The sequence below is a fragment of the Abramis brama genome (genome assembly GCF_963993115.1).
Source record: "Abramis brama genome assembly, chromosome: 9".
NCBI lineage: Eukaryota > Metazoa > Chordata > Actinopteri > Cypriniformes > Leuciscidae > Abramis > Abramis brama.
In genome coordinates this window covers 43470260-43542348 of record NC_139971.1, presented here as the reverse complement: position 1 = coordinate 43542348, position 72089 = coordinate 43470260, and the positions used below count along the sequence as shown (strand labels likewise).

The window sequence follows — 72089 nt, the reverse complement described above, 5'->3', positions numbered from 1 at the left end:
TGAATAAACTCGTGAAACAGAGAAGTATCGTCATGTAATCCATTGATTTCAACAATGTAACTGTATTCTAAATACCAACTATTTAAATTGTAACTGTAACGGAATACAGTTACTCATAATTTGTATTCTGAATACGTAACGCCAGTACATGTATTCCGTTACTGTCACATGCTTGTCCTGTCTTGTGCTGCACATGGGTGTTTTTGTTATTTTGGGCCATGTGCTCATGTCATTGTCTGGTCCCTCCCCCTTGTTATCTGATTATTGTTTGAGTTCTTCCACCTGTTCCCCCTTGATTAGTTTCCCTTTATTAGTTCCCTCTTGTTTGCAGTCTGTGTCGATCGTTGTCTATGTTTCCCCCCTGTGTTATGTTCCTGATCTATGCCTGCCTTGTTTTCCCCCACGGGGAGTTTTTGTTTGTAGTTTGATTTTGTTTATATTTAATAAATTCCTCACCTGCACTTGAATCCTCGCTTCACTTTTGACTTTCCGTGACAGTTACTCCCCAACACTGAGGATAGGATAGGCTTTTTACACACGTTAACCCGAGACGTTAACAGAATCTTAGCTTAACTTTTTCATGTTTCACACTGTTCAGTCTTTATCCTGCATGGGTTTTAAATGGGTTAATGAATCCTGGATTTGTAGATTTGAGTTTGTCTGAAAGTCCCAGATATTGATTGATTGAGCTTTATTATCAACCAAAGCTGAAACTGTCCTCTGACTTCTCATGAAAACACAGAAGTTCTCCACATATACAATGAAGATGTGAACAATAATTATAATCAACAATTTTTAAAAAAGGTTCTTATTCTCACATTCAATATTCGGTAACACTTTATTTTGATGGTCCCTTTTGAATCTGTTGACTATGTAACATTGTACACTAACTCTCATAAGAGTATTAATGTACTGTCTGCTTAATATCTGCTAACTCTTTATTTTTATGGTCCTCCAACAGACATTCTACTGACTAAATAACTTTACAAAGTAGCCATGTCAACTTATTATAACCCTAACCTACCAGTCTACTAATAATCCTTTTGCTGAGGATTAGAATATCACAACCCATAAACCCCTTTAAACTCACAAGTGGGAATATGGCTTTACTCTGGACTGGACAGACAGATAAGCAAAGGTATATAGTTAAAAAATGAAGAAAATGATAAAATATCCTGACCATGCACAATACTCATCCTGTTCCCATGTGATATTTGTAAGAATGCTAGACTTGTGAGTTTCAGGAACTCATGTCACTTTCATTGTAATAATTTTCAAGTTAGAAGAGATAAAAAAATCAAAAAGCTTTCTACATTTTCAACTCATTTCTCTGGATGCAGGTAAATAAATAAAGATGATATGAACACAATTAATGATAGAAACCGGCACAACAACATTCAGATGAGTTTCATACCCTCATGAAGACTGAGTAACTCCCTTTATTCTGCTGATTTACTGTAAAGTTATTAAAGAGAAGTCAGGAGACTCAACAGCAATCAAACAATGATGCTAGAAAAATCAGATGTTTATTAAACATAAGTATTGCATTTCCTTACAAACTTGCAAAAAGTGTAGAGGATAAAATGCAAATTAATTGAGTAAAGTTTAAGTCAGGAATGTTCAGAACTGTTTTTATTAAGAATCAAACTCTGAAAATGTTAAATGGCTGAAATGAAAACACACATTTAACATCTGACACAACCAGATCTACAACATTACTGTATCTAGGAGTGTCTGTTATCATTCCAATAAACATATTTTTCTATACTTCAGAGAAGAGTTGAAGGTTTATGAGAGGAGCAGAATCACAACTGAACTGCTGGAAACAAACTAAAGAAACAACATACTTATAACATACTTCAGCACTTATCCTGTTTAATAACAAACAGAAAAATCTGTAACAATTATGAACCCTTTGACCATCTTCTGAATTCAGCAGCCAATCCGACTTCAACAGGAGCTCAATGATATAACAGCTCAACCTTGAAAATGACGAGCATTGTTCGAATGCAAAATATGTTTATTGGAATGATAACAGACGCTCCTAGGTACAGTATGTTGGAGATCTGGTTGTATCAGATGTTAAATGTGTGTTTTATTTCTGAATGAATCGTGCAGTCGAAACCAGAGGAAAAATTTGGGCTGTCAGTGGAAATTTAATAGACGTCTAACAATAGCCCAAAAATAGACTATAGTCATCAATTAGATAACGAAATGCATGTTAAGATGTTAAAATATCTTGACCTCAATGATCATCCTGACCACATGTGATTTTTCATCATGTATTTGATATAAACTTAGATCAGGTTCAGAAGGGTTGACATTGATCCGGCTCTACAGTCCTCTGGTTTCGACTGCATGATTCATTCAGGAATAAAACACACATTTAACATCTGATACAACCAGATCTACAACATTACTGTACCATGGAGTGTCTGTTATCATCCCAAAAAACATATTTTTCTATATTTCCGAGAAGAGCTAAAGGTTTCTAAGAAGAGCAGAATCACAACTGAACTGCTGGAAACAAACTAAAGAAACTAAACAACACTAAATGATGAAGTGTGTATATGAGACATGAAGTTACAATCCACACACACATTTCATCCAGCAAACCCTCAGTCTTTATATCATCCTCACAGTGATCAAGAGTATTTCTGTTGAAGAACTATAAAGTCTGAGGTTAGCGGCATCAAATTTTTTCGAGTCGCATCTTTTCTAAATAATATACAGTCAAACCAACATTTATTCAGACACCTTCAACATTTCTCACATTATCAGTTTATTCACAATAGTTTAGAAAACGGTAATAAAATATGACACGAACTCAGTTGATATTTGACTGGTTTTGTCCGTCCTTCTCATGAATTATGCTGAATATCTGTCAGCTGTTAAATTTAACTACACAATTAGATAATACCAGTTTAGCTCAACCAATCACCAAGCAATGCTTCATTGTGTTCAGTCTGTGTGTAAAAAGAGCATTAGCAATTAAAGAAAACACACTTCAGCAAAACATGATCAGCTCAAAGTGTCTGAATCATTTTTGGTCCCAAATTTTTATATTTTAAGAATTTTTGGGTATAATATGTCACAGTTTACTTAAGTTTGCTCTCCTCACTCACATAAATGAACTATAGTGTCCTGCACACACTTGTAAAAAAATATTAAACAATTATATCTGGTGTCTGATTAATGTTTGATTTGACTGTATGTGCAAGAATCTGTAGTTTATGGAAAAGCACAAATTATGATCACAGATCCACACATTTCTGTTCAACCTTCTGTGGAAACTGCCACAGCATTATCTGACACATCTGTTTTATTGTTCATTTTTAGAAGAATCTGCCCCTAAAAACATGTAAAAACAGAACAAACGTCATTAAACATGCGAGTCAGACGGTGTGTTCTCATCTCATGCGGTTCTTGGCCAGAATAAGCTGAATAATGTAGATCAGACTTTCTGCTGCTGATAGTCCGAGGTCAGGCCTCGTCATCTCCAGTCACATTTCAGTAAAGCTGAAGAGTAACTCTTAGTTCAGTGATCTGACCAACAACAGGCGAGAAGAAAGTTTGGTGTCAGAGATGAATCCCAGTTCTATTAATATCCTCCACACTGAACATGGAGATTATGATTATTCATGTTTTATCATGTCTCTCTGAAAGCAGTTTTGCTCCTAGTATTTTGTATTGTGACTCTCTTTGAGTCTTTGTTTAAACCTGGTTTGATGGCGGCCATTACTCACAATCCAAGATGGCAGCACTGTGTTTGTCTTGTCTGATCTGCTGATCTGCAGTCTTCTCCCGTACGTTTAAATGTTGCGTGTTTTATTTCAAGAAGGCTTTTTAAAATCGGGCTCTATCTTGCATTGAGTCTGGATTAAAGTCAGACCTGTTTTAACGGACTTTTAGTTACCTACAACCTGTTTTGCGTTGGGTAAAGTGTGCTTACCTGTTGCACTACCCCGGGTCGCCATCCATCACCACGTTTTCGCTTTGGAAAGCGTTTGCGTTAACAATGGCGATCGGAAAGTGACGGTTGTTCCTTGAAGAACCCCCTGGATACTAAACTAACTGGAGCTCACAGATCATCGCGGCGGTGGGGATACTTGCAGTTAAGGTCGGTGATGTTTTCTCGCCTTGTCTGAACTCTCCAGCTGTTGTTCTGCCACACTATCGCTTTGCTGTCTGCTCTTCCGTCGGGGTCGTGGAGCTGTCTGTGCGAGCTTGTCTCGGAGCTTGTCTGTGCGATTTTCACTTCAACGCTGGTATCATGAAGGTGCTGCTTTTCTGTGCGGTAATCTCCATGCTCGGACTATGGGACATACCAAGGAGGATGGAAGACAAAGCGATTCATTTGTCATGTGTCTCCACATGCATCTCTCATCAAAATGTACGGACACTATCTTCGTATTTCGAGCTGCTAGTAATCCCGCGTTAATGGATACAGGGACAAAGAACTCACTCATCTTTATTCTCATTCCTAAGAACCCTCTTTTCATGTCGAACTCTCTATTGGACTCTCGTAATGAACAATGTAGTCCTCCACCAAAAAATCCAAGGCAGCGATATCTGATAATGTTGTTGCTCTTATTGGCCGGTATTAATCCAAATCCTGGTCCAGTTGGAATTGTTTCAACTCCTTTGGATTTTTCAAATAGATCTGGCCTTGGCATTGTACACTTAAATGTTCGTAACCTGTTGCCAAAATTATACCAAGTACAAATATGGGCCAAGACGACCAAAGCAGACATTTTGGTTATCTCTGAGACGTGGCTTAAAAAATCAATCTCAAGCCACGATATTGCATTAGAAGGGTATAATGTGTTTCGAGCTGATCGTAAAAGTAAGGGGGTGGGGTTGCAATTTATATTAAATCAAAATTTCATGCAACTGTTCTGAAATCGGTTTCTCTCCCTAAACAGTTTGAGTTTTTGGCTATCGACCTGGAATATGGAAAGGATTGTCATTTATGTATAGTTGGCTGCTATAGACCACCTGCAGCTATCAGTGATGCTCTCACCTCACTGTCAGCTGTTTTAAGTGACCTGCTTTCTAAAGATCTTGTATTATTGGGTGATTTGAATTGGAATTGGTTGACATCAAACTCAGATCAGTTCAAAGCATATTGTGATTCTGTGAATCTTACTAAACTTATTGATTCACCTACACGACCTAATCATAAGAACCCAAGCAAGTCCACTCTAATAGATATTATACTAACAAATAAACCCCATAAATACACCTATACAGGGGTTTTTCCTGATGATGTCAGGGATCATTGTACTGTAGTTGCTATAAGGAATTGTAAAATTCCTAAGGTAAAACCTAGAATTATTAGAAAAAGGAGCTTTAAATTGTTTGATACTCAAGGGTTTCTGCATGAGTTGTTTGCATCTGAATGGGATAGATTGTTTTTAATTCCTGATGTGAAAACTGCATGGCAGTATTTTCACACTTTATTTTTGAAGATCGTGAATAGGCATGCACCTGTCAGGATATTCAGAGTAAAAGGCCGTGATAATCCATGGTTCTCAAATGAATTATCTGAACTTCTTCATGAAAGAAACTTGGCTTGGGCCACAGCAAGGAATTCGGATATAGAAAGAGATTGGGTAGCATTTAGAAAATTGAGAAACAAATGTACAGCTCTTATACGCAGATCAAAATCTGAATATTATCTAAATGAAACCTCACAAAATCTAAATAATCCTATTAAATTTTGGAAAACCATCAAATCACTTTCTCCCTCCACGTTATCTAATGATTTTCCTGATCAAATTTTAGTAAAAGATAGTCTTATTACTAATAGGACGGATATGGTAAATAGCTTTAATAAGCATTTCATTTCTTCAGGTTCTATTTTTTATGAAATTTCAGTGAGTGATATACCAAATCCATCTCCTCTTCTGAGAGAAGATAGCCCTACTTTTAGCTTTTCTCCAATCTTAAGAAGTTGAATAACGGTTGGAGGGGAATGGTTAAGCGTTTCCCAAACCAAGCTGTCAAACCTACATCAGAGCCTTATTAGACTCTGGCTGCGTTCCAAACCGCATACTCAATGAGTAGGTACTTAATTTCAATAAGCACTTACTTAACGAGCGCTAAAAGAGTAGGTACTTTATAGCCAGATCTCGCTGAGTATGAATCAAGTGGGAAGGAAGTCGACCGGAAGTTGAAGCCGGCCGCGCGCCACCATCTTGTAGCAGAACTTCACCTGCTGTTAGCATTCCATTGACTCCCATTCATTTTGGCGTCACTTTGACAGCGAATAACTTTACATCTGAGGCGTTTGAAGACTCCATTTGTCCACTATTTATTTCTAAAGAAACACGACAATGTATAAAAGGCTCCATTACCTTGTATCTTACGTTATGGCCCCGTAAAAGCAGTTTTTGTAAAAGTTGGCTAACGATTGCGTCATAACCACGCGACTCTCTGTCGCACAGTAGAGAGATTAGCGTATGGACGGGAGGAGAAGCTCGCGGGCAATCGGGGGGACGTGGAGGCAAAATGACAAAGTAATTCATCAGAATACCTAGCAAAAGTTTCTCCTGCTCCTAGCTCATGGACAGCTCCTACTCACACTCTCCGTCTCTGCAAGTTTCGGAAGGGAATGATTCAGATTTCTCATGCCACAGACACTAGAAGACAGACGGGTTGCTCACGTCACATCTACGTCGTCAAGCTCTGTTTGAGTCTGCGCGTCAGGAACGGAAGTCCTAAAAAATTGCTAAAAATGGGCTTCACTTGTCTCAATTGAATTCCAATGAGATGGCTCTGTCCACTTCTTATACTGTCTATGGTATGAATGCGAACCGGACATCTGCCATGTTGACGTTATCATGTGACCTACGACGCGTTATCACACGCACAACAACTTAAAAGATTTGAACGACACGTTTAATTAATCTATCTGTAAATATCTTGATATTGATTAAACTTGCTCATTTTGTGGTCTTTTTGAAGAAACTGCTGCCCATTTATTTTGTGAATACATTTAGGGTTGATTTAAGTTCTTATATTTAACCCTACTAATGTGACCCACCGTTTTATCCTTAACGATATTATTTATTTTTATTACGAAATCCCAAAATTGTCATCTCTTGAATATGTTGTTAATTTTTTATCCAAACGTTTTCATCCACAAGCAAAAGTGGCTAACTGCTTTATTTTTTCCTCTTTTTCTTGTTGAATTTAACTGTCGTTTCATCCCTAGGCCTATAAATAACAAAAAATGATTTTTTTTAAATGTATTATTTAAGAAAATATATATTAAGATATTCAACCTTGTAGGTTCTTTTTTTCCTGTATAAAAAATCTCATATTATGTATGCAAACCCATAATATATATATATATATGGGTTTGCATACATAATGAGATTTTTTACAGATCTCATAACATCAGTAACTCGACAGCCCTACCTAGAACGGATTTCCTCAGCGTTTGTAATGTCTGCACAAAGGGCAGAGCTCTGTGCGAAGATTCGCCTTTAGAGGAAAACTGTTGATTTTATACTCGAAAAATGTAAGTATCATTAATATTAAAAATTTATATTACCTCAGAATGAATTGCATTGCTATCCCACCCCAAAACATAAAATAACAACAACGATAAATGCTGACCAATAATTAATTATATTACTTTTTACTGAAAATGATCAAATTCAATAAAACAAACAAAATGTAATGTATGTCATATGACATAGCTATGCATGAATACACTCTAGATGTGTATATAGTGAACATATCTACATTTTCATTCAAACAATTAATTAAAGCATTAATTAATTAAATAATTATATTTTATTTACTGACAACAATGAGAAATATTAATACATTTGTAAAAGAATGAATGAAAGTCACCATCACACAATAAACAAATGCATAAGTCAACAAATGAAACAAAGCTTTATTCAAACTACAATCATGTATGTAGGCTACAGGCGCTGAACCCCACATCCTTCTGCCATCTCAACACAGCGGTTCCCGTTCTGCAGCTTTATTCTGATGAATCAGCTGACCGCCAGAGGTGAGCCGTTCCCTCGTGCCGGAGGTTGTTGCGTGATGTGTTGTGCTTCACAATCTGAGGCAATAAGAGCAGGTGGAGTGATGGAGGGTCTCATAAGGACAGGTGGAGGGTCTCATAAGGGCAGGTGGAGTGTTGGAGGGTCTCGTCCATGGCACTATCTCCAGGATTCAGCTCTGGGCTCCTCATCCTCAGTGCTCACACCAGCCTGCTGACATTTCAGATCCTACAAAATGCACAAACATAACACAAAAGCAGTCATTTTAACCGCACAATGTCATTTGATTTCAGTATTATTTAGAAGACAAAAACGCTTTTTTTCCACAAATGCTGCCATCATCTTTCCTTGCAGGTCCTGCTCCACCACAAAAGCTCTGCAGCAAATGCACAGAAATCAAGAATCAGAAAAGTGCTGTAATAGCTCTGTTTGAAATTACAATAATTAAAATAAACTACAACTTAAGATTTAAATAGTTGTTATTTATTTCTGTAGTATACTCACTCAAAGCCTTCATGAGCCACTCTCCACCAGATAAATGTCACAGGCCGGGGTGGGCCAATCAGGCTGCACCCACCCCTGGAACCCCTCTTTCACCCTTGGGGAGTCGGACAGTGGCCAAGCAAGACAACAACAGACAGAATAATCAAAAAGGTATATTTTATTTAGGAATTAGAAGGTTAAAAGTCTTAAAAGGTGGAGGTCCGGTGAGTAGGATTTCTTCGGTTCCCAGGCCAGGAGGGGAGACTAAAGGGGTTCGTGGAATTGCCGTCAGGTAAGTGTATGGTACGTATGTCTCGTAAGGAGGAAGAGAAAGGGGGGGGGGTTACGGCCAGGAGCGTGGGTCTTCTGACCAAGGTCTTTCACCGCCCACCAGACGGCGGCGGCTTTCCCTTCCGTTTTTCCCAAAGGCGGACAAACGCACAGGGCAGGCGAAAGGATGACCAACTGGATTCTTTTACTGTAGAGCAGCCAATGGCAGTTTCTCACAGTCTTCCTCAGAGGCGGACTTACTCACAGAGCTGATAAGAGGAGTTAATTCTGCAAAGCAGACAGGTGAGCATTCATGTAAATCTTCGTGGTCCACATAAGACAAGGGACTTACAATTGGAGTCTTTCACTGCAACGTAGCCGATGAGCAGTTTCTCACAGTCTTCCTCAGAGGCGGGCTTACACACAAAGCTGGTGAGAGGAGTTAATTCTGCAAAGCAGACAGGTGAGTATTCATGTAAATCTTCGTGGTCCACAGAAGACAGGGGACTTACAACTGGAGTCTTTCACTGCAAAGCAGCCGATGAACAGTTTCTCACAGTTTTCCTCAGAGGCGGGCTTACACACAGAGCTGGTGAGAGGAGTCAATTCTGCGAAGCAGACAGGTGAGCATTCATGTAAATCTTCGTGTTTCACAGAAGACAGGGGACTTACAACTGGAGTCTTTCACTGCAAAGCAGCCGATGAACAGTTTCTCACAGTTTTCCTCAGAAGCGGGCTTACACACAAAGCTGGTGAGAGGAGTTAATTCTGCAAAGCAGACAGGTGAGCATTCATGTAAATCTTCGTGGTTCACATAAGACAAGGGACTTACAACTGGAGTCTTTCACTGCAAAACAGCCGATGAACAGTTTCTCACAGTCTTCCTCAGAAGCGGGCTTACACACAAAGCTGGTGAGAGAAGTTAATTCTGCAAAGCAGACAGGTAAGCATTCATGTAAATCTTCGTGGTTCACAGAAGACAGGGGACTTACAACTGGAGTCTTTCACTGCAAAGCAGCCGATGAACAGTTTCTCACAGTCTTCCTCAGAAGCGGGCTTACACACAAAGCTGGTGAGAGGAGTTAATTCTGCAAAGCAGACAGGTAAGCATTCATGTAAATCTTCGTGGTTCACAGAAGACAGGGGACTTACAACTGGAGTCTTTCACTGCAAAGCAGCCGATGAACAGTTTCTCACAGTCTTCCTCAGAGGCGGGCTTACGCACAGAGCTGGTGAGAGGAGTTAATTCTGCAAAGCAGACAGGTGAGCATTCATATAAATCTTCGTGGTTCACATAAGACAAGGGACTTACAACTGGAGTCTTTCACTGCATAGCAGCCGATGAACAGTTTCTCACAGTCTTCCTCAGAGGCGGGCTTACACACAGAGCTGGTGAGAGGAGTTAATTCTGCAAAGCAGACAGGTGAGCATTCATATAAATCTTCGTGGTTCACATAAGACAAGGGACTTACAACTGGAGTCTTGCACTGCAAAGCAGCCGATGAATAGTTTCTCACAGTCAATGATTCAGTATTTCACAACGTTTTTCTTCTCTGTAAGATCTATCATAGTTAACTTCTTCACACAATCACAGTATTGTAATGCAGGTCAGTAGATAGGCTCCAGCAGATTCAAGTGTATAAATTCACACAACGAGACCGTGCATCACATCACTTCATCACTGTAAGTCATCACTCAAAGGGGAAATACAAAGCTTAAGGCCGTTGCCCATTTCTTAATCCGCATTTACAGCAACCATCTTCATATGTGAAAAGTCAGCGATCGAATCTTGTACTCACAGTTCTCATCAAGTTTTCCTTATTCCAGCGTCTTCCCTCTTTCCACGGACGTACCTGAATCAACACCTGCCCTTGAATGACCGTGCCCACAGCCCATTCACTCTCATCACAGCTCAGCCCCGAACTCAGCTCCAAACATTGCTGTAAGCACTGCACAAGCACCACCCCAAAAAAAACACACCGCAGCTTCCCTTTACCTCTCCTTTTATGCTCCTCTTAGACAACGTGTCTCATTCTCAGCCCTCGCTCACCTCGGGCCCAGCTGCCGGTGATCTCGGATAATTAATTCCTGTTTACGGGGCGCTTACGCTGGTTCAGGCTGTGTAGGTGTTTCACTGTTTAGGTTCCGGGGGAGTCGCGACAAATTTTAGTTCCGCTCCACAGGGGACCGATGTATTCAGTCACCCCGTGACATACCCCCCCACCAATCCGTTCTAGTCCCTAGAACGCTATAGTTCGATCCATTCTCCATACCGCCCCGGAGGCTGGCCCCGATTGTCCCGTCGGGACCGTCTTGGGGGCGAGGGGATTTCGGCTGGCTCTTGCTCAAGAACCGGTCCCCTTGGGACCACTGCCCATCCTACCGGTGGGGCTTGGGGGGCTCCTACTTCGGCGGGGGTGACTGTGTCTACCGGTCTCGGGTAGTTGGGGCAAGGGCGGATCAGGTTCCGATGCAATACCCTCTCTGGGCCGTCTTCTCCTTCAGGACGGAGGACATACACAGGCTGGTCAGGTCTAGGTTGCCGCTGGACCACATATGGTTGAGGTTCCCATCGGTCGCTCAATTTCCCCTTCCCCTGACGCCGGTTGTCCTTGACCAGTACCCGCTCTCCTTGTAGCAGGGGCATTCTCCGGGCTGTCCGATCGTAGAGCCGTTCGTTCTTCAATGCTGCGCGGTCAATTCGGGCCGAGACCTGCTCGTAAGCCAGGTGGAGACGCTGATGGTGGTTGCTCACCCAGTCAGTCAGGTTAGCTCCCGTCTCGGTGGGGCTGGTTCCCAGTAGTAAGTCCGTAGGCAGCCGTACATGTCGTCCAAACATCAAATATGTTGGGGCGTATCCCGTGGTGCTATGTACACTATTATTATAGGCCTGGACTACAGCCGGGAGATGTGTCATCCAGTTACTCTGCTGTTCTGCCTCCAACGTTCCGAGCAGGCCCAACAGGGTCTGATTGAAGCGCTCGCAGGCTCCATTCCCCTGGGGGTGATAGGGTGTGGTGTGGGTCTTCTTGCAACCATATAACTGGCACAGCTCCCTGATGACTCGGGACTCGAAATTAGGGCCCTGGTCTGAATGTAATACTTCTGGACACCCGAAGGGCTGGAACACATGTCTCCACAGGGCGGTGGCAGTGGTGGTAGCGGTTTGGTCTCTGGTCGGGACGGCCCATGCATATTTAGTGAAGAGATCGGTCACTACAAGGATGTTCTGGATAAAGTCAGCCGGTCGCCCCAGTGTCAGGTAATCCATCGCCACCATGTGCAGAGGGGCCTTGGCCCGAATGGAGACCAAGGGTGCTCGTTCCGTCCTCCGAGCCTTAAACAGGGTGCACCGTGGGCACTGCGAAATAAACCGTCCCACGGTCCTCTCCATGCCAGGCCAGTAAAAGTATCTCCGTATCAACAACGTTGTCCTTTCCTGCCCTTGATGTCCCAAATGCGTATGATACGCTCGAAGTAATGCAGGGGCTTGTTCTTCCGGTACCACCACTTGACATACCTCCTCCCCCAACGTTGGATCCTGTACCCGTCGACAGACGACCCCCTCCTTAAGGGTAAGCCTCTCCCATTGTCCCAACAGCCGTTTTACCCCTTGGGATTGCCCACGCCGTGCCTCTCTTTCCGGCCAATCCCCCTGCTGTAGCCAGTCTCGTACCTGTGCCAGACCCGGGTCCTCCATCTGACGCTCTTTCCACCGTTGGGGGTCCCAACCCCAACTCACGGGAGCCCCTTCCTCCCTAAGGTCCGGGGCCGCTACAATCCCCACCATCAGTCCCTCTTCTGGCGATATAGCCCTGCCAGGAACCGGTCCAGCAGGCTTTCCCTCCGGCAGCCGAGATAGTACGTCAGCGTTCGTATGCTCCTTCCCTGGCCGATACTGAAGCTGGTAATCATAATTGGCTAACTGAGCCACCCATCGCTGTTCGACGGCTCCCAGCTTGGCAGTCTGGAGATGGACCAGCGGGCTGTTATCCGTCACGACCACCACCTTAGCTCCCCAGAGGTAGTCCTTGAACTTCTCGCTGACAGCCCACTTCATAGCGAGGAGTTCAAGCTTGAAGGAGCTATAGTTGGCGTCGTTACGTTCGGCAGGATGTAGACTTCGGCTGGCATAAGCAATAACTCGCTCCTCGCCTTGTTGCTTCTGGGCGAGCACTGCTCCCAAACCCAAGTTGCTGGCGTCCGTATAGAGCGTAAACGGCTGGGAAAAATTGGCATACGCTAAGATCGGGGCTTGGAGCAGCTCCTGCTTTAGCCTCCGAAAGGCTGATTCGCAGGCGGGATCCCACAGGATGGAGGAGGTCCCACGCCCCCGGGCTCGGCCAGAGCCGGCCAGCAGCTGGTTCAAGGGTTTAGCGATTTTTGCGAAGTCCTTAATGAACCGTCGGTAATACCCCACAAATCCTAGGAAGGACCTTGCTTGTCGCACGGTCTTCGGGGCAGCCCACTCCTGGACAGCCGACACCTTATCAGGATCCACTGCGATCCCAGCTGCACTAACCCGATGCCCCAGAAACTTGACTTCCTTCTGGAGCAACTGACATTTCTCGGGCTGCAACTTCAAACCATATCGTTCCAGGGACCGGAATACCTGCTCCAGATGTTGCAAATGAGACTTAAAGTCAGGAGAATATACTATGACATCATCCAGGTACACGAGTGTGGTATCCATAAGCTGGCCCCCCAAACAGCGTTGCATGAGTCGTTGGAAGGTAGCTGGGGCATTGCATAGGCCAAACGGCATACGCTCCCATTCAAAGAGGCCGAAGGGAGTAGTAAAAGCCGTCTTCTCCCGATCTTTTTCTTCCATCTGTACCTGCCAGTAACCGCTAGCCAGATCCAAGGTGGAGTACCAGGCAGCCCGGGTAAGGCTAGTCAGAGAGTCTTCAACCCGCGGCAGAGGAAAGGCATCTCGTTTAGTCACTTGATTGAGCTTCCGGTAGTCAACACAGAATCGCCATGCTCCGGTCTTCTTTCGGACAAGGACAATGGGTGCCGCCCACGGGCTACTGCTCTCCCGAATGACTCCCTTTTCCAGCATTCCTCGTAGTAGGGTCCGGACTTCCGGGTACAGAGTCGGCGGTACGGGACGGTAGCGCTCCCGGCTTGGGGGAGCATCTCCAGTCGGGATCTGATGCTTTACAATGTCTGTCCGCCCATAATCCTCCTCATGTGCAGAGAATAGATGTTCCCATCTCACCAGAAAGTCTTGAAGCTGTCTTGCTTGTTCTTCCCCCAATCCCTCGCCCCGCAGAGACTCCCCAGCAAGGTGGGCCGGCAATCCTCCATCTGTCCTGCTCACCGGGATTTCAGTTTGGGCTAAAGCCACCTCCACAACTGTGGGTCCCGCTCGGCTAAACTGAACTTCCCCTTCCTCACGAATTTGTTGAGGGCCAATTACCGTGATCCGGGCCAGGCGTTGGTGTCGATGAAGATCCACTGCATAAGAATTCGTATTACGCAGTCTGACGGCCACCCGGCCCTGATGTACAGAAGCCAAGCCGCGGGCCACCTCCACAGCCTGACAATCGGGATGAGGCTCCACCAGGATCCATTCCTTAGACCCGTGAAGCTGAGCGGGAAGGCGAGCCCAGATGATAGCCTCACTCTGAGCCGGAATGGACAGTACGTATCGACATGCTACTCTCCCCACACTCTCTTGGTCCCGTCGAGCCGCTGCCATACAAATCCGGCGACAGTCCGCCACAACCCGGTCCCATTCTCGTTTTTCCTCCCTTGGGGCCGTCGGTGTAGGTCTCGTTCTGAACAATTCTTCCCAGCACTCAGAAATGACGTTCATCCCCAATAGGGCACGATGAGCCCCCATACAGGTGTCCCGAACAATCACAACTCCCTTCTGCGGGACCCGAGTCCCCTGGACCTCCAGGTCCGTAACTAGATAGCCCACATAGGGAATATCCAGACCATTAGCCCCCCGTAGAGTTAACCAGGGGGCATCCGTGGCAGAAAGATCTTGAACCCCGAATAATTCTCGGGACAGGCTTTCAGAGAATAGCGTCACCTGGGACCCGGTGTCTAGAAGGCATTGGACTTCGGCCCCATTGACTCGAACTGATACCAGAGGACAGCGGCCGACCAAATGATTTTTTTGTCGTTGATGAAAAGGGTCAACTAAGGGGGTCCCGACCACTTGACCCACAGTGGCCGGTGACACTAAAAACCCCCTTGTGACCCTCGACGTGCAGAACACTGCCGGACATAATGGCCTGGGGCACCGCAGCCATTGCAGATAGGACGTCCCTGCTCGTCCCACTGGAAACGGAGCCCCGATGGCCGGGGTGGTCGTTGTTCTGGAAATCGACCCCCGTCAGAGTATGCTCGCTCCCGTACCGGTGGCGAAGGGCGGTGAGATTCACGGCGAAGTTCTTCTAAAAAGGTTTTCGACAGTTCGGTCATTTGGTCACGGACGTCTCTTCTCAATTCGTCTCGTAAGGCCTGCTTCCAATCTGGTGGAGCAAGAGGTAAGGGACCGTCAGCCGCATTTGTGGCCATGCACTGGGAGGACTCTGGGATATCAGCATGGTCTCGTTCGAGAGCTAATGCCTCCTGGCGAAGCTCATCGAACGTCAAGACAGGGTTGCGGCGTAGTTGGATCCGGAGGCTCTGGCGTATCGGGCCATCTCGCAGCCCCAGCAAGAACTGATCCTTCAATAGAGCCTCTTCTTCACCAAGTCCATGGTCCTGTCTCCCCTTCAACCGAGACAATTGTTCCCGTAACTGCAGGGCAAAGGCACGAATAGTCTGGCGAGGCCCTTGCTTGCAATTAAAAAATTGTGTGCGGAGAACAGCTGCGGGAGTCGTGTCACCATACTGTCCTGTTAGGAAACCGAAGATGGCCTGGGCGGTGGCTCGAGTGGCTTCCGGTGCTGCTTGCACTTCTCTCCTTGCTTCGCCGTCAAGTGAATTTAAAATGAACTGGGTCTTCTGGGTGGCATTTAACCCTTGCAGGCCTGCTAAGTACTCTACTTGTGTCTTCCATGCCGACAAACTAAGTTCCGACCCTGGTCCTCCATATTTTTGAGCCCATGGAGCTCCCATAAAGATGGGCATAACCTGTGGGCGACCCACCGGTACATCTTCGTCTGCCATTGCTCGGCCTCCGTCTACTCAACCCAAGGTGAACCCTGCCGACTACGCCAAAAGATGTCACAGGCCGGGGTGGGCCAATCAGGCTGCACCCACCCCTGGAACCCCTCTTTCACCCTTGGGGAGTCGGACAGTGGCCAAGCAAGACAACAACAGACAGAATAATCAAAAAGGTATATTTTATTTAGGAATTAGAAGGTTAAAAGTCTTAAAAGGTGGAGGTCCGGTGAGTAGGATTTCTTCGGTTCCCAGGCCAGGAGGGGAGACTAAAGGGGTTCGTGGAATTGCCGTCAGGTAAGTGTATGGTACGTATGTCTCGTAAGGAGGAAGAGAAAGGGGGGGGGGGTTACGGCCAGGAGCGTGGGTCTTCTGACCAAGGTCTTTCACCGCCCACCAGACGGCGGCAGCTTTCCCTTCCGTTTTTCCCAAAGGCGGACAAACGCACAGGGCAGGCGAAAGGATGACCAACTGGATTCTTTTACTGTAGAGCAGCCAATGGCAGTTTCTCACAGTCTTCCTCAGAGGCGGACTTACTCACAGAGCTGATAAGAGGAGTTAATTCTGCAAAGCAGACAGGTGAGCATTCATGTAAATCTTCGTGGTCCACATAAGACAAGGGACTTACAATTGGAGTCTTTCACTGCAACGTAGCCGATGAGCAGTTTCTCACAGTCTTCCTCAGAGGCGGGCTTACACACAAAGCTGGTGAGAGGAGTTAATTCTGCAAAGCAGACAGGTGAGTATTCATGTAAATCTTCGTGGTCCACAGAAGACAGGGGACTTACAACTGGAGTCTTTCACTGCAAAGCAGCCGATGAACAGTTTCTCACAGTTTTCCTCAGAGGCGGGCTTACACACAGAGCTGGTGAGAGGAGTCAATTCTGCGAAGCAGACAGGTGAGCATTCATGTAAATCTTCGTGTTTCACAGAAGACAGGGGACTTACAACTGGAGTCTTTCACTGCAAAGCAGCCGATGAACAGTTTCTCACAGTTTTCCTCAGAAGCGGGCTTACACACAAAGCTGGTGAGAGGAGTTAATTCTGCAAAGCAGACAGGTGAGCATTCATGTAAATCTTCGTGGTTCACATAAGACAAGGGACTTACAACTGGAGTCTTTCACTGCAAAACAGCCGATGAACAGTTTCTCACAGTCTTCCTCAGAAGCGGGCTTACACACAAAGCTGGTGAGAGAAGTTAATTCTGCAAAGCAGACAGGTAAGCATTCATGTAAATCTTCGTGGTTCACAGAAGACAGGGGACTTACAACTGGAGTCTTTCACTGCAAAGCAGCCGATGAACAGTTTCTCACAGTCTTCCTCAGAAGCGGGCTTACACACAAAGCTGGTGAGAGGAGTTAATTCTGCAAAGCAGACAGGTAAGCATTCATGTAAATCTTCGTGGTTCACAGAAGACAGGGGACTTACAACTGGAGTCTTTCACTGCAAAGCAGCCGATGAACAGTTTCTCACAGTCTTCCTCAGAGGCGGGCTTACGCACAGAGCTGGTGAGAGGAGTTAATTCTGCAAAGCAGACAGGTGAGCATTCATATAAATCTTCGTGGTTCACATAAGACAAGGGACTTACAACTGGAGTCTTTCACTGCATAGCAGCCGATGAACAGTTTCTCACAGTCTTCCTCAGAGGCGGGCTTACACACAGAGCTGGTGAGAGGAGTTAATTCTGCAAAGCAGACAGGTGAGCATTCATATAAATCTTCGTGGTTCACATAAGACAAGGGACTTACAACTGGAGTCTTGCACTGCAAAGCAGCCGATGAATAGTTTCTCACAGTCAATGATTCAGTATTTCACAACGTTTTTCTTCTCTGTAAGATCTATCATAGTTAACTTCTTCACACAATCACAGTATTGTAATGCAGGTCAGTAGATAGGCTCCAGCAGATTCAAGTGTATAAATTCACACAACGAGACCGTGCATCACATCACTTCATCACTGTAAGTCATCACTCAAAGGGGAAATACAAAGCTTAAGGCCGTTGCCCATTTCTTAATCCGCATTTACAGCAACCATCTTCATATGTGAAAAGTCAGCGATCGAATCTTGTACTCACAGTTCTCATCAAGTTTTCCTTATTCCAGCGTCTTCCCTCTTTCCACGGACGTACCTGAATCAACACCTGCCCTTGAATGACCGTGCCCACAGCCCATTCACTCTCATCACAGCTCAGCCCCGAACTCAGCTCCAAACATTGCTGTAAGCACTGCACAAGCACCACCCCAAAAAAAACACACCGCAGCTTCCCTTTACCTCTCCTTTTATGCTCCTCTTAGACAACGTGTCTCATTCTCAGCCCTCGCTCACCTCGGGCCCAGCTGCCGGTGATCTCGGATAATTAATTCCTGTTTACGGGGCGCTTACGCTGGTTCAGGCTGTGTAGGTGTTTCACTGTTTAGGTTCCGGGGGAGTCGCGACAAATTTTAGTTCCGCTCCACAGGGGACCGATGTATTCAGTCACCCCGTGACATAAACACACATCTGTTCATCTGTCCCTGTAACATCCAGACAAGATTCACATTAGCCTACCTCTGTGATTTATGAACTCAACACTACATTTACTTGTTGAGGTTGTTTTAACTTTTATCCATCATAAATGTTCCTCAATTTATCAACTACTAATGGACAAATACAATAGATAACTTATGTTTAACGTTAGTTACTTTATAGATTTGTTCTACATAATAGCACACATTCATCACTCAGATGTCTATTTCATGTTGTGATATTTCAAGATTTTCCTGTCAGATGTAAATAGACATTTAAAATAAGCGTCTTTAAGATGTATATGGTTTATGTAAATCCACGTTAGAGACGTAACTTACGTGTCCTTACTGGAGCTCCCTTTAGCTAACGTTATACATAATAAAACGTGTTTTTACAGCAAAATCACAACTATATTACACTGTGTAACGTCTTTACACCTTCAACAATTCAACAGTTTACTCTACAGTAGTTCAACACATGCAATTTTAACACAAGGAACCGTGTTTACTTACATTTGAAAGCACCCGCGTCGCTGATCTCTGCGATGTTTGATAATGACGTATGCTCTTGTGTGGCCTCCTGGGATAGAAGAGTATCCATCGGTTGAGCACTCAAAAATCTGGGCGGAAGCAGTAAGCCATCCGGGAACTTCTCGCCTACTCTTTTATGAATACTGACGTTTGGAACGTACTGCTTCCTTCACGTAGCCTACTGTTTTCGCCTACTGAGTAAACAATTAACAAAGTGACAAGACACATGGCAGGATCACATGACAAACAGGGAATCACGTGACAGACAAGACAAAACCCACACCGTGACACTCTCATGCTAAAATCACCTGAGATTTACACAAATTCTATATGGTTTAAATGTTAACAATTATCATACAGTTTTATAAATGTTTGGAATCATTTGAAAAGTCTCAGTGCGACTGGTACAAAGGTCTCATTTCCAAATAAGTAAAACAAAAGAGTTTAGAGATAACTGGCACACAAAGGGAGGTGGTCTCCTGGCAAATGGTCTCACACCCCCAAAAGGTGTAACCTCTGAATGCAAATTACCATTGTTAGAAGATGTTTCATGTGAAAGAGGTTCTGTCTATGTGCGTTTCCCGAAAGCATCGTTGGCCAACTATGGTCGCAAGTTCATCGCAATGTCCATTGAACTCTATTGGTAACGAGGGAACTTGCGACCATAGTTGGCTAACGATGCTTTCGGGAAACGCACCCCTGGTCTATATAATGAAATGCAGTGAAGATCTCTTGGCCTTTTTGTAACTCAAGTTGGCCAATGATGCTAAGAGTGACCAAAAACTCTTTACATCATGTATTTTAAAGTTAGGTTTGCATCTCTTCTCTTTATTCTAGAGATTTTGATGTTTTGTATCAATTATCTTTGAATTGATTATGAAATTGGCATGATACATTTACCTGACATAATAAATTGTTACATTTGATTATTCTAACTGACTTTGACATTATTTTCATTAAAGAGTTAAAAAGAAGAGTCAAACATTCGCTCACATTTAATGATGCACAGATATTATTAAAACCTTTTCATTTATGGAGTCAGATGAAATAATGAGAGAATACATATTCAAATGTATTGCATTTAACCAAAAAATACTTTGCCACGAGAAAAGACAGTAACACGTAGAGACCTTCCGCGCTGGTCGGATGCCGGACTTTTGGGCCGATCGAGCTTACATGATTGTTTGATGTTGAAACAACACTGTTGATCACTTTCCCTGATCTTTAGCCTATAAGTTCTGCAATAACAACATGAAATGAGCGACAGGTGCACTTACATCAGTAACTCGACAGCCCTAATGTAGAATGGTTTTCCTCATCGTTTGTAGTGGGAGACGGGCAGCTGCGTGAAGATCTCGTCTTTGGAGAAAATTTTTATTTAAACTGGGAGAGTGAACATCATCAGGAAGGCTATTCCAGAGTTTAGGAGCCAAATGTGAAAATGCTCCTTTAGTGGACTTAGATATTTTTTGTGATCTTAAAGAGTGTGATGGATTGTACATAGAATATTAGTTATATATCAAGAGCTAAACCATTTAGGCCCTTATAGGTCAGTATCAATAATGATACAGAACTTAATAGGTAACCAGTGTAAAGATGATAATATTGGTGTTGTATGATCATATTTTCTTGACCTGGAATCACCACATTTAAAGGAAGATTTTTTACTGTATTGCAAATAAACAAACCACAGATATGACACAAATATATTTTGTTTAATAGCTTAACATTCTGGCTTCATGAAACATACCTCAATCAAATCCACTTACATTTTTTATTAATGGAGTCTCTTTTTCCAGAGTAAGTAGAGGAAAAAATAATGGAATCACTCAATGTTGAGGAAAAAGCCTTGCCTAGCAGGACATTTGAGGTGAGCAGCGCCTCTGTTTCATGACAAACTCCATCCAGAAGAGGGCGCTGTCATGTGGATTTGATGGAGTGGAGGAGACTGTTTCTGCATGTTTGTTCTGTAGGATGGCTCTGTAAGCTCTGTTTCAGAAAAGATATTCTCACTGACAGCACTTAAGGACAGTATCTTTGCAGCCCTTCTCTTTTAGTTGAGATTGTAATATTGCTTTAAAAAAGTGTCAGTCCAATCACTTTAACATCATGATAAATGGCTTCCTGAACTCAGTTGGTTCCTCCATGAGCTACACATACTCTAATGTCTGGATACTAGAGTTTGGAGGAGGGTGTTCATGTTCCTTTCAATGGAAACACCAGCACTTTTCCACAGACACCTGACAGGCACAAACATGCTCAAAAATATTAAAGAAAGACACGAGATCTGAGCACTGTCCCATTATTAGCTACAGGAAGGATGATATTCCTATTCTTTAATTATCATATAATAAATAATCAGTAATATCACTAAAATAATATTTCACCAGCTATTATGCATTAAAAAAATGAACAGAGTAACTTACCGTTGGTCTGTATAACAATAATATTTCTTTGCAGTGTTGAAATGATGCTTTTATTCAAAATAAATGCATCTGATATCCATACTATACTGTGTGTTTAAAATTATCTGGAATTGTCAAGTTCATATAACTTATTTTTTTCAGTTAAGCATTGAGTTTATTTACGTAATAATTTTAAGGCAACAGGTTTACAATTTTTTTAAGTAAGTGAACTGAACACTTTTTACAGTAGTATTATCTAAAGGAACAAATGTGGCCGTGGAGTCATGCTGGTCACAAAAACAAACACAGAATCAGTCACAGGAACTCATTGTTGGATTACTTCCTGAACTCCCCAACCCATTTCCACTAATATACTTTGACCAGTTTACAGTGTTGTCGTCCAGAGTAAATGAAGAGTGCATGATCATGATGTTGTTAAACTGGAAATCTTTATTAGAAAATGAGAATATCACTACAAATGTTGGTCTGAAACTAAACTAAAATTTCAGTATCACCATATCTTATACAAGCTTGTTGATAAATAAATGAACAATAATAATATGACAATTTCATGGCAGCTTCCCGTTGTGACAACATGCCCCATTGTATTTTTATATTGTAGTTTATTTGTACTTAGTGCAAATAGCAGCTGCCAATAAAAACATAATATATAAAAACATAAAATGACATACATGAATTATAATAAAATTATTATATGACTAAATGAATAAATGATGTAAATTGAATAATAATAATAATGATAATATGAATAAATGATAAATCTAATGACAACTACATAAATGATCAATGATTATAAATGATTATGAAATTAAATATAAAACAAAGTGTTAGGGAATTTTCAGTTAAAGACAAGGACCAGATATGATTAATGAAGACCAGGAGTAAGTCAATATAAGACAAGAGTCAGAAATATAATAAATTGAAGATATTTTTTACTGAAGATAGTCTGCAGTTTCATCAGGCAGAAATCAGCTTCAAGACTCACAAGGTGTTCGTAGGCCGTTCCAGAACACACTCCTTCAAAAGAAAAGGAAACATCACCAATGTACACTTGCTTTCTTAATATAAAACACAGGTTGATATTGAAAACCCTTCGATCCTTCAGAGAAACGCTGAAATGAACCAGGCCTTCCTCTTAACATGCTCTCTGTGTGGAAGATGTAGCTAAAACAAATCAACAGCTAATATATTAATTATTTTATGTCTATCATTAAAGAGTAAACATGCATGAAAATATGCATGCGAATAGAACCATGTCATAGACGATGAATTACAGCTTTCACATGTTGACTCGTGTTATCTATAAGACCTTATGTAGCCCCGCCCGTTTTCAGCGGTGCACTCTGGTCTGTATTTCCACAGCGATCTTAAAGGGGTCATATAATGCCATTTTTGTACAAGCTAATATGATTCTTTAGGGTCTAAATTAAAAGTTTGTAATATACTTTAATTAAAAATTCTCATTAGTATTGTAAGAAAACACTCATTTTACCTGGTCAAAAACAGCTCTGTTTTCAGCACGCCGTTTCAGTGCATGTGTCTTTAAATGATAATGAGCTTTGCTCACCCCGCCCCTCTGTTCTGTGCGGACACCGTTTCTAACACAATAACCATAACACATTGTTCATTATAAACGTGGGATTATGAATTATATTGAGAACATTGTACATAGAAAACATGCCGTAATGTACCCTGAGTGTAAACAGACGCATTCACTTGTTCTTCTGGAGGTGCAGCAGGAACACGAATAGTTGCCGATCCTTTTTTCAGGAGCAGCTTCTTAGCAAAACCAGCTTTATACTGACCCTCGTGTGTAAAGCAGTCTGGTGTGTGAAATGATTCGTGCAAACATGAAAGCATTGACGTTGATCATGGGGAATATTCCCTTCGAAAACAAACTCAACCACTGCGTCTTCAGCGGTTCAGATTTAGGAACATCAACATGATGCTGTGTTCCTTATTACACCCAAGAACAGAACACCACAATCGCTGAGACGCCATTCTTCTCATAGACAGTGCTCCAGCGTATCAACAATGGCGGACTATGATGACAGACAGCTCGCTCACGAGCTAGGGCGGGTCTGTGTTGAAACGCTGCTGTCAATCAACAATCGTGGGAGGGGCGTCGATTTTGTGACGTCACAGTCGAACGGCTTGATTTGAGAGAGGGGAAAACATATAAGGAGATTAAAAAAAAACACTGGATGGATTTTTATCATTTTATGATGGTTGTGTACAGGCACTGCCAACACACATTTCAGTACAATCAACTTGTAAAAGTGCATGTACCATTATATGACCCCTTTAAGAATTTATGAATGAACTGCCCATTTTAAAATCTTCCCGGTCTACTGACATATGTTAAGTCATCTGCTTTAAACATCACAATGCTCGTGATAACTCGTTAACTCTACAATAAGTAAATCCACTTCACCAGCTAATTACTCTTCCACAGCGATGCCATAGAGATATACTGAGCTACCACTAAAACGGAAGTTCAAAGACAATATTCTAAAGATGGCGGCGCACCTGTGTCTCAGGCGCATACGGTCTACAGGACTGAACTCTTTGTTTTAGTATTAGTGTTCTTGAATGAGCGTTTGGTTTAACTTCATCTTTGTTAATGCATATTTACTGTAGATCTGGCAAATGTGGCCGGTTACTCGCACGTTAAAAGACACTTGAAGACTTTTTAAAGGGAAGCAACAAACAGAAAACTGTGCTACACTTAACTCACATTTGTCTGATTGACTATTTTTATGACTATTATGACAATTTATTCATTGGTTTAAATGAATAAACCATCCCACCCCCCTCTATATATAGATGTTACTAGAGATGCACGGATCAATCTATCACTATTTTCTCTTAGTGTAAATAGAATCTATCGCCTTTTTAAACTTAGAGCAAAGATTATATTACAGTGCTGATGTCTTTGATCTTCAAATTATCTGATGATAAATAAAATGAAGCCCTTTATGTTGCTTCCCTTGACTTGAACTCAGTTGAACTTGCATAAATGTAACCAAATTATGGAGAATTTAGTTAAAGCTGTCAAATTATTATTTCAAGTAGGTTCCTTTGTGTTTATGACCTCTAGGAGGAAGAGGAGAGAGCGGGGCACAACCTGACACTTTCTGACTTTCTCAGTTTGTTTAAAATCACTTGGGGTTCAGAGTATTTATTTTTTTCTCACATTAATTTCACACGTCTAGTACAATTATGTGGTTTTGTTTCAATAATATGGTGTATACTTTTTTCTTGATTTATCCTGAAAGAAGGGCATATAGTGAAATGTGACAAAATGCCCCATAGGTGGGGTAATGTTTTCTGATTTAATAATATATATATATATATATATATATATATATATATATATATATATACATATACATATACATATACAAGACAAACTAAAATATTTTCTCAATAAAATACATCAACTTTTTTCGTATAAAATAGGCCTAATGGCATTTTTATTAATTCAAAATAAAGTCATTTTTGAGTTTGACAACAAACACTGCGAAACACAGCTATACAGCATAGTTCAAAACATAATAATAATTAATCATTTCTGACTCTTAGTCTTTATTCATCTTTTCTAATGGTTTCTCAATAGAATTCATAAAAGTGTACCCAGGTGAAAAGGAAATATATTTAAATTGTGTTTATTTTGATATATTTAATGCATTTTAAGTGTATTGTATTAAATATATATTTAATTGTGTTATTTTGGAACCTATTAAAGTATACTAAATGTACTAAAATATATATTTAAGTTCAATTTTAAGATAATAGTAATATATTTTATTATACTTAATTGTGTTAAAATGGCCCTATTTTAAGTACATTTAGTGTATTATATTAGTATTTCTTTATATTGCATTTTTAAAACATTTAAAATTTACTTTAGAAATACAACTTAAGTATATTTTTAATTTTATATTAATGTGTTCCTAGTATATTTTAAATATGATATCAGCTTATTACTAATGTATTAGTAGAACAATATAAGACCCACTTTTAGTACATTCAAAATGTATTTTTTCTGCAAACCCATTCTTTATGAATTTAATATATTCTAATGTATTAAAAGTAGTAAAAAAATATGTTTTAAAAACATACTTAAAATATTAATGTGTTCCCAATATATATTAAATATGATATTAGCTTATTATTAATGTATTAGTAAAACACTATAAGACCCACTTTTAGTACATTCAAAATATATTTTTTTCTGCTAAACCATTCATTATGAAATTAATATATTTTAGTGTATTAAAAGTACAGTTAAAATATATATTAAAAAACACAGAAAAAATATTTGTATAAAACACAAATACACTTTGAAAGATAGTAAACTTTAATGAACTAGTACATGAAAAATAAACAAAATACATTAACATAAAATGCATCTGTATAACAGAACAAACAAACAAAGTGATATAAAAAAAGATAAAGTTTTAATTTATTTAGAATTTAAGAATTTAGTTATTAAACTTGGAGTTGGCTTCATTGTTGCACTTTCTTCGGATTAAGGCTCTCACCTCAGACACTGTCGTGGTCGGAAACTGTTTGATCACAGTATCTTTGAAAAGGGAAAAAGATTATTATTATTTTTTTAAATATTAATGCAAAATGAACATCTGTAAAATGTAACTGTTCCCTTTCGAAAGGGAATTGCACTGTGTATAGGCGCCCCTTTTATACTTCTTTTTTATACTTTATACTTAACAGTGTTTTTGGTTGTCACCAAATTCAATTGCTGTGATTTTATGGCTTTTCTCAGCTGTTCTCAGGGAACCAATGTTACAGTCGTAAAGACAATTTTTTAATATGGCATGTAATGCTTAGTTCATATATTTTAAAAGTAGACATTCAATATAAAATGTTAATATAATGCAAATAAGGAGTTCAAAAAGAACAAACATCAAGAGCCTCATTTATAAATGTTGCGTACACACAAAAGAAGGCGTACGCCGCTCTCTACGCAATACTTTATTTATAAAAATACTTTATACTACGCAATACATTATTTATAAAAAGCAAACTTGACAGGAAAAAGAGCGGCCCTTCACGCAAACTCTGACCCAGGCGTACGCCCAAAAACGGGTGAAATGAGAAATTGCAACAACGTTGGCAGATGGAAGAAACACGTGAAAGTGTGTGAAACTGTAGACCGTTGTGTAAAAGAAATGACAATACTGCCTCTCATAAATAACATGAAGCTTGCTTCACAAAGCAAGTCTTAAAATTAACAGCCTAACACCCGTTTGATTGATCTGCAGTGTAAAACAAACAAAATCAAAAGAAGATTACCTAACAGAAATGCAAATTAACACATATTTGCAAAAGGATTGTTCTGCAATAATATTGGCATTATGCAATTTATTCTCATAAATAATATGGTAAACAGAACAAAATCAACTGATATTTTCGTCAATTTGTCCGTCTGGTGGAGCAAATAGGCCTAGATGCAATTATAGACAGATAGAAAATCTAAATAAAATTATAGAGAAAGATAATATAAATATAATTTCACTCAGCCTAGCCTATCACTTAAAGCAAATATATCCACAGCCACACCCTAAATGTCCTCACCAGCGGCCACGTTGGATCGTTTAGTGAAACTGACACATATCGGCAGATGAAGTAAAACCATAAGTCTTCAGTCATAATGATAAATGTTCACAATAACGCTTTAAATAAAATAATGAGCTAAATTGTTTTACTTCTATTTAAACATTTAGATTAATCTCATTAATGGAGTTATACACTTATACTATGAAATGTAGGCTACTGAAAAGATATAGGCTATATATATATATATATATATATATATATATATATATATATATATATATATATGTATATATATATATTTATATATATTAGGGATGTGCGGTATACCGGTACTGCAAAAATACTGGTATATATTATATTTCAAACGGTACTATATCATCATTTCGGTATTTAATACCGAATATTTAATCATATTCGGTATTTTTGCTGAATTCGGTATTTAATGCGCTGCTGTTCCTAAGTGCGCTAGTTAAACTGACGAGGGTCACGCGAAACCGGCAAACATGACAACGAAGGAACACAATGGATCAAGCAGATGAAGCTCATTCTAATTTCTAGATGTCCGAAATTAATAAATAGGGCAGTATGAGTGAAATAAGGCATTACTTTGCCTACAAAAGTAATGAGAAAGTCAAAGCAACAGACCTCAATGCACCGCTCTGCAAACATTGCTTTAAATAATGTGTTTTGCCACGAGAGGAAACGCATCAAATCTGTCACTTGCTCATCCCGACTTGTTCAAAGAGTTCAGAGACTGACAGGTCAGTCCAGCAGGAAACTGATTTAATGTAGGCTTTTATTCACAACACTGAACAACACTGAAAGCCAGATCAATCAGTAATTATTATTTAAATATATTAATACATGTTAAGCATATTAACATTACTTTATGCAATCGATTAAACTAATATGAACCCAAACACAAACCAAATAGGATGAATAAATGCTATAAATGTTGATAATTCTGTTGACGCATGACAGCTAATGGTTTAAATGTCATTTCACTATGATATTATTATTCTAAATTAATCTATAATTATATATATTAACTTATTTTAATGGTATAATTTTTTTTTTTTTTTAAATCAAAGTTTAACCTACTGAATATATGTTCCCTGACTGTAGTTTTTTTTTTTTTTTTTTAATTTTGATACTTTTTCTTTGCACATTTGGTACTGGAGTTTAAAGCATTGTTTTTCAACCAAATTTTTCAATTAACTTAAATTGTGAGGCTGTTTTTTATGACCTGTGGTATCGATTAAGTATCGATACCGAGGTATTAGGTTCTGGTACCGTACCGAAGCAAAAATTGTGGTATCGGAACATCCCTAATATATATATATATATATATATTCATTAAATAGCCTATCACTATTTGATTAATTTATTTAAAAACAGTGCAAGGATATGCTACTAAATTATTTTTATTAACGTAATGTGACGGACATCCACATTTCATATTTTCCTAACATTTTGTACCATTAAACGTTATCATGTGGATTAATAATCATATGCAAATGATATGCAAATGGAGATATGCATAGTAAAACTAGGCGTTTCACGGACTATTTATGGGCAACTATTGGTTCTGTGCTTACGGACGTCCTATGTTTCATCCTTCTGACGCAAATCCTACGCAAAGCTATATAAATGAGGCCCTAAGTCTGGCTGAACAACAGTGAAGTCTACATGTTATGTTACTGTATCATAGGCAATTTAACTGATTAACTGAAACAGTATACCCATTCAACAAGTATAATAATTATAATGCATAATGCCAATATTTAATATTAGAATTAATATTTGTTTTTATCAGTCCCCTTTTAACTTCAAGACCAAATAAAAGTGATGTACAAAAACACATACCGATGAGGGCTTGCACCTTGTGAGGGTCCAACTGGTCTTTTGATTGAGTCCCGGATTTACCAGTAAGGGTGCATCTGGCTAAAATTTCTCTTCCAAAAAGTACAGTGGCCAATTCTTGAGTAAAAAGAGAAGCTCGTGACTTGTTCAGTCTGTCATAGACTCTTTTAGGGATTTTTACATCAGAATCACAGAGGGAAATCTAAAAAACAAACATAACAAAAAAAAAAAACAATATATTCCTTTATAATTCAATTAAAAAGGTATAATTTTTTTACTTGATTCAGATCACTTACTGAAGTGTTCATGCACAAAAATACAGATAAAACGATACAAATACCACTTTTCTTTATCATAAAGAATTTTACCATTTCTGAGGTTTCAGAAAGACACATCTCATTTGAATTTGGGCTTGAGCTGAGTGGGCCTCTCTTCATGGACTCTAGGACCTCTTTGAGAGATGCTACTATCCCTGGAAGATCTACAAGACAAAATTAAGATGCGTTATACAAAGTAAGGGCAGGACAAACACTAATTTATGTTTTTCCTGTGTACATGTACTTGGTCTCTTTTTTAAATGCTGACATATATTTTGGGTAACACTTTATTTTGATAGTCCACTTTAGACATTCTAATAACTATAAGTAACTTTGCAACTACATGTCGACTAACTGTCAATAGAGTATTAGTAGACTGTCTGCTTAATATCTGCTAACATTTTGTTTTGTTGGTTCCCCAACAGACACTACTGACTATAAGTAACTTGGCAACTACAAGTCAACTTATTCTCCTTACCCAAACACCTAACCATAACCTAACAGTCTACTGACAGTCTACTACAGCCTACAAATACTCTAATGAGAGTTAGTTGACATGTAGTTGAAAAGTTACTTATAGTTAGTAGAATGTCTAAAGTGGACTATCAAAATAAAGTGTAACCATATTTTGAAATGAAACATTACTGTAACTTCCATGTTATTATTGCAGTAATTAATCAATATTAATAAAGACAGAAAATTCCATTAAAAATTACAAGTTGGTGGCAGCTGGTACACTTGATGCTACGACTTGATTAAATGTAAAAAAAAAAGCACAAGCATATAAATGTATAACAGTCATGTTTATAAAAGCTTCATAAATCTGGAGAAAATAACACATGCTACTGTATTATCTGTATTATCAGAAAATCAATTTTTTTTTTCAGTCTGTCTTAAAGCAATACTTGGCCATAGCTGTTAAGAAAATCACCGTGATGACTTTTCCTCCCCATGCTCCCTTTAACTGATCAAACACAGACACCTCCATGAGGCATCATATTAGCTTCAGCTAAAAAAATTGTGTAGTTATTTAAAGTATTTTATTATCTAAAATTGAAAGCTTTAAAAAAGACGCTAAACTTTTCTACTTTCTTATAGACAAATCAATGTTACGGACTAAATTACAAGCTACTGTTGAATCATATGAAGAGTATATAGTAATGCACGTACATAAAAAAAGGAAGAAGGCATCACTACAAATTAGCATAGGTCATGCTTTTCACCTTAATTCATACTATAAAATTTGTTTGTCCGTTGCGACAAGTTAGATTTTGTTTTAAATAACAAACCTTTACCTTTCAAAGCTTTGACAACATCAGCATCAAGGTCAACATTGGTTTTCCGGGGAGATGTATTCTGCAAAAGACTTCTATCTCCATATTCATCGTCACTGTCTAGTACAGCCTGTATTTGATACATTGGACACAAGGTTAGAAGAGGCTCAATTAAACATTTTGCTTAATTAAACATAATTACATTTCTAATTAATGTGTATATTATGACTCTATGGAATTCAAATACAAATCTAAATTTGCATTATTCAAATTTGTTGAACAGATTTAGTGAAATGAGAAAACATTTTTAGAAAATGTTTTACAAGTAATAAATATGTTTCCAGTCTTAATGCTTGTAAAATAAGAAATCAGACATCTGTAATAGAACATTTTGCTGCTTTAGGAATCTCCTTCTAAGACAAAGTGTAGACAAGTTTGTTCTTGGTTGAAGTAACCTCTTGTTGATGTTTGAATTATTACCTCTTTAAACCCGCACCCATAAACGGTTTGGGAGTTGAGCATGCCTGTTCTTGGTATTGTTTGAATTATTATCAAACAAAACTGAGGCTAGCTAAACCCCCTCCTCCTAATCCGCGCAATAACACCCCAAACCCCACCCCACATCCGGTGACTGTCTGGAATAGTCTGTTATGTTTCGTTCTTGCGGGTTAACTCTGTTTGTAGCTTAAATGTTTTTTTTTTCTGTCTTTGTGGAGACTAGGCTGTCTGCAGAGACAGCATTTTACAGTGTGTTCAGGGGACAGCAACCCGGTCTCATCCCAAGACGTCACATACTTACGTGTCTTGACCATACGGCAACATACGACGCAAAGGGTACCACTATAACGTCAATATGAGACGGAGACATAAGCGCACCAGCAGCGCCTCCCTAGCGGTACCCCTAACCCATACCTAAACCGAACCATTAACCACCGTTTTGGGATGAGACTGTGTTAGGGACAGGCAACTAGAGGATAGTGAGGAGATGTTTGTGGTTGGTGAAAAAATGTTTTGGCATAAAAAAGGTGTGAGATCACTTAAAGCACCTTTAAACCATAAGGATTGAAGAATCCAAAGTTAACTTGACATTTAGAGCCACAATGTTTTACTTTAATTAGAAATAGATCAGAGGGGAAAAAAAAACTGAAATGTTGGAACAGAAACAATGCTTACTCTCTTTTTTGTTGGTCTAGGTATGTTTTCAAACAAGTCAATTTCAGTGTTATCTGAATCATCTGACATTGGAGTGGAGGTTACAGGAGCTGCTTTTTTTCTTTTCAAATCCTGAAGGTCTCTTTTCAACTGGTCTCCCATTGCAACAGCAGCTGCACTTTGAGATGTACTTGCACTCTTAAAAAAAAAACACATTGTAATTAACATAAAAAGGCAGACAAGCGATTTTAAACACAATTATCCTGAATGTTAAGTTAATCCACAACCTTTACGGCCTCAGATGTTTTTTGCCCTTTCAGAATGGTGGTCTTCCAGATGTCTTCACCTCTCTTAAAAGCATCTCTCTTTACAACTAAGTCCTTGTAAACATCTGTAATTACAATATATATATATATAAACAAACCAATAAAGGGATATCCAACGTGAAGTTAGTAATTCCTCATTGTCATCATTTATTCACTCTCATGTCATTTATTCTTTCATCGTATTTAAAAACAAAATAAATATATTTTTACAAGGTTTTTTTTCCATTACAATTTTGAAAATTTTCATTGTAATGAAAAAAATTTCATTACAATGTTGACCTTTTTTTGGGGGGGATGGGGGGGCTACCCTTTTAGAAAACTCTAATCTAGGTTGCGCACCAGTTTTAAGGATGCTATTGTATGTTTTGTTCATAATTAGTTACTACTTTTGAAATACAATATAGTATTTGAATAGAGAAGATATGAGGATTTAACTTGACATAACTCTGAATTGAACCATGTTACAGAAAAAAAAGAGTAAAATAACACTTTTACAATTTCCAAAATAATCATATTTCTGTTATTAAATTTAAAATTTTAAAATACATCCTTAAACGCCTTTTCTATATAAATTCCAGAAAGGATACGAGAAAATAATATTTTTTACTAGCCCTAACAAGTAGATTAAAAACATTCAATGATAAAATAATAATATTAAGTAAACCAAAAAGTATAATAATGAATGAATCATATTTTTATTTTTAAAATGTAATAACTTAACAAACATCTCAAGGATCTGTTATATCCAACATTATCACGATTTCAACTCACACAGGTGGAAAAAAAATAGTTGTTTGTTATTTTTCACCAACGAAAAGTTATAAACAAAGAGACTCAACTAACTTACTCGACTTAACATGACCTGGCGGTTTAAATATAATTTTTTTTTTTTTTTTAACTTTACAATAGTGACTATATATATATATATATATATATATATATATATATATATATATATATATATAAAACTCTTATATCAATATTTATTTCCGTTTTAATTTTACAGTACAAGTTATTTAATTGGTTTTGTTACAAAACTTTTGTAAAAGCAGTGGATGACTACGTTCGCTAAGACCCGCCCCCCTTAGTTACTGTCGCTACGCCCGACAAGCTACGCCGCTCTCATGCCCACACCATGTTCTAATGCAGGGAAAATACATCGTGGAGCAGAGAGCAGACTGACAACACGCTGACAGACAGGACAGACCAGCTTAATTTTCGGTTACTTTTTATAGTATACATATTAAACAAAAGCTAACCTTTCATATTTGAACATTTTTAAAAATAAATGTAAACAATAAATACCGTTTTGTGGGTCTTTCATGTGTCTGTCACCTCGCTGTAGGGCATCAAATAAAGCTGCTCGTGAACCAATCATCTCTTCCTTCTAGTTCAGTTATAGCATTCAATAAACATGAAATAAGATAAGAAGGGAGGTTGTTTTATTCGCAGAAAGACGTTAGTAGTACACTCCGTTTCTCAAGTTTAAATCCTCCCATGTTAATCTCCCATCTTATCTAACTAATGCTGCGTTCCAGGCAGGTTTTTGGGCTCGTAAATCACGACTTCAAACCACGACTCACGACCTTGTAGCGTTCCAGGCAACCTGTAACCCGTGTTTTTCCAACCTTATACCCGTGAAAGTGCACTGGAACGGCAGTCAAACCCGTGACTTCCCACCCGTGAACTCGTACTAGATCGATGTACTCCCAGTTACGGGTTGGAAAAACACGGGTTACAGGTTGCCTGGAACGCGGCATAAGTTGTCGGAAAAAATGGCGGATGGCGAAGTATGATTGGTCAGATCACCTGTCAATCAAGCTCCCTACGAACGGTCAAATTGACATGAAAATCGACAGCCTAATATTACCAAATAGCCTAACATTTTCTAGAGTTAAATATCATAAATCTGTATATTTACAACACAAGACAACATTGTATTATGTTCACTGGGTTAAGTTGATGTTACTTATTGTCTAAGTGACAATCGATCACACCTTAATGTGGTGTAATAATCACAATTAACAACCATTTTGTTTTTTGCAAACACAATGTGCCATATTCGCACAGTTATTTTATGTCAATGCCTAGAATAACAATTTACTAAATTGATAGCTAGACGTTGCTCTCTTCAGTGTCAAGTTAGCGGTAAAGTTATCCATAGGCTATCGCATAGACTATAGCATCGGCATCAACTTCTGAAAATATTTTCTAAACACAAAATTTGAATAAAGCCACTTATATTAATCACTAACAATTATAAACTTACCACCAAGAAGTAGGATTTTTGCAGGCAGTATCTTGATCTGTCCGTGTCGGCTTCGACTTGGCAGGCGCACCTCTATGTAACCGTCTTCACTTTCGAATTGTTCGCGGGAGTTGACCTGGTTTTCTTGTCGTCTGTGTTCTCTTAATATAATATCGGTGCTATCCACTTTCACTAGGTCAGAGTCAGGGAAATAATACAGTGCATAGTTTGGAAAAGACATGATTCCTGATGTTGAAGTATCCATATGGCTAGTTGGAAATTAGTGATGGGCGGATCGATCCTTAAGTATCGATACTTCGATACTGACGTGGTATCGAAAAGGATCGATCCTCACATAAAAATATCGATCCAAATGTGTGTTTTTTTACCAGTAATTTTTTATTAATTTAGCACGCAATTCAGTGCATAAAATAAGCTTCTAAGTGGGAAAATAATCGAATGTTAGCGGATAATTGTGTAGGATCATTTATATACTGTCTATGTGTAGGATAGAACTTTTTCTCCTAGTCATCTGGATACAAGACGAAACCAATCAATCACAGAGAGCGTTCGATGCTGGTGCTTCGCTGAGCTCACAGGCCCAGTGCGTTTGGGAAACGAAGCCTTGCTTAGATGACAGAGAAACAATCGGGTTATTTCGCAATAAACAAACCAAAAGTGTACATAACGGTTCAAAATGTTGACGTCAGTAAGATTTTTTTAATGAAATTAATATTTTTATTCAACAAGGATCGATGCATTAATTTGATCAAAAGTGACAGTCAAGGTAGACTGTTAAAAAAAAATCTACTTCATATAAATGCTGTTCTTTCAACTTTGTTCATCAAATATTTCTGTATAAATGTATCATGGTTTCCACAAAATTATGAAACTGTTTTCAACATTGATAATAATAAGAAATGTTTCCTGAGCAACAAATCAGCATATTAAAATGAAATATCATCATGACTGGATTAATGATGCAGAAAATTCAGCTTTGATCACATGGATAAATTACAGTTTACTATGGCATAGAAAACAGATAGCCTATGTTAAATTGTAATATTACAGTTTTTACTGTAGGCTATTTTTGATCAAATAAATGCAGAAGATAATTAAAAATCTTACAGACCCCAAACTTTTGAACAGTAGGCTAGTACTATAATTAGGGTAGTTTTGTAAAAGTCACTGACTAATTACAGGCGAGTTGAGAGCACAAATCACAAAATATTTAGGGCTAGTAGTTATGAAAACGTATTCAGATTTAGCATATTAATGATGCATCACCTCATAAATCATGACACACGGCTCTAGCACAGGAAAGTGCATACAAGTTCAAGTGCATGCTTTTAAAATAAAAAAGTATTGGTATCGGTATCGATATCGGCGATACTGGCCCTGTATTTAATTGGTATCGGATCGATACCGAAATTTGCAGTATCGCCCATCACTATTGGAAATGTAATACATAGCCTACAGTAGGCCTATCCGTTGCTCCGCCTGCCAAATTGCGCCAAATTGAACTTTGAAATGGCGTTGTGTGATTGTACGATTGGTTTGAAATGCTTGGCTCTGATTGGTCTAAATGAATGCACTGCGAATTACAGCCTATAACAGTTTATTATTATTATTATTATTTTTAATTTGAATATGACGCATTGGTCTTACATTACACCGAAATCTGTTGGTGAAATAGCATTTGGTACCGAAGTGTATAAATACAAAGAAATGAAGAAATACAAATCTTTCCTAATTACACAAGATGAAGAGATTCCGAAAACGACAGAAAAACGTCGCCTTAAGAAGCTGGATACAAAAAATAAAGAGGTAAATGACTTTTATTTTTAATCGCTGTTTTAAACATTTAATTGTCCTGCACTGTTTCAATACAACACTATTAATTATTTATTATTAGATGTGCATAGTATTTCTGCAGTGGAAAGGTTTCCAACAATGCTTTATTTTTCTTCCAGAAATTGAAACAAATCTTTATGCCATTTCTTTCTTTTCAGAATTCATCCCATGATGGTTACAAGAACTATATGTCAATAAATGTTGCTGAATTTCCAAAAACAACTAAATACCGGAGAAGGAAAACACCGGTAAAATTGTTATTCCGTCAGTATGGTTTGAAGTAATATTAATTAATAATAATCCTGACGCCACTATTATATGATTAGCCTAAGTGTCTTTTACTTAGTCTTGTAAGGAGAGTAATGTTAACATCAACTTGTTGAATTTTAGCTTTCGGTTAATTGCGAAAGCAATGAGGCAACCAAGGAAAATGACAGTGTCCACAATTCTCCGTGCCCAAGACCAGCAAAGAGATACAAAATGGAAGACCAAGTGCAGGAAAAAGTTGAATGGGTAAGTATGAAATATTGTGTCAACATCAGTTTATTATATAAAATTAAAAATAATTTTTGGTATTAAGTCTGTGAATTATCTAAGAAATATAAATATATATATATATATTAATAAATGTAGAATGAATATATATATATATATATATATATATATATATATATATATATATATATATATATATTAGAATGAATATATAATTATATATTCATTCTATTTATTACATACTTCGCAGACTTAATACCAAACATTTTTTTTTTTTTTACACATTGCATGTCCATCAGGAAGTCATTCATCTTTCATACAGAACATTTACATTTATCTTTTTTTAGAGTATTAATGTGAACAACATTGATCAAAGAGGGCAGCCTAACCAGTTCAACTTGTGCCAGTCTCTTGAGAGTATTCATCATCAAACAAACATTAACTCTCAGGTAAATATTTTTTATTTATTTATCACATTAACAATTTGCATATGTGGCCATATGGCTTATGTGACAATACTGTCATATCATATCATGAAAATATTATATATTTCATGCCTTTGTTGTCTGTTACAAATTAATATTTTAAAATAAAAAATTAATCATAATTGTGAAAGTGTTACATGTTTATTTTTCTTTGTAAATTCAATCATTATTATTAGTTAATTGTATTAATCTATTATTTGTTTAGAGCTTTAATTCCTTTGGGGCAATTACTTTAGACTGTTTTTATATTTTCATATATCCAGACACTTAATATATGGTATGTATTAAACAGTTACAGATTAGTAACTGGGACAGCTGAGTACAGTCATAATTCTAACAGCTGAGGGAGGCTGTTGTGAAGCAATAATATAACTAATATCAGTATTTTAAAAGTGTTAATTTAAATTGTTCAACACAAAAGTTGATGCTTGAAAAACTCAGACATGCATCTATATTTAACAGATAATTGTAGATAAGCCTGTTTGTGAGGGACGCCCTGACCACAATGCTGATTTGCAACAAGAACCAGAGATACCTAACCTTGATCATGGACCAAACTCAAATCCATCACAGGTATTGTAATAAAGTATTTATCGTGTGGCTTTGTGTGCCATCTATGAGTAGTATCCATGTAATAAATTAAATTTATATTTTAGCTTTCGGTTAATTGCGAAAGCAATGAGGCAACCAAGGAAAATTACAGTGTCCACAATTCTCCGTGCCCAAGACCAGCAAAGAGATACAAAATGGAAGACCAAGTGCAGGAAAAAGTTGAATGGGTAAGTATGAAATATTGTGTCAACATCAGTTTATTATATAAAATTAAAAATAATTTTTGGTATTAAGTCTGTGAATTATCTAAGAAATATAAATATATATATATTAATAAATGTAGAATGAATATATATATATATATATATATATATATATATATATATATATATATATATATATATATATATATAATAGAATGAATATATAATTATATATTCATTCTATTTATTACATACTTCGCAGACTTAATACCAACATTTTTTTTTTTTTTTTACACATTGCATGTCCATCAGGAAGTCATTCATCTTTCATACAGAACATTTACATTTATCTTTTTTTAGAGTATTAATGTGAACAACATTGATCAAAGAGGGCAGCCTAACCAGTTCAACTTGTGCCAGTCTCTTGAGAGTATTCATCATCAAACAAACATTAACTCTCAGGTAAATATTTTTTATTTATTTATCACATTAACAATTTGCATATGTGGCCATATGGCTTATGTGACAATACTGTCATATCATATCATGAAAATATTATATATTTCATGCCTTTGTTGTCTGTTACAAATTAATATTTTAAAATAAAAAATTAATCATAATTGTGAAAGTGTTACATGTTTATTTTTCTTTGTAAATTCAATCATTATTATTAGTTAATTGTATTAATCTATTATTTGTTTAGAGCTTTAATTCCTTTGGGGCAATTACTTTAGACTGTTTTTATATTTTCATATATCCAGACACTTAATATATGGTATGTATTAAACAGTTACAGATTAGTAACTGGGACAGCTGAGTACAGTCATAATTCTAACAGCTGAGGGAGGCTGTTGTGAAGCAATAATATAACTAATATCAGTATTTTAAAAGTGTTAATTTAAATTGTTCAACACAAAAGTTGATGCTTGAAAAACTCAGACATGCATCTATATTTAACAGATAATTGTAGATAAGCCTGTTTGTGAGGGACGCCCTGACCACAATGCTGATTTGCAACAAGAACCAGAGATACCTAACCTTGATCATGGACCAAACTCAAATCCATCACAGGTATTGTAATAAAGTATTTATCGTGTGGCTTTGTGTGCCATCTATGAGTAGTATCCATGTAATAAATTACATTTATAATTATATCAAACACAAAGTTATCTAGCTTTGTAGCATTTACATGCTGGCTCTTCCAAGGACCATGAGTCAATGCAAGTTGCATGTGCAATATTTGCATTGGTGTTTTTCATCTCTCGGCAAGTTTTCTTAGAAAAAAAAGAAAAGGTAGAGAGGTAGAGCATGGGCTAATCTTTGTTTTAATTCAGATTATTTTATTTTAAAACTTTGAGATAGATCACTGGGCCTGGCAGTGGGCCATTACGAAATAGCCAAGACTAATTGTCACCTGATACCAAATAAATTCAACTTCATAAATAGGCCTTTATCCATTGCAAACATATTTTATTATTAGTCTTAAAATGTCCATAACATAAAATCATTTTAGAGCCACAACATTGTCAACATATTATAGTTTGACTTGTACTCCACTGCGCAGATTTCTAAACACTGCTTCACAGTGCCGGCGAATAGCGTCTTGAGCTCAAACAACGCTAAGAGAGCGCTTACGAATGGTTCAAACCAACCTTATGAAAGTGTGACTTACAGAAGCAGACTGATCTCATGATATAGCGTATGTATGACACGCCAATTCGTATTTCCATTTGTGGCTTGTTTTCAAGACACATAATTGGCAATTGCTTTTTAGCATGTTTATCAACGCCGTTTGGCCTCCATTGACTTAACATTAAATTACTATAAATATATATGACCTACCCCAACCCCGCCCCTAAACCTAACCGTCACTGGGGTTAAGAACATTCATGTCTCTTCCCCTACCATCCTAAGAAAAAAAAAAAATTTGCTCCCCAGATATAGATATACATTTTGCTATAACATTTAACAGCATAGACATACACGCGGAATCACATCATACACGCGGATAGCTCGAAATGCATATAGATAACACGTCACTCGGCTTTAAAAGTGGCGTGTATATTTACGCAAACATGATGTCATGTTGTACAGAAGATATACTTAGAGTACTAACGTGTCATCATGCCATAAAGTTAAGAGAGAGGTTAAGGAATAGGTTAAGAACTACTTAGCAATAAGAACGTTTTGGTGAACCAGGCCCTGTTTATGTAGTTATTCAATTGTTTATTATATTATTTTTTATTTATTTTCTTCCTGTAGAAATCAGATGAAGAAGAACTCATTTACCCAGGAGCACCTATCTCCAGAGGACAGAGTCTACTTCTTTTGATGTCCTTCATTTTGAGACACAACCTCACAGGGACAGCTCTTGAAGACCTCCTCAAATTGTTTAATGAACATTTCCCAGGATCAGTTCCAGCTACTTCTTACCTATTTCATAAAGCTTATGGGCAGTATGGACAATATGAAACACATTTTTACTGTTCTGGATGCACCAACTATATAGGTAAGGTTAATGGTCAGACACAATGTTCTGTATGTCACATGTTGTTCGATGCTGACACAAATTTAAAAAATGGTTTGTATTTTCTGGTTTTGAAATTATCTAGCCAAATTAAGGACATTCTGGAAAATCCTAAGAATACATTAGAAAGAAAAATGTCAAGTAATGGCATTATTAATGACATACATTCCGGAATAGAGTATGAAAAACTAATCAGGAGTGGTAAAATTAGTGAAGAGGATGTGAGTTTACTGTGGAACTGTGATGGTATCCCAGTTTTCAAGAGCTCCAATTGTCAGCTATGGCCAATTCAGTGTCAGATCATTGAACTTGACCCAAAAGAACGCAAAAATAATATCTGCATACCATGTATTTGGTTTGGAGAGAAGAAACCCAATATGACAACTCTGTTAACTCCATTTGTTGATGAGCTTCAAGAACTGGAGCAAAATGGAATTAAATGGTCAGACACACAGAGCCAGCAACATTCATCTAAAGTGCATGCACTGATTTGTAGTTCAGATTCAGTTGCTCGTCCACAAATTCGAAACACGAAACAGTTCAATGGCATATATGGCTGTGACTTTTGCTACCATAAAGGAGGGGGTTCATACTCTTATATAAGTCCTGAACCTCTTCTCAGATGTGAATCTGAGCATTTTCAACATGCTATGGCTGGTACTCCTAAGCAGCCTGTAATGGGAGTGAAAGGACCATCTCCTTTAATGAAACTAGCAAACTTTCAGATGATCAATGGGTTTGTTCCTGAATACCAGCACAGTGTTTGCCTAGGAGTAACTCGGCAGCTAATGACATTATGGCTGGATTCCACTAACCATGATAAACCATGGTACATGGGCACAAAAACCGAAGAAATTGATAAGCAGTTACTAGCAATCCAGCCTCCAAGAGAGTTAACTAGAGTCCCACGTTCTGTAAAAGAACGCAAATTTTGGAAGGCCTCAGAATGGAGATCTTTTCTTCTATTCTATTCTTTACCAGTGCTTTGTGGTATTCTTTCTAAGAAATACTGGAACCATCTCTTCCTTCTTGTTTTTGGCATTTATACTTTGCTTCAAGAAAAGATACAAATGGTTGATATTGATAATGCAGAAAAAGCACTGAAGAAATTCGTTATGGAATTTCAAAAACTGTATGGCACGGAAAATATGTCATTTAATGTGCACTTGATGACACACATTTCTGCAAGTGTGAGAAACTGGGGACCTCTGTGGGCTACATCCACATTTTCTTTTGAATCTTTCAATGGCACACTATTGAAATTCTTTAATGGAACCACGCATGTCCAACAACAAATAGTCAAGAGATTCCTCAAGTGGAGAGACCTGACTATTAAAGCAGATAAGCACATGAGGAATGCCAAAGACACAGTCAAAAAACTGTTTGATGACATGCAAAACAGTAAGCAAAAGACGGCTAAATCAACACAACTTTCAGAAATGGTTAGGGTTTTTGGTAATCCTCATCCAGTGACCATTCCAGTACGGCACATGCTTGCTATACAGGATCTTTTTGATGTCCGGGTACAGCAATGCTTGTATTATGAACGTTTTATTATCGATGGTGTCCTTTATCACACAGAAACTAACAAACGGCTACAAAAAAGAAACAACTCTGTAGTAGAGTTAACTGATGGCACATTATGCAAGATTCTGAGCATTGTGGCATTTAACTCTGAAGGTTGTAATGAACAAATTAGCTGTGTTTTGGTTAAGGAGCTTTGCAGGACTGCAAGACCCCTTTGTAGGGATTCTGACCTTAGAATTTCTTCCAAGTTCATTCATGAGGTAAAAGAGTCAAACACTATTTATGCAGTGCATACACAGTCTTTAAAAAGAAAATGTGTAATGATTAAGTTGAAAGACCAAATGTATGTTGTAGCCCTGCCAAATAATATTGAAAGGGACTGAAATCATTGCAGTTGAATTGCAATTCAACACTTTAATTAGTGAAGTTTAAATGAAATGCTCTCTAAACTTTTTTTTATTATTATTCCTTTTGCTATTCATGAGCTTTGGTAAAATGTAAGAATTAAGATTTAGAATGTTTAAATTTTATAGTAGGCCTATGTGTATTTTTTATATTGATGTGTTAAAGTACTGGTGTTCACATTCAGGTTTTAAATGGATTGTTCAAACTGCCTTTTGTCATTACTGCACTAGTACTGAAAGATAAAATGTTAAAGCAACTGTCGTCAGTGGATATCATTTATTTTGACAATTATTTGCACTTGTTTGTAGTGAACTTATGTTGTGGAAAAAGACTTTTCACAAATAATGTGCATTAATTATTAATGTCCATACTAATTAATGCAAAATATTTGATGTACATGTTTTTGAGGTGCAATTAATTGTTATTAATTTTTTTCAAAATTACAAAAAAATAAACAAAACAAATTGATTTAATACTCCCAGAAAATAAGTGCATTACTTAGTTATTTAAATTGTATTGCTTATCATAATTATAGCAAATAAATTAAGAAAAAAATGAACAGTTACACATAAAACACAATATAAAGTGTGAAATAAACATGCATGCAGTTTTTAAAGCATGGTAGTTAGGTATATTTCTTAAAAGCATAACTGAGCACATATTTGAAATTTCAATAATTATAGCCTTTGTAGAAATATATAAAAATTAATTTCAATTACTGTTTAATTCACTTCATGTTAGGACTTGCATTTTTTAAGCTTTGCCACACAAAACAATTTGTGGATGTGTTATTTAAATATATAAAAATTTAATTCACAATATTATTAAAAAACCAGGGCTAAAGCATGTGCTATTACATACATATTAAACATATATTGTAGGCCTTTACAATAGTTATAAAAAAGGTATTTATTACCAAATAAAATATTAATTGTTTTGCTACACACAAAGTAAATATAAATCAACTTTAGTTACACAAGTATTGTTTTTTTAATCATACTAAAACTAAACTGACTACAGTAACATATGTTCTTTTTAAAAACACTAAAACTTCACAAAAATTGTATGATTGTGTTTTTTAAAGTTATTAATCATATATATATTAACAAAGTAGCCTACTTTATAGCATACTTTTTAGAAATATATTAAAATTACACTTGTGTTTAGCATATTTCTAAAAAGTGTAATTAAGCATATATTTATATCAAAGTACTTGTAGTATACTTGTTATAAATATACTAAAATGATGCTTGTGTTTAACATATTTCTTTAAAGTATAATTAAGCATATATTTATTACCAATATACTTCTAGTATACTTTTTAGAAATATATTAAAACTATGCTAGTGTTCAGCATATTTCTTAAAAGTGTAATAAAGCATATATTTATTACCAATGTACTTCTAATATACTTGTTAGAAATATACTTAAATCATGCTAGCTATTAACATATTTATTAAAAGTGTAATAAAGCATATATTTATTACTAATGTACTTCTAGTATACTTGTTAGAAATATACTTAAGTTATGCTTTTTTTTAGCATATTTCTTAAAAGTATAATTAAGCATATATTTATTACCAATGTACTTCCAGTATACTTTTTAGAAATATACTAAAATCATGCTAGCTATTAACATATTTCTTAAAAGTGTAATAAAGCATATACTTATTACTAATGTACTTCTAGTATACTTGTTAGAAATATACTAAAATTATGCTAGCTTTTATAATATTTCTTAAAAGTGTAATAAAGCATATATTTATTACTAATGTACTTCTAGTATAATTGTTAGAAATATATTAAAATTATGTTAGTGTTTAGCATATTTTTTAAAAGTGTAATTAAGCATATATTTATTACCAATGTACTTCTAGTATACTTTTTAGAAATATATTAAAATTCATGTAAATGAATTTTTAATGCACTTCAAATAAGCATGTTGATAATACAAATGTATTGTAAACATACTTTTTGCATTTAAAGTATATTTTTAATACATTTAATACTACGTCTTTTTCACCTGGGTAGAATAGAATATCATAGTTAGGGGCTCATTGTAACGCAGTGTGACAACATGCCCCGCTTTAACAACTGGGATTTAAACCCTGCGAGTGTCTTCTGCTGGTTAGATCAGCATTAAACAACTATCTCAACTGTGAAATAACAGATATAAGATTAAAATAATATCAGCTTGTCTCATTTTAAATAAACGCTAAATAAATGTTATCTGATATCTTCCAAAGATTTTTTTTTTTTTAACTTAGGCGCATTTTTTTCTTTCTTTCTCTAGGCTATAGTATATGGCAACTAGTAAAAACACTAAGTTTAGTCATGCTAGCATGTGTGGAAGGTTTTAATATAGGATTATGTTTTCCCTGAAGAGATATAGCCTATAGGCGCTGTTGTTGCTGTTGACGAAAATGAAAGTAAAATAGTGACGCGCTCGTTCGTTGCGTTTCACCTGAAATGTGAGTTCATGTTTTCATTGAAATCAACACATTAATGATTTATCTCTCATATCCACTCTATTTTTTATTACTCGATCACCCGCGGATCGTATCAGAAATGAACCCTGATGTGCCAACCAACTCCAGTCTCCCGTTATTCACAAACTACACACAACATGCACTTTCTAAGCTGTTTTAAATGAATAAGCTTGTATTTTATTATTATAATTTTGTTTACCTCATATCTTTGGCAGACCTTTATTGTTGTCTAAGTCTTCTGTTTTCTAATTCAAGGTCTTGAATTCTTGCTCTCAGATCTTCAATTTCTTCAACACTGTCATGAAACTCCTGCAGCTGATCTGGAAACCGGTCACAGAATCTTTGCAATTCCTCCAGACTTCCAGAGACATTGATGACATCCCGAATCTGCCGGTGAACATGTCTGATACTCCACTGAGCGAAGAGGTTTTGATGTCCATCTCTGAACATTTGCATCCACTGGGAGCCGTTCGTGGGTCTGAAGAGCAGGACATGCAGACGGCCTCGTCTATAAACCCTGAAGAGAACATCTGGATGTTGGTTCAGCTGGGTGTCTCTGTGTCTCTTTTGTTCCATTTCAGTCATGCTTCCAACATTCAGTCCTTCATACATGTCTCTGACCGCTGCCATTTCTTCTACTTTTCCCTTACGACATTTGTTGTTCTCCATTACAAGACAGTTTCTTTCACAATGACAAGTCAGGGAAGAAGGCAGGAACTTAGCGGAAACCCAGCACGGATTAGCCAAGATGAAAATAAATCCACATGTTCATGTTTTCCAGAAGGGTTTAGTCACGTGACTAACAGTATCTCAGTTCTCAGTGAACAAACCTTAAAACACAAAGCTCAAAGTGTCAGTCAATCAGATTTTGTGTATGTAGTCAAATACTAAGATGTGTTTAGACAGGACAACAGAGAAGACAGAGGAATAACAGAGAGGAAGGGTGGGATCAGGAGAAACTAAAAAGAGGAAATGGGCAAAATGAATCACATTTGTGTTCATGCGTCTCTATAGCACGCATTGTGTTTATCTTGCAATTTATACGCGGAAATGAGTTTTTACGTGCATGATATACGCACTTTATTGCATGTAGGTAATACACACGCAGCCCACACCACTGCTAAACCTACCCTTTACCTACTCATGCGTATCCTATGCACGTAAAAACTTTTTCTGTATTCTGTATCCTATTTTCGCGTAAAACTTGCTCGATAAACACAATGTGTGCTATAAAGACGCATTTAGTGTGACCGGGTTGGGGTTTTTATGCAAACTGCCTGTTTGTCTTAGGCTATACATTACTACTTTCATTAGGTCACATACGCAGGCCCGTCGCGTCAGGGGCGGAGTGGGACCAAAAAATCTACCGGGAAATTTCGTAGACCACCGGCCCTCGGTGGTAAAAAAAAAAAAAAAAAAAAAACATTTGCTAAAATAATATAGCGGTGAATGAGAGAATATTAAATAGATTTTTTTTGTTCCTCTATAGTTTTTTCACAACTTTCTAAAAGAGTAAAAAAATTGCGAGATATGGATAACGGCAGTCAGAAGAACTCAGAAGAGAGAAATATGTCACTTTGTCATCACTCCCACAGACGCAGCATTAGAAACCCTCACAGCAGCATTAACTCGTTTTTTGTAATTTTATTAAAGGTAATATAATATAAAATAGTGTTATAAATGTAAATACATATTTTTGTAAAATTGAAAATATTAAAAAAACTTTCCAGGATTTATGCGGATGATGACAGTTAAAACGTGCTAATTCCCATCTGTGCCTAGCTTCGACAACATGTGCTTCAGTTTATTTAACCTGTAGTATCTTTGCTTGTTGATGCCCGGAACATGTCTGTTATTTTGGAGCATTTCACTGCCTCCTCCATAATTTTTTTTCCTTTTGAGTCTGACCTTCTCAGCGCCAGATTTTTTAACGCTTGTGCTGAGGGGTGCTAGATCATTGACGGGGGAGCTGCGCAGTTATACAAATAATAATTGAGCAAAACTTGGCCACTAAATATTTAATATTCAATTATTTTAATGATCACAATTAAAGTTTTAATTTTATTAAATTGAACAAGCGCAACATTCAGCATTCAATCAAATATTCTAAAAGATGTAGGCTATTATTAGCCTACTACACTGTAAACAGTGAATAGTTGGATCAACTTAAAAAAATTACTTCAATTGGTAACACCTAAATAAATTAAGTTTTCTCAACTTAAATTATCGTGGAAAAACGTGATAATTTAAGTTGAGAAAACTTAATTTATTTAGGTGTTACCAATTGAAGTAATTTTTTTAAGTTGATCCAACTATTCACTTTTTACAGTGTAATAAGGTTATTTCAATATAATATTTCGTTATTTCGAAATTTATGTGCGTGCAACAAGCAAGATGTGAATTTGTAAATCCGGTAACGCGTGCATTGATTTTAAGTAATAAATTAGTGTTTTCTGACAGTGTCGGGTGTCGGCTGCAAAGATGAAGTTGACGATTGCCATATATAGTGAACGCGCCTATAGAGAGAAATGCATGATTACGTAATCAGAGAGTAGCCTTTTTCTTTTCGTTTTGAATTATTTCGTTTAAAGATATTTCAAGCTTTGTGTATTTGATGTGTTTCTCATGTCTGTGTGAGGCATACACTGAGTTTTGTTAACTTAGTTCGGATGAGATGCGCTCAGTTAACGTGCAATGCAATTGACCGCGCGGGCGCCTCCATGATTAGGCTATATTGTCTGTTTGTTATATTTGCTTATTATTAAATCCAGGCAATTGGTTGATAAAAAAATGATTAAAATTAAGATACAATTTATACAAAACGAAATTCACTTTAATGAAAGGTTTTCTACAAAACAAAACTGAATGAAATGGTCAAAATCATGTCTGTCTGACCCACCCACTCCAAGTCTATCGATATATAGCGCATCATATCTTACTTGTGCTGTTCACTTTTCATAAATAAACATAAATGGAAAAGAAATGACATTATAATATTTTAACAAATATGAAACTAAATGCGCTTATTTAATGGCTACAACAGTAGGCCTAGAGACTCTCTATTTGTGCAAATTGCTGCACATTCATTTAATTCTGAATTTTGCACAAGTTGAAAGGCGTTTGTTCAAATCAAGTTCACGGATAATTGTGCGTGCATTTATGAATCATTATGATACTAAAATCATAAAAATGCTATGTACTAAAAATCAGATGAGCCCAGAATATGAACGCAACGTTTAATTACACGTTAATCAATTTCCTCCCATAGAAAACCATTAGGCCTAAGAACGCTTAATGTAGGCTAGCTTAATGCAGATTAGAATGCCCCCTTATTATGTCGAAATAACGACTTATTATGTCGAAATAACGAGATATTATGTTGAAATAACGTCTTAATATCTCGAAATAACAAGATACGTTTTTTTCTTTTTGCTTCAAAATGCGGTTCAGGGCTTCCATAGAATATCCTACAGCCTGAATATAGCCTAATTGCTTCCAGAAATTATTTTTGGGGGTGCTTTGGTCTTTCTTGGGGGTGCTGAAGCAACTGCTAGCCCCTCCCTAGAGCCGCCCATGCTCAGCGCCACCTTTCAGTTTTCTTTTTTGCCTTTCCATCATTTAACTCACTCTCACGGACGTTAGACTTCCAAGACGTGACGAGGAAAAAGAGGTGTTCGGCGGCTTTTTACATCAAAGGCCGACCCGATTTTGGGAGGGGCCGCTCACTGATCCCCCTATGTTTTTGAAAATGCTAGACATGGTTGGACCTGCCGAACGGGTTGAGCACTTTTATATACTGTGTTGAGCAGAGAGGCTGCACAGTTTGACCAGCGAGAAGCGGCCGCACATCAGGCCGCCAGACGGTGTTGCTAAAATAACTTGCAATGTATAACTATTATCAGACCGGCCCTCCGCGGCCTCAAAACACTACCGGCCCACCGGGAAAAGTCCCGACTCTCCCGATTGCCACTCCGCCCCTGCGTCGCGACAAGGCAAGCAAACCAAGCAATTGCTTGGGGCCCCAAGACAACGACTGGTTAAGAATAAAATGCAACGACAAACTGTGCGAGCGCCCCTTTGATAGTCAATGCAGTAAAGTGCAATGACACTGTTATCGGGATCCCCCTCAGTAGTCGCTGACAGCAGCCAGCCAACCACGCGATCTCTGCTGCCGGCAAAATTTCAAAACCTCCTCGGCAGTCTTCATGAAGCGGAATTATGCTTCAGGAAGCCAGAAAAGAAAGAAGAGAAAGGAAGAGGGGGATAAGAAAAAACAAGATAGTGGTAAATTACACTGGATAAAATAGCTCTACTTGTCTTGTACAAATGGTGTAATTTTGCAACAGGTAGTCTAGCAAAAATATGTGTATTAGCTACCTGCCTGACGGCAAATGCTGCTTGTAACGAACAGTTAGTGCAACTTTTTTTCCGAACGGACGGAATATACATACTGTAATATGTTTTTTTAACGGGATAAGGAAGACGCAGATCTGTTCCAGAATCACTGTTTATCGTATTTAATGACATGACATTGCTATTTGTAATAGGTTTTGATGAAAGTGTCAATGAGGAAACCTCCATGTCCATTTTGCTTGGGCCCCCCAAATTCCTTCAAACGGCCCTGCACATACGCTTTTGTTAAAGATGATTAAATTCTAACTTTTTATTCTGACATTTAACCATCAATAAAAGTTCATTAAAATTTCAGGTTGAAATAAATGATGAGCAAAGGATCAAAACGCAGCAGTTTAGGTTTTATTTTAAAAATGATCTCAGGAACAGAAAACAAGAAGAGAACAATGATATATATTAAGATTTTTTTGTAGGCAAGAATTTAAGGTTTATATAGAAAGTGATATATAGAAACTATATACAAATACAGGCTTTATCCAGAAATTGATTTTCAATAAACACACATATGCAGATACATATAAACTAGTGTGACAGATTTAATCACAGTTGTCTGGCTTACGGTATGCACCAGTCTGCGCACACGTCACACAGCAGGATGCGCGCACGCCCTCAGATCACTCAGATCACTTGGATGTGGCTCTGTGCAAAAGATAAAAATGATATAAATACTGTTCATTTTCTCACACAAACCGCTCGTTGTTGTGTCTACATAAACTGTCATTACAAGAACTGAACACTAGAGGGAGATAGAGAAGGGCGATTGATCAGTGTAGATACAAGAGAGAATGTGAGATGTACATGTGAGTTCGATCTGGATTAAAAGAGTGAGCATCTAAGAATTTCTTGTGCCATCGCATCATTTATTGTTTTATAAAATTAAGTAACAATATAACAAATTGGTGACGAGGTGGTCTGCATCTATATTGCGTGACGATGGCTGCACTGAACGCTTCATTTCCAGAGTTATTTCTGCCTTGTCCGGGTGAGCCCAGCATTCCATTCACAACGTGGACCAGGATGTTCCGCAACTATCTTCTCGTCGTGGGAGCTACAGGTGATGCTTGGCCAGAGGCAAGGAAAAGAGCCTTGCTGCTTCATTGCTTAGGAACCGAAGGACAAAGGATTTTTTTATACCTTACCAGAGACTGGAGATACACTGGAGTCTGCTATCACTGCGTTGAGTACACATTTCACCCCTGCCATAAATGTTGTGGTAGAACGTCATAATTTCCGGAAACGAGTGCAAGGTGCTCACGAGTCTATAGTGAATTATATTGCTGCACTGAGACAGTTAGCTGCAACTTGTGATTTTCCTAATACAAATGACATGATTCGAGATCAACTCATTGAGCATGTGTCGGATCCTCGAATTCGCGAGAGACTGCTCTTAAGACCTGACCTTACATTGGCAGAAGCTATTACAACTGCGACCCAAGTCGAGTCTGCACCGGAACAAGCAAAGGTCATCGGGGAACGGAGTTTTCCTGTGCAAGCTGTCCAAGTTCAACAAAATGCCGTTCAGCGCAAACAACAAAGAACCACGTTCACCGCAAATACCTTTTCAAAATCTTCTGCACCTTCTGCGCATACACGCGCATGTTTTCGTTGTGGTTCTAGTGGACACTTGGCTAATGCAAGAGAGTGCCCGGCTACAAGAGCAATATGCAAAAACTGTTACAAAGAGGGACACTTTGCACGCGTGTGTCGTTCGGCTCCTACGCACACAGTTAGAGAAGTTGAGTTACCAGAGTACACGTTACTGTTAATTCAAGGATCCAGCATGCAGAATAAAATCCAGTGTGCTGTGGGCATCCAGACGCCTAAGTCCTTTGCAAACGTGGAACTGATCGTGGATACTGGCGCTTCAGTATCAGTTCTGCCTCGATCTGTGTATGAAAAACACTTCAAAGGTACACATTTGCAGCCATCGACAGCGCAACTAGTTACATACTCGCGCTCGCCTATTACTGTGCTCGGCTGTCTGCCAGCTACTGTTATTAAAGACAATGTAGAAAGCTCTGCTACCTTTTTTATTGTGGAATCAGGAACTGCTCTAATGGGGATGGACTTGATATCTGCTCTACACCTTTGCATAGAAGGGAATACAATCACTTCTGCACGGGCCGCCGACTTACCTGCTTCTCTTCCTCTGACACCAGTGATGCAGCTTTCCTCTTCTGCACCTGCGACAGGTTGTGTGAAAGGGTTCATGCATAAAGTGAAAGTCTTACACTCCGCTGTACCTGTGCGACAAAAACTGCGACGTCTTCCTTTATCAGTACGTGCTGCTGTGTCTGATGAACTGAACCGCCTTCTCAGCGCCGGTGTAATAGAGAGAATTGATGCTTCATCGTGGATCTCACCAATTGTTGTAGTACAAAAAAAGACAGGAGGAATTAGAATGTGTGTTGATTTGCGGGAGCCTAATAAGGCTATTATAGTGGATGCTTACCCTCTGCCACAAATGGAGGAGACTTTAGCTGCCTTGTCAGGTGCAACTGTTTTTTCTACCATTGATCTGGAAAACGCTTACCACCAGGTTCCGCTCCATCCAGATAGCCGTGACCTTACAGCGTGTTACGATATTATGTGACACCAAGCTGTGCGACTTCGGTGTTTCTAGTTTCTTTTGTATTGTTTCTGCCGCTGTCTGTTTTTTTTTACTTTCACTCTCGCAGGCGAGGTGCTGATCGGTCGCCTGATTGGCTGTCAACCATCGGAGAGGAGGGTTCTGGCGTGCTGACGTCTGCAAGTGAGATCCAGTTATATGGTTACCGGAAACCCGCGGGAACTATAAAAGGAGTCATGGACGCACTAGATGGCGGCGGCCTTTTTGTTTGTGAACTTGACTTTGTGTGCTCGGTATTTTCTTCTTTGTTAAGCTTGATTTGGTTTTGCTTGTTTTCAATCTTTGAGAATTTATTAAGCTTTGTTAATGGGTTTGAATTTGGTCATGTGAGATCTCGTTGTGTTGCCGTCCTATTCTTTTATCTTATGTTTGAGAGCGGTAACGCTGTGCTTTGGGAATGATAAAGGAAGAGGGACAGGTAAGAGATGTCACGTGACGTACATCGCACTTAGGTTTATTTTCTGTTTAGACACACTAGGTTAAGAGGGCAAGTGCCATTCGTTGTATTTTTGTTTGATAGTTAGGGTAGGGAAGTATACGACGTCTTGGACGTCGAAGACCTTTCCTTTCTACATTTTTCTTTCGTGTTAGTTAGGTTAGTTTTAAACGACGTAGAAAGATTCTTTTGTTTTATTCTTTTCTTTGAGTTGGCACTGTCCAGTTATTCCCTTTTCTCCTTCCAGGTCTGGGATAATATAATTTGCTGGTTTGTTTGATTTATTTCTGATTGTAAACAACTTTAATTGTTTTTTTTTTTTACTATCTATATATATGTTTATATATAGATATATTCTTTGACCAGTTGCACATAATAAATGTGTTCAAACGCTCTGCTGCTTCTTGGGTTCACTCACTTTCCAGTGTTCTTATGGTAAATATTGTTGACGGGTGACATAATGTTCCCCTTCTACCTTCCTAGACTTTAAAACCATGAAGGGTCGTAACACAGCGTTTATAACGCACGACGGGCTGTTTCGTTTTTGCCGTGTTCCGTATGGCCTCGCATCGGCTCCGGCCGCATTCCAGAAAATGATGTCAATAATACTCAAAGATATTCCCAATGTACAGAATTACTTGGATGACATCATCTGTTTCGGACGTACACAGCAAGACCATGACGTTGCTTTGGATGCTGTCCTCAAACGTCTAAGCGAGGCTGGTCTACGAATGAATGAGAAAAAGTGTCATTTCCGTCAGTCCTGCTTGCGCTTCCTTGGACACATGGTGAATGGAAATGGTATCCAACCTGATGAAGATCATCTGCAAGCAATAATGCAGGCCCCAGCTCCAACTGATGTCACCAGCTTGCGCGCTCCTTTCTGGGTATGTTGTCCTGGTATAATAAGTTTATACCTAATTATGCCACTCTCGTTGAGCCGTTGCGTGCATGCCTGCGCCAGGATTCTGAATTTGAATGGACTGATGATGCCCAACAGAGCTTTATGGATGTTAAGAAATGCTTAGTGGACAGTTCAGCGCTTGCCCTATTTAACCCAGAAATGCCAATCATTTTGTCCACTGATGCATCAGATTATGGTCTGGGAGCGATATTATCGCAGGTGTACCCAGATCACAGTGAACGCACAGTGGCATTTGCGTCACGAACCTTAACCTCAGCCGAACGGCGTTATTCAACTGTGGAGAAAGAGGCTTTAGCGTGTGTTTGGGTCGTCGAGAAGTGGCGCACATACCTCTGGGGCAGACGTTTTATGCTGCGCACTGATCACCAGGCGCTGACAACACTGCTGTCTACGCGGGGAGCTGGACGTGCCGGGATGCGCATTGCTCGGTGGTCAGCTCACCTTCTGTGTTTCACTTATGACGTTGTGTAACGGGCTGGCTCATCAAATCATGTTGCTGACTGTCTGTCGCGGTTGCCTCTTCCTCTCGCTTCTGCTTCTACCTCTGATGATGAGCCAGAGCTGGTCGCTTTACTGTCTACTGCCCTGACTGCATTTTCACCATCCGAGTTCGAAACTGCTGCAGCCTTGTGTCCTGAACTGACCGCTTTATGCACCCAAATCGAAAAAGGATGGCCTGTTTCTGTAAAAGCTGTGCATACCGACCTTCAGCCCTACTACAATGTGAGGAATGAACTTAGTGTCAAGGACAATGTGGTGTTCAGGGACACCTGTCTAGTAGTTCCGGTGACATTGAGACATACATTAATAACTCTTGCGCACGAAAGTCACCAGGGAATCGTGAGGACAAAACAGCGCTTACACGAACTATACTGGTTCCCTGGAATGGATCAGATTATCCAGACTCAGGTCTCCTCGTGCGAGCTGTGTCAAAGGCTGGATAAATCTGCTCGTACGGTTACCGCCCCCCTCCAACCGGTACCTTTTCCAGATGCACCATGGAGTAAACTGGGAATGGACATTGTCGGCCCGTTTGACACTGCTGGTTGGGACTGTAAGTACGCTATTACCTTAACTGATTACTATTCCAAATGGCCAGAAGTTGCCTTTACATCGTCTGTGATGACAGGGGTTGTTATTGACTTTCTCAATGGCATTTTCAGTCGCCATGGTTACCCGGTAGAGTTGGTTACGGATAATGGGCCACAATTCACGTCGGATGCGTTCACCACCTTTCTGCGAGAAAGAGGCATTGCGGCAGTTCGCACGGATGTCTATAATCCAGCCGCGAACGGGGCTATAGAACGTTTTAACAGAGTTTTTAAGGACTGTGTACAGTCGGCTATAGTACAATCTAAGCCATGGAAACGTACTGTTACAGACTTTCTTCAAGTTTATCACTCTACTCCACATGCTACCACGGGAGTTTCACCCTTCGAATTACTCCATGGGCGGAAGATGAGAACAAAACTGAACGTTGCCCTTCATTCCCCTGCAAGCACTCTCCAGGCAACGGATGTTCGCAAGCGAGTTGTTCTTAAGCAATCTCAAATGAAGCGTTATACTGATGCAAAACGTGGAGCACGACGGCTTATCCTCAAAGAGGGGGACAGGGTGCGAGTGCGCAAGCCCTTTCATGTGCCGAAGGGACACTGCAAATTTTCTGATCCTGTTGAAATTGAGAAACAAGTGGGTCCGAATACCTACTTGCTAGAGGATGGAAGGAAATGGCATTCGTCACGATTGGCACGAGCTGTTCAGATGCCTGATCCTGCAGCTGAGCTTGCGGTGCAAAGTTCCTTCTGTAATGAAGCTGATAACTTTCCGCGGGTTGAGGAACGTCCGTCAAGAATGCGCAAACCTCCCTCATGGCTAAAAGATTTCGAGACGTAAATGTATAGTTATACATTGCATAGTCTATAGCTTATACGTTCTGTTCCTGTTATAATTAAGATAAGCTTGTTTTTGTGCTCAAGCACTACATTTAAAAAAAAAAATACTGTTCAAACCATTTTACTTCCTTGAGTTATTGCTTAATGTTGGAATGAAACATCTTTTTGTTTTATGGTAATTACTGATAGATTAAGTGGGAAGGAAAATATCTTACGTATACATGGATTTCTCGGCGACGTCATCACTGCTTGCGCACGCAACCAAGAGGCAAAAGACCCGCGGTCTTCGTACCGGAGTAAAGGGTTTAGGCTAGTAGCAAAGTGGTGGTGTTGTCGCTAAGTCAAAATGCCATGGAGTTGTTGTGTAATTTATTTACATGCAGGCCTATCTGTTGTGTTTTATCTGCTCATTTAAATTATACGTGTTGTAAGTAATTCCAAATCTAGGCGAATGGAAGAGTGGGACAGAAGGAGGAAGTTGTATGTTATATTCTTTCTATTCATAATTTGACGAGCTGCACATGACCACATAGCACGTAGTTGTATGCATCAAGGGATTTGTACGCTCTAATAATTTCTCTTGTATACACACTTGTCTGAATAAGATAATTATATATATCAGGCCATACAATTGCTGGCCACTTCTTGTCATCCACAATCCAAAGATCATATATTGCGTAGGGATCCGACAAGATCTCACCATTGCTGAGATTAAGTTTTTTAATATTTATATATATATTATAATCGCCACGGTCGGAGGTACTAATGGCTTCCCACATAATCCATCGTCAAATCTTTGATTTACAGTAAAGTAACGTTATAACTTATGTGTCATGAAATGTTGCAGGTCGTAAAGTAACGTAAACAAAGTTAACTTATATAAAAGCAAATTCGGGCTCTAGAGATGCTGCACTGCTAACATTGGCTATTACATTACTAACTTAGTCTAACATGATAATTCATGCATCACAGTATGTCCGGATTTTGATTCGTAAACAGTTGGACGTTTTAAATATGAGACACAAACAAACAGATCCAACTCTGAAATTGCAGTTTATTATTGAGTCAACAAGAAATTACAAACAATGCAAAATCTACGTTAATTACAATGTTCTTTTACAGAACTCGGCATAACAGATAGCGGTTTTCTGCCTCCTGGATGCGCGCGCATCGGGTATTGTTTGTATACAAGAAACCCGTGTATTGGGGGTGTATTGTTGTGTCTACATAAACTGTCATTACAAGAACTGAACACTAGAGGGAGATAGAGAAGGGCGATTGATCAGTGTAGATACAAGAGAGAATGTGAGATGTACATGTGAGTTCGATCTGGACTAAAACAGTGAGCATCTAAGAATTTCTTGTGCCATCGCATCATTTATTGTTTTGTAAAATTAAGTAACAATATAACACTCGTTTCGTGTCTTAGGCCATCAATGTGTACTTACGATGGGGAATTGTTTAATTTGGACGATGAGGAATTGTTTTAATTTGGACTCTGTGCATGCTCTTTGAGGCTACGTCTACATTAATCCGGATACATTTGAAAACGGCGTTTTCGTTTATAAACGCTCTCCGTCCACACTAGCGTTTTCAGGCGTTTTCGGACGTTTCAGTGTGGATGAGAAACTTTTGAAAAACGCCTGAAAACGCAAAATTCACCTTTACTGCGCATGTATAAAACCCCACCAAACATCACTGATATGATTCAGATGGAAAAATAAATAATGAAGTTATCGCGCAATTCTTCTGACAAGATCATTTTATTCAGTAAAATATCTCACCATTCACTGATGCGTCCAGGTCGCACGCAGACACCATATGTTTGGTCTAAAACGCGACTGCTCTCATGTATTACCGCAGGACAGCAAATGTGAGTACATTCTGTCATCTTTGCAGGACTGTGATATGAAGAGTGTGAAACAGTGTGAAAGTGAATAGCACATAACTGGCACAATACTGGTATAAACATGAATATCTATTGGTACAATATGCGTCACATGACTAAATTTACGTCATCGTTTTTAAATCCCTCCGGTTTCACAGTCCACACTGCAACGCGAAAACGGCGTTTTCAAATGTATCCACTTTGGAGTGCGTTTTCAAAAAGCTTCGTTTTCATTAATAAAAACGCCGTCTCAGTGTGGACGGAAGGCCAAAACGGAGAGAAAAAGATGCGTTTTCAAACGAAAACGTATTAGTGTGGACATGGCCTGAGACAGTGACCACAGACCTGCATTATATGACTGACAGACAAGAACGGTTTGACCTAAAAATATCAAAATTGAAACTACTGCGGAAAAAAGGACACCTACATCTTGGATGCCCTTGAGGTAAGCTAAAACATACCAAAATTTAATTTCAAAGTGAACTATCCCTTTAAGTGTGACAGAGAAGAGAAACACAAGAATTTCATGTTTGATCTGCTTTAAATCTGGTCAAAAGATGCAGATCTTGAGATCTTCGATGTCTCCCGTCAGATGAAAACATGATCTCTGTGTGGAAGAGATACAATAATAAACTTCTGTATATAACAGCTGTTGTCAGATGATGAATTACAACTCATAAATGCAGATGAACATAAACCTGTATAAAAAAAATCAATATAGCATATTTCCTACATTTTGCTGATCCATGATTAAAGTTATGCACAATGTGTAAATGACTTTTAAAGAATGTTTTAAGATGGAAGCTACAAACAGAAACAGAAACCAAACAAACAATCAAACTCACATTTGTCTGATATCACTTTTTTTTAAGTCAATATTTTAATTATGATATTTTGAAGCATTTGTAAATTTTTTTGCTGCATTGATAGAATGTGATTGTATTAAATGTTTTACCTTATATCTTCAGTAGCCCGTGTTTATTCCTGGTTTATGTCGAGTCGTTGTATTCTTGCTCCCAGATCTTCAATGTCATTGGGAGGGTCATTGATCTCCTTCAAATGGTTTGGAAACTCGACACAGATTCTGTTGATTTTATCCCCTCGACGTGAGATTTTAAATTGTGTGTAAATGCGGTGTAAATTGTCTGTGAGTCCACTGAGTCGTGATGTTTCTATATCTGTTGAGCAATCTCATCCACCTGATGGGATCCGCTGTGGTTCTGAAGACCAGAGCACATAGCTTTCCATCATCAGGTGGATAAACTGGACTATACACTTTGAAGAGAACATCAGGATTTGCGTCCAGCTCAGCTTCTCTAATTCGTTTCCGTTCAGGGACAGTCAAGCCTGAAACATCCCGTCTCCCGTACATGTTATGACCAGAGGTTGCCATTTCTAGTCTGTTTGAGGATTGTGAAGGTCCTGTTTAAACCTCTTGTCTACCAGCTCATCCTTATAAACCCTAGTGGTTTCGCAAGCTGAACAGAAGATGACTGAAACTATTGTTCAGTCCAGCACATATTTGATTCAGTGCCAAGATCAACACGTGTCTCATGGTTTCTCCACATACCTCTGAAACTGTTATCTTATGTTTTATTGTGTTTGTGTTCATGTTCCTGTGTTTCCTTTGTCGATTCTCGTTCCTATAGTTACTAAATTCTCTTTGTTCCCACATTTAATTATTCCCACATGTATCTAGTTCAGTTCTCTGTGAACAAATACTTCCTTTTTTGTTCATTCCTTTGTCGTTTCTCATCGTTAGTGGTCTGACCAGGGGCGTCACTAGGCCCTTTTTAGGGGGGCTTCAGCCCCCCTAAACTTCTGCCCAGCCCCCCTAAAAAATATTTGATTAATAAATTTTTGATCGCTTCAGTCCCCTTTTAAAAACTCATTTGAAATGGCGTAAAGCTGCGTCAAGTTTCGGCTCCTCCCCTTATCTGAGTCTGACTGCTTGGATTTAGCGCATTTTTCAATCTGCAGCGGCGCCGAGCAGAGCGAACATCAGAGAGTAGCCTACAAGGTGTGTCGTGAGTGCATTTATTGATAGATTGCTATGATATTACATCTGCATCGGTGCAGTTCTTTGTCATAAATGCATTGCAGTTTACATAATGTAATTACTAAAGAGCATTGGGAGCAACACAGGACGGTTCGGTTTCTCATCCGAGTGCGAATTTTAGCAGCACGACTGACGCTTCAGTTTACGGTCAAGGACAAGTTAAGAATAAGTAGCTAAACTAAACATTTTATATTTGACAGTTTTTTAGGTCATAAATGTTAAACGAATGACAAAAATAATTCGAAAACTAATAAACTTTTTGTCTAATTTCGCCATTTTGAGCTGAAAATAGGCCTATATAATGTGTAATTATGTCATTGTGAGGGGACAAGAAACATTAACAAAGCCGTTTTCATAGGCACAAGATTAATAATGCATGTGTACTTGTTGAGAATTAATATAATACAATTTGTAGCCTTCGGTAAATTAAAAAAGTTCAGCTTTAGGAGGGGAAGAGACAGGGCAAGATCAGGAGACTGAGAGAAAAAGACAGAGTAATGGAGATGAGGAGAGAGCAGCTTTTAAATCTATTTCTTATCCTTTTTTGGCCTTCAAACGTCTTGAAATGCACATATCAGAGAAATAAAAATTTAACCCCATAACAACTTCAAATGTATGACCTCTTTGATTATAAAGCCCTGTCTACGGCCATGTATCAGGCCTAGATCAATAATGAATGTGTACATATTGTGAATGAATTTAATAAACTTAGTTACCTAGCTTTCCTGGTAGCTTTGTCTGAGAAAATGATTCATAAATCAACCTATCAGTTGACCCTATGTTTACTTTCTTCACTGACAGACAAAAATGAAAAGCCTATATCAGTCAAAGCTCAGCTTTAGGAGGGGAAAAGACAGAGCAAAATAAAAACAAAGAGAAAAAGAGTGTGATGCTGATGAGGTGAGAAAAAAAAACAGCTGCCCGCACATGGTTGTAAAGCTATTGTTATCCAATTTTTTTGGCCTTCAAAACATCTTAAAATGCACATATGTAGATCAGAGAAATCAAAATTTTCTCGGGGAGCATGCCCCCGAACCCCCCTAAATACCTTACATTCGGGACCTCTGATTATAATACCCTGCCATATGCATGTTACTGGATGATATAAATTAAACTAGTTAATAATGAGCATTAGACCATAAACTAACTTTTTTTTTTTTTTTAATCATACCCTCAATGGGGGCTGAGCCCCCCTAAAATGAAAATCCTAGAATCGCCCCTGGGTCTGACTTTCTTCCTTTGTGTATTCTCTGACTGTGATTATCATTATTAAAGTGTTTATCTTGGATTACTTGTGTAATGCAACTTCTTTGTTACCACCATATACTTTGTGCATATGTTCAAATTTTTTATTTGAGGTGTTTGCTTTGTTTCCGCCTGTGTATGGTTTACTTTTTTGTTCGACCGTGACAAGGTTAATGTGTGTTAATAATGTGTTAACAGTGTAGTAAAAGTACAAATGTCCACTAGATTTTTTTGTAGTCAAAACTTTAATAAGATTTGTGTTTATACAGAAATTGGATTTCAACAATAAACACACCCTGAGAAATATTGTGACATATTTGATCACACTTGAATATGACTTGAATATGACAGAGAAGAGAAATAAAAGAAATATAGATTTGGTCTGCTTTAAAGGGGACCTATTATGCATTTATTGGACATAAATGTGTGTTGGCAGTGTATGTACACAACCACCCAATAGTGATAAAAATCCACTCACTCCTTTTTTATTAATCCCCATAAATCATCAGCAGTGTCTCCCAAATGACCTGTGTTCAGAATGTGGCTTTAGTGACGTCACTTCAGCACAGGCCCCGCCCACCAGTGTTGACAGACACTGCCGTTTTAACATAGACCCGCCCTGATCGAGTTCACAGCGAGTTGTACACATCCGCCATTGCTGCACTGATGAGAATGTCCCCCAAGCGATGTAGGTGTTGTGTGGCTGGATGTATTAATCCACATAGCTCTCTCTATTTACTCCCGAAATCTGAGGCAGCCGCTGAAGACGAGGTGGAATTATTTTGTTTTCAAAGAAAATGCTCCCTCAACTCTACCGAAATTCGTTTATGTACTTGCGCACTTCTTATACTGTGTTTACTCAGCTCAAGATTATGGTGATTTTCTGGAGTAAAACTGATGCTTCATCTTTTGTGTGATGTACAATAAACTTTATTAAACTCATCAGTATATTTTTGATCATCATTCGGACCTGGTCAGAAACAGCAGACTTGTAGGCTATTAATAGTGGATACATACAAGCAGATGACAAATACGTTATGACCGTAATTAAACTAAACTATACCTGTTCCATCTCCATACAGCACTCTGATTCTGTAGGCATTATTGTCCGACTCCGGGTCGAAATGAACACCGTTACTGAGAATTTCTGATATTATCAGAGCCCGTCTACGAAGAGCCTTGGCACTTTCTATTAGCCCCATTGTATCGATCTTGGTTGCAGTTCCATTAGAATTCCACTGGAGGTGATCGCGGGCGAGTGCAGACTGAATGGGAGTCTATGGGGCTAGACGGCAAATGCATCTCTTTCTCCTGCTTGTCGTTGAATCAACGTAGATTTTATTGTTGATTCTGCAAGTTCAATATAGATTATAGTCCAAAAGTCGAATAAATGAGTAATTATGTCCTTTCAATTTCATACAGGTTGGGCCGTTGTTGGCCGGAACACGCTAGCATTCTGCTAATATGTGACGTCATCACATGGTTCATCACAAACGGATTTTTAGAACAGATAAGTGAACTTAAAAATGCAATTTTCAGCTGAGTGTATTATCTTAGCCCCCCCTTTTGAATGCAACTTTCAAATTACTTGACAAAAAATTACATCCTGAGAAATGTGGATTCTGGGGGTGAAACCCCATAGACTCTCATTCATTCTGCACTCGCCTGCGAGCGCCCCCGCATGGACAGAGACGTGTTACTGTAGCCAGTCCAGAAACCGGAAGTAACCTGAGAGTGCCAATTCTCTTCCTATTAGACATTCTCTGATATTATCATCATTCCATGAGATGAAATGGGCTTTATGCCTAGCTGCACTACTTCCTGAACTTCAGCCAGCTCCTTTGTTTCCTGTCTGCCGTTATTGGACAAACTGATTAATCCAGGTGTGCCTGACCTCAGTAGTCACAACAACAATAATCAGGCACACCTGGATTAATAAAGTTTGTCCAATAACGGCATACAGGAAACAAGGGAGCTGGCTGAAGTTCAGGAAGTAGTGCAGCTAGGCATAAAGCCCATTGTCCTGAGACTGATGCTGAGTCCCAATTCGCATACTATCCGTCCTAAATAGTATGCGAAACTAGAATTAGTACGTCCCAAATCGTAGTATGTTGAAAAGAGTATTCCAAAGATACCCGAATGGTCTACTATTTCCGGTTAGAATTCGAAGTGCAGATCAATGCACACATAGACATCATATAGGTAGACGCCCTATCGACCGCTACTGCCTATTGGCACGGACGAGCCGTGGGGCCGCCATCTTAAACCGGTCAACCGCTCCGCTCAGTGTAATCTGTTTGGCAGGTGTCAGCACATTTAATTAATCATATCTCACTGAATACCGAACCGATTTTCACGCGGGTTTTTTTGCTGCAAAGGTCATACATGTAGCCATGATACAGGACACATTGCATATTTTATTCACAAAATACAACCAATAGTACGGTAATGTTAAATGTTAAATCTAACTTGTGAAAAGTAATCCCCGAGCGATGGTCCGCCGATTTGAGCAGGAATATGCTGCACAGTGCTCTGGCGTCTACTGCTGCCATGCAACGCAAATAGGAGTATGACCGGTTTAAGATGGCGGCCGCATTTCTTGCGCCCAGCGGCCAATAGGGCGTCTAGCTATAAATGATGTCTATGAATGCACACTCTAACGGCTAATATTGCCCACAACCCATTGCGTGCGGGAGGGAGGAGCTTTGTGTTGATGGTGGTATCTATGGTGATGTAAACATGGCAGCCGGATGCAGCCGCGGAGATCGCCCTCAGTTTTCAAGTGTAAGAATTCAAATGTTTAACCCTTATTAAAGTTATATTTTATTATCTCGTAATATTAATGGGGTTATGTTGTGCCAAAAAGTACCGTGTTTATCTTGTAGGGTCATGCAAGTGTCTTTTTTTATGTATTTCTTCTGATGTTTGTCTTAGATTTATAAGTTACCTTACTATAAACCCTTATGAAAATAAACACCTTTTACTACACTAACCATAGTTTAACCACACTGACTTATTTGTAGTAATACTGTGGCTGTACACACGTTAACTTTATCAGTCCAACCAAATAAACATGGTTACTACACTTTTACTATAGTAAAAGCATGGTTCATTTTCATCTGGGTATTTTTGAGTATTATACATAAGTATAAAATACGTTAAACAATAGTTATACTATAAACTTTAAATATTTTAGCTTTCGTTACACACATTGCACATGCACGTCAGAACCAGCCGCCTCACAAACGACCTGCGTTTGGTTGATCTACGACGACAGCCTGCTTCACTCCTCAATTTGGTATAGGACACATTGTAAATGTATTTTGGAAAAAAACTATGAGGAAAAAAAGATGGGAATAGTAAATACAATTAAATTGGACAAATAAGAATGAATGAAATGTAAAATGTTTTGTTAACAGTCATGGTGTGCGTAACTAGGCAAACACGTTCGCGTTCACGTTGCATGACGTCATCGAAGTATGTCCCAGAACGTGCATACTCTTTTGCTACACACTAAAACAGCGCGTTTTTCTGAGCACCAAAAAGTGAAATTATATAAAAATTATGAAATTATATAAAAATTTAAATGGTGGCTGTCATAAAAAAAAACACATTACAGATTTATTCAAACATGCATTACATATTGAAGAATATTGCAAATTATAATGAATATGTAATATGGTGCATAATTTAAAAAAATTATCCTCTCTAGAGTTAATATTTCTCGCTGACTGACGAGTTTATGGTCACTGGATATGTTTTTTTCTGAGGTAAATGTGACGTTACATGACATTGTTTACTAACGTCTTTCCACGGTTGAAACACTGATTGAGCGACTCAATGTCACATGATACGGACTTCGATAAGTTGTACTCTATCTTTTAACACACTTTCAGATGCTCATTCATGTTTATTTCGCGCTGTAACTGGTGTTATTAAGGCGGAAGAGAAGATCATGTGACTGCTGCTTCTCTTGAGCTGAGCTAGAGCGAATAATTCAAATGATTGTCAAATCATTTTGACATTTGCGTATCATAATTACTACTGCGGTGATCTGGTTTCTCCACTGTATGGATCTTCATGTGTAGCTTCAGCTGACTTTTAATGGAGAATCTCTTTCCACACTGATCACACGTGTGCGGCTTCTCTCTGCTGTGGATCCTCTCATGTGTTCTCAGATGTTCTGACCGATTGAATCTCTTGTCACAGTGTGAACACTTGTAAGGTTTTTCTCCAGTGTGAATTCTCTGGTGCAGTTTTAAACCGTTCGCTGTAGTAAAAGTCTTCTCACACTCAAAGCACATGTACTCTCTCACATCCTTATGAATTTTCTGATGTCTTTGTAGATATAGCAGGAGTGAAAAACTCTTCCCACACACAGAACATGAATGCGGCTTCTCCTTCATATGAACGGCCAGGTGTTTCTTCAGGGCTGATGTACAGAGAAATGCTTTGCCGCATTGATCACATGAGAACGGCTTCTCTCCAGTGTGGATCCTCATGTGAACATTAAGATTACTTTTGTTTGTGAAACTCTTCCAGCACTGATCACACAAGAACGGCTTCTCTCCGGTGTGAACTCTCATGTGAATATCAAGATTGTTTTTTTTTATGAAACTCTTCCCACACTGAGTGCATGTGAACGGCTTCTCTCCGGTGTGAATTCTCCGGTGTTGATCGAAACTCTGTTTGTGGGAGAATCTCTTTTCACACTGATCACACTTGAACGGCTTTTCTCCGGTGTGGATCCTCATGTGAATTTCAAGGTGTGCTGTTTGTGTGAAACTCTTCCCGCACTGATCACATGTGAACGGCTTCTCTCCAGTGTGAACTCTCATGTGAACATCAAGATTACGTGTTTTTAAGAAACTTTTTCCACACTGAGTGCAGGTGAAAGATTTCTTGGCTCTTTTCTTTAAAAATGTCTTTTTAGTCTTTGAGCGACTCAAAGGTTTTTCTCCAGGTTTGACATGATGTTCTTCCTCCACTTCACTCAGTTCTTCACTCTCCTCGCTCTCTTCCATCAGGTCTGACATGAAAAAAAAAAAAAAAAAAAAATTATTTTCAGTACATCAAAAGGACATTCAAATGATGCAAGACAACTGCTACATAATATTATCATGAATGAGGTAGACCGATCTTGATTTTATTTTTTTATTTTTTTACATTACACAGACAAATCCCATATTTCTGTAGTGATAACCAGGGATGGAAATGAACTTTTTTGTCCACCGGCCACTGTGGCTGGTGGATTTCAAAATCTACCAGCCACTCAATGTTTTTATCAGCCACTTTCTTGTTTTTAACCGACAAGGTGTAACTGCATGAGAAAATTAATACTACAAGATCTACAATAGGCTACTTAAAGGGATAGTTCACTTTGAAATTACATTTTGGTATGTTTTAGCTTACCTCAAGGGCATCCAAGATGTAGGTGTCTCTGTTTCCGCAGTAGTTTCAATTTTGATATTTTTAGGTCAAACCGTTCTTGTCTGTCAGTCATATAATGCAGGTCTGTGGTCACTGTCTCAAAGAGCATGCACAGAGTCCAAATTAAAACAATTCCCCATCGTCCTAATTAAACAATTCCCCATCGTAAGTACACATTGATGGCCTAAGACACGAAACGAGCGGTTTTTATATCGTTTTTACCTCTTGTACAGAGCCACGTCCAAGTGATCATTCGTTAAGAACTGCCGTAGCCAAGGCGAAATAGTGTATATGCACCAGTCTGCATTCAGATCACTTGGACGTGGCTGTGTTACAAGAGGTAAAAGTGATATAAATACTGTTCGTTTTCTCACACAAACCGCTCATTTCGTGTCTTAGGCCATCAATGTGTACTTACGATGGGGAATTGTTTAATTTGGACGATGAGGAATTGTTTTAATTTGGACTCTGTGCATGCTCTTTGAGACAGTGACCATAGACCTGCATTATATGACTGACAGACAAGAACGGTTTGACCTAAAAATATCAAAATTGAAACTACTGCGGAAAAAAAACACCTACATCTTGGATGCCCTTGAGGTAAGCTAAAACAAACCAAAATTTAATTTTAAAGTGAACTATGCCTTTAAGCAGTTTATTTAATCTCAAGTCTCAATGAAATACTGACATTTTCTCTTTCTCTCTTATATATATTTCTCTTTTTTACCTGGATGTGGCATTTGGATGATTCGTGGTCTTTTATGGCTTCCAGTTTTAGGTTTTTAGTCCCAACAATGAAACTATTAGGCCCTGTTTACACGAGAACGCTCGCGGGTGAAAACGTAAAAATATTTTATCAGATGTGCCTTTCGTTTAGACGGCGACGGCGTTTTTGGGGCTTAAAAACGCAAAAAAGTGAAACCACCCTCAAGAGAGGAAATCTTAAAAACGCTCCACCGCTGCGTTCCCATTCACACCGGACGCGAATAGCGCGTCAGGCGCGAGTGATTTCAATGTTAAGTCAATGCAAAGATGTTTTCTCTGCAGACCTCTTAACGCCTGCGATGTAACCATAGACAGTAAAAGAAATGGACACAGCGACCCCATAGGTTTCAACGGAGACAAGTGAGAAGCACTGACTTCCTGATGGCTGAGCGTACTGCGCAGACTCACACTGAGCTTGACGACGTGGATGTGATTTGAGCAACCCGTCTGTCTTCTAGTAGCTGTGCCAAGAGAAATCTGAATCATTCCCATTCCCAAACTTCCAGAGACAGAGAGTGTGAGTAGGAGCTGTCCATGAGCTGGAGCAGGAGCAACTTTTGCTAACTATTCTGATTAATTACTTTGTAATTTTGCCTCCACGTCCCCCTGATTGCCCGCGAGCTTCTCCTCCTGTCCATACGGTAATCTCTCTACTGTGCGACAGAGAGTCGCAGGTTATGATGTAATCGTTAGCCTATTTTTACAAAAACTGCTTCTATGGGGCCATAACGTAAGATACAAGGTAATGGAGCCTTTTATACATTTTCGTGTTTCTGTAGAAATAAATAGTGGACAAATGGAGTCTTTAAACGCCTCAGATGTAAAGTTATTCGCTGTCAAAGTGACGCCAAAATGAATGGGAGTCAATGGAATGGTAACAGTAGGTGATGGTCCGCTAATCAATGGCGGCGCCCGGGGAAGCTTCAATAAAATATTAAACCCTGCCCCCCTGGCTGTTACAACGCCACATTTTTTTTTTGAAGGTGTGCCTCCTCTAAAAGTGTCCGCCGTGCGCAAGGGCGTAGATTTGGTTTGAACATTGGGGGGGTTGAAGTTTTGGTATGCCTCCTGATATTGTGATCATGGTATAAATATTGGGGGGGTTGTAATGCATAGATTTAAATATTGGGGGGGTTATATCCCAGTGAGGGTATCAACAATGACGCGCGGACTATGATTGACAGCTCGCTCATGAGCGAGGGCGGGTCTGTATTGAAACGCTGCAGCTGTCAATCACAATCGTGGGAGGGGCGTCCGACCGTGTGACGTCACACGGTCGAACGGCTTGATTTCAGAGAGGGTCAAACATATAAGGAGATTAAAAAAAAAAACACTGGATGGATTTTTATCATTTTATGATGGTTGTGTACAGGCACTGCCAACACACATTTCAGTGCAATCAACTTGTAAAAGTGCATGTACCATTATATGACCCCTTTAAGACTTTTTAATTACTGAGGGCCGGTCACACTTGACTTTTTTGTTCCACCGACTTCCAATCATACGCATGTGAATGTGGGACACCAGAAACACAAGCTCAAGTTTACAGTGTCCATAGAAATTCCACATGCTGGAAGTCTTCACTGACCGTGGCTTTAAATTAGCCATTTTTATTAGCATTATCTTTGTCCTACATGTTTTACTCAACCCTGTTACTCCTGACATGATTTTCCTCCTTTTAAAAACAGAGTAACACTCAGGAAGTGACATCATCTGGGCTCCTTCTACTGCATGATGGGAAGACAAGAAAATAATCTCAATCCATTGTCTCAGTTTTTACACCAACTGTAGCATTGACTGTATTACTGTATTCATCAACCATGTTACCAAAGTTATTATAAGAAGAATAATCTCAATAAATATGAGTAACTTCTATTATTTACAAGAAATGCAACCTTACCTGGAAAGTTCATTTACTTGATATACTGTAGTTTGTCGTTTACTCTGTTAATTGCTAATATTATTATAATGATAACTATATTGAAAAATGTCAAAAGATATTGGCAACATTGTTGCAAATAAATTGTGAATGAGATTTAAAGGGTTAGTTCACCCAAAAATGAAAATTATGTCATTAATGACTCACCCTCATGTTGTTCCAAGCCCGTAAGACCTCCGTTCATCTTCGGAACACAGTTTAAGATATTTTAGATTTAGTCCGAGAGCTTTCTGTTCCTCCATTAAAGTCAATAGACATGCCACTGTTCACGTCCAGAAAGGCAATACAGACATCATCAAAGTAGTCCATGTGACATCAGTGGCTCAAGCGTCGAGAATACTTTTTGTGCGCAAAAACAAACAAAAATAACGACTTTATTCCACTATTCATTTTCTTCTCTCTGGGCCTCGTAGTGTTTTTGCGCAGCGTGTCTGTGTTGCACGTCACCACCTAGGCTTCACTATTGGCCGACGCTGGTCATGTGTGATGCGTGATGACGTGCAACACTGCGCAAAAACACTACGAGGCCCAGACAGAAGGAAATGAATAGTGGAATAAAGTCGTTATTTTTGTTTGTTTTTGCGCACAAAAAGTATTCTCGACGCTTGATAAACTTAAGATTGAGCCACTGATGTCACATGGACTACTTTGATGATGTCTGTATTGCCTTTCTGGACGTGAACAGTGGCATCTCTATTGACTTTAATGGAGGAACAGAAAGCTCTCGGACTAAATCTAAAATATCTTAAACTGTGTTCCGAAGATGAACGGAGGTCTTACGGGCTTGGAACGACATGAGGGTGAGTCATTAATGACATAATTTTCATTTTTGGGTGAACTAACCCTTTAAATGTGTTACATAGCTAGAATATTTAGTTTGTTGACAAACAGTATAAAAGTTAAAAAACCTCCCATTATTGACCATTTGTTGAAAACTAACAAACAAGAACATTCTTACCCATTTCATAGTTTAATTATCTAAATGCGATGAAGTGCTTGAATGTTTCTAACATGAATGTTCTTCAGCATCATGAATGAATGAGGAATAAACACCAACCTCTTTGTTCTTCAGTATCTTCAGTGGGTTTCATTCTGCAGGGTTCTGGATCACTCATGTTCTCTCTGTCCTCTTTAATAAACTCAGTCTGTGCAGATTTCAGCTCTTCCTGATGCTCTGATGCTCGTCTTCACTTGTAGCTGATGGGAATTTACAGCATTTATTGGAGACTTGCTGTGGGAGGAGCTTCACTTATGATGTATTTGCTATGGGAGGAGTTTCACTGATGATGTAATTTATGTGGGAGGACCTTCATTGATGATGTAATTGATATGGGAGGAGTTTCACTGATGATGTATTTTGGTAGGAGCTGATCTGCCAAAAATCAAAAATATATCTGTTACTGAGTTTGTTTTTATACTTAATATCACACATAAGCATGTATTTTTGGTTTTTCTGTCTACTGTAAAGTAACTGGTGCTAATACACAACTTTTTTTATTGCTAACCTGAACATTATCCTGCTTCTTCATTAAATAGGCAGACATCTAGAAATACAGAAAAGAGCAAAAATAATGTAGTCAATTCGAAAATAAATAACAATGGTGAGAATAGTTGAATAGTTGCATGAACAGAAACAAATGTATATTTGTAGCCAACAAATACCCTCAAGTCTGTTGACGCCAATGAAATGAGCTTTAAGTGTCAATTTACAGGAGATCTGAAGACATCAGCATAATAAATGAGGTGAAAACAGGAACTATTGACGTGAAATATGGGTATAACTAGCCATTTAATGCCCAAGTACAGCCGTTGTCACTTTAAAAGAATTCATGTGAATTAAATGAGGGACAATGGCCTCATCATCACAGTATGCTAATGCTGTGAATCTGATGCCAGGGAATTGTCATTATGCAGATTGAGGACTGTTGTGTCTCTTACACCTCTAACACAGGACAAACACGCTTCTTCCCACTACATACTTTTGTGTGTGTCCTAACATGTTTAGTCTCATCTGACAGTTTATAAACTGAACAGAATTGTGTTGAACTTAATAGAAATATTAAAGTGTCGTAATGTACAATGCACTGAGGAGAATGTTAATGTGCTACTTCTCTTGATCACCAGCCATTTGCCTTCAGGTTTATGGTCTTTAGGTTTCAGTGCTGATATTGCACTCATGCTTAACAATCCCTTTCTCAGGGTATAAGAAGAAAATGAAAGTTTTTCTACACAGTATGTTGGTCCATTCTGTCGGTATATTTAAGTAATACACAACTCTGCCTGCTTTAAAGGCTTTGAGAATCTTTCCTCTTATTACTGATAATGTTAAAAGCTAAAGTAATTATAACTTAAACCATTCTGGCTGAATCCTATGTTTTAGTTCCAAGAAAGACTTTTACCTTTAAAGAATAAAAAGTTAAAGATTAGCAATAATTTTAATAGAATCAGATAAATAACTAAATTCTGCTCATTCTCCTTCAACTTTTTGTTCTTTTTGCACCGTAAACCTCCAAGACTTACAAAAAAAAGAGAGTGTTTTCAGCAGATCTGTTAATATTGATGAGCCTCAGACTATCAACACTCATTCAGGATCATCAGCAGATCATCTCACTTTATTCTGAGTGTTTGCTGTTAGAAACACATTATTTGAGTCAGGATAGATGATAAAAGACTATAAAACTGCTCTACTAAAAAAAGATAATACTGTTATTTCTTACAATCATAATTGAAATAGGTAACTCCAGTAAACTATGGAGTGCCGCAGGGATCTGTGTTAGGCCCTCTATTATTGCTGCCACTTGGAAATATTATAAGGAAACATGGAATTAGTTTCCATTGTTATGCTGATGACACTCAAATATATATTTCATCACGGCCGGATGAAAACGCTAAATTATCCAAATTGACAGAGTGCGTTAAAGATATAAAAGATTGGATGACGCGTAATTTTCTTTTATTAAATCCAGACAAGATAGAGGTAATACTTATCGGTTCAAAAAAACGCCTACAAAACCTCTCACAATACAACTTTAATATAGTAGGATGTCCTGTTACTTTATCCTCTACAGTAAAAAACCTGGGTGTTATACTAGACTGCAACCTGTCTTTTGAAAATCATATTTCATATGTTACAAGAACAGCCTTTTTCCACCTTAGAAACATTGCTAAGCTACGTAATATGCTATCAGTTTCTGATGCAGAAAAGTTAGTTCATGCGTTCATGACCTCGAGACTAGATTACTGTAATGCTTTATTAGCCGGTTGTCCTGCATCCTCAATAAACAAGCTACAGTTAGTCCAAAATGCCGCCGCTAGAGTTCTTACTAGATCAAGAAAATATGATCATATAACACCGATTTTAACATCACTGCATTGGTTACCTATAAAGTCCCGTATTAATTACAAGGTATTGCTACTGACTTATAAAGCCCTAAACAGCTTAGCTCCAGTCTATTTAACGGATCTTATATCGCCCTATAATCCATCCCGCTCTTTAAGATCACTAAATTCGAGGCTTCTGGTCATACCTAGGATATCCAGATCATCCAAAGGAGGGAGAGCATTTTCACATTTAGCACCAAAACTCTGGAATAGTCTTCCTGATACTGTTCGTTGCTCAGACTCGCTCTCCCAGTTTAAAACTAGATTAAAGACGCATCTCTTCAGCCAGGCATTCATATAATATTTTTAATCTTACAGTTAAATCCGGTCTCTAGTTCATAAACGCCAGAGGAGAACTGGTCCCCGACTGAGCCTGGGTTCTCCCAAGGTTTTTTTTTCTCCATTAGGTCACCTGATGGA

General features: G+C 38.5%; 2 protein-coding genes and 2 long non-coding RNA genes across 6 annotated transcripts; all 4 read right to left on the bottom strand.

Annotated features, from left to right (window-relative positions):
* Positions 1 to 21776: 21776 nt before the first annotated feature.
* On the bottom strand, positions 21777 to 45729 carry LOC311089900. The gene is made up of 2 exons (XR_014607780.1): positions 44867 to 45729; positions 21777 to 22384 (listed from the first exon to the last, which is right to left on the bottom strand). It is a non-coding gene; the product is annotated as an uncharacterized lncRNA (long non-coding RNA).
* Positions 25710 to 35362, bottom strand: LOC311089897 (uncharacterized protein). 3 transcript variants are annotated; one of them, XM_084124940.1, is made up of 8 exons: positions 34152 to 35362; positions 33188 to 33269; positions 31844 to 31947; positions 31578 to 31754; positions 30426 to 30534; positions 29182 to 29294; positions 28817 to 29015; positions 25710 to 25955 (listed from the first exon to the last, which is right to left on the bottom strand). In XM_084124940.1, exons 2-8 carry the CDS (start codon positions 33258 to 33260, stop codon positions 25855 to 25857), a joined length of 876 nt encoding a protein of 291 aa, XP_083981066.1. In that variant the 5' UTR covers positions 33261 to 33269; positions 34152 to 35362; the 3' UTR covers positions 25710 to 25854. The 3 variants fall into 3 exon arrangements, with proteins under 3 accessions (XP_083981066.1, XP_083981065.1, XP_083981067.1); XM_084124939.1 differs by lacking the exon at positions 33188 to 33269; XM_084124941.1 differs by having other exon boundaries at positions 33188 to 34289.
* A 14349-nt stretch (positions 45730 to 60078) lies between the features above and the next one.
* Positions 60079 to 65782, bottom strand: LOC311089574 (uncharacterized protein). Its single transcript, XM_084124311.1, has 2 exons — positions 65567 to 65782; positions 60079 to 65183 (listed from the first exon to the last, which is right to left on the bottom strand). Exon 2 carries the CDS (start codon positions 65176 to 65178, stop codon positions 64168 to 64170), a length of 1011 nt encoding a protein of 336 aa, XP_083980437.1. The 5' UTR covers positions 65179 to 65183; positions 65567 to 65782; the 3' UTR covers positions 60079 to 64167.
* Positions 65783 to 67496: 1714 nt separating this feature from the next.
* On the bottom strand, positions 67497 to 69834 carry LOC311089573. Its single transcript, XR_014607717.1, has 3 exons — positions 69794 to 69834; positions 69346 to 69660; positions 67497 to 68076 (listed from the first exon to the last, which is right to left on the bottom strand). It is a non-coding gene; the product is annotated as an uncharacterized lncRNA (long non-coding RNA).
* Between the last annotated feature and the right edge of the window lie 2255 nt (positions 69835 to 72089).

Bases quoted from the DNA above. Each gene is read 5' to 3' on its own strand.
- LOC311089574 (XM_084124311.1), bottom strand. From the start codon at position 65,178: ATGGAAGAGAGCGAGGAGAGTGAAGAACTGAGTGAAGTGGAGGAAGAA.
- LOC311089897 (XM_084124939.1), bottom strand. From the start codon at position 34,395: ATGGATACTTCAACATCAGGAATCATGTCTTTTCCAAACTATGCACTG. The intron at 31,755-31,843 runs GTTGTGGATTAA...TTTTTTTTTAAG, and splicing joins AAACATCTGAGGCCGTAAAG to AGTGCAAGTACATCTCAAAG. The intron at 30,535-31,577 runs GTAAGCATTGTT...TATCAAATACAG, and splicing joins CTAGACCAACAAAAAAGAGA to GCTGTACTAGACAGTGACGA.